The following is a 72,089-nucleotide window of genomic DNA, read 5'->3' as shown; positions in this document are numbered from 1 at the left end:
TTTTAATGTCCATTTCTATTGCACTTGATTTTAAAAATACTTGAATTATCACTTGCATACATATGACTTAATATTTTGTGTTTCACTGTACCCACTACTCCCCTACTAGGTAACATAGTATTTGATCCGCAGTGGTGCACAGCATGTAACAACTAAGAGACTCATTTGGTTTAGCTATGAACCAAAGTTTGAAACAAAAATGTATTGACTTTTCTCTTATAAATTGTTTTGCATGTTGACTTCCATATTATGTAACAATGGTTTCATCAGTGGACAGTGCATCTGCAGGAGGCATTTGAAGAAGTTATTTATATAAACTTAATCAAAAAGGATCTAAGTTTGTAAAATGAATCATAATTTATTTCTGTATTATTATTGAGACGAGTAGAACTTAATGTATCTTCAAATCTTCGTCTTCGTCTTGCCTCCAATACAATCTTCACATTATAGTCAGATTTTTCCTGCTGAAGGTGTTGATTCCACTATTTGCGAAATTTGTTCTATGTGTGAACACTTATCCTCTTCTCATTCCTAATATTCAGTAAAAGTCTTTGCTCTCAATATTCTTCGAGGAAGATGTCCAACTTCACTCTCTGAAAAGTTGGAATTTTCATCTGTGGCGGCGTCTAGTGACTCGTTAGGAAAAATGATTCTTGATGGTTATAATAACTGTACTGCGTGCACGGTGTTCTTCAACAGTGTTTAATATTTAGTTCACAGTGAATAAATTATCATCTGACGTATGGAACGAAATGCGCACACTTTTCTATAGCCTACTGTAGTGCTCACTGGCAACTAAAATTGGCACTTGGTTTCACAACACTATAGGACAGTGATGTCAACTGATGCCCATAGGAGCAAGCGCGCGCTTTAGAGCCAAGGAGAGCCTGAGCGCTTTACAGCGGAAAGGAAAGAGACAGACGAAAGAGGTAGTATATGCCGCTTGGTCGAGCTATATACAGGGATGGCCAGAACTGATTCAATGGATAAAGGGAAGAGAACTTATTAAAACTGTATCCATGTTAATTTTAAGATTTGTCTGAGAAGTATAAGTGCATTATAAGAATGTAAGTTTTAATTTTAATGTTCATTTTTCACAAGTTTGCTTTTTCATTCAAAAGGAATATTGTCTCAACTTTTTTTATACAGAAAAGTGAAATTTTCAGATATGTTTGTTTAGTAGCCTTACAGGTATTAAAACAATGTTTTCGTAAATCTAATATATCGTAAATACGTATTACTGAAGATAGTGTATTAAAATGTTTGAAAATATTCGCATGGAAAATGTTTGTAAGGAAATGAATTAACAAAGCAAATACTGTTACATCACAAACAAAATATATGTGCCTATGTGTTGGTAAAACGTCAGCTCTATAGCTTCAGCAGATTTCGAGATAATTTAATATTCTGATAACAAAGTTGGGCACCAATATCACCTAAAAGCATAATGCGATAAGAGTTATGTAATATTAGTTACAGTTAAAACATGTACCTAGACAACTTTGCTTTGTACTATAATATTGTTTTGATTACTTTTATAAGGCTATAGATACTATCAATATCAATTTCAACTTATCATGTCATTGTATGACTTGAGGCTTTCCCGGCGTTTGATGTAGAGTAACATTTCTCGGGTTCTCAGCCAGGTGAGTTGGAGATTCATTCCCTGAAGAAGATGGCAGAGCTAGCCGTCGAAAGCTTGGAAGCAAATCTCTAACTCACCTGGCTGTGAACCCGAGAAGAGTTATTCAGTGTCTTTCTTTGGGATAACACTTTCTTTATGAATTATGTGTTTGATTCACTTAGTAGAGTATAGTTGTAGTTATTATGGAATTTGTGTGAATATTCCTTCTTTACTCTTTATTATGTAATTAACGTTTAAAACACAACTGCAATATCAGGCTAAGAAATAGGTGTTAGTACTTTTGTTTTACAGACAATATAGAAAATAACAAACAGAAAGAAGCCATATAAAGATAACGACATAAAATTTCACTTTCCGTTTGAAGTTTGTGCACCACTGTTTTCTAAATCCAACAGGCTGCTTATTCCTCCTAGCATACCTAGCGCTTAATGCCCGTGCACGACGTCAAGGTCAGAAAAATGCGCTTGCTTTGACATCACTGCTGTAGGATATAACCACAATAAAACCATTGTCATAAACTAGCTTTAAAATGTTAAGTAAACATTCTTAAATATATTTTAGTGAGGTCTAAAGTAATGAAGTAAGATTAAACAACACCAATTACCTATATTTTAGTTTCATATACGTAAATACATTACAAGTCAATACAGAATTTCGCGTCTGCACTCCACAACAATTTACTTTGAAATTAAGTATCATGCCTGAGATGGGCAGGGCATGTAGCACGTATGGGCTAATCCAGAAATGCATATAGTGTTAGTTGAGTGGCCGGAGGGAAAAAGACCTTTGGAGAGGCCGAGACGTAGATGGGGGGATAATATTAAAATGGATTTGAGATAGGTGGGGTATGATGATAGAGACTGGATTAACTTGCGCAGGATAGGGACACAGTCTACTATATACAGTCGCGAAGCTCAATATGTAGTAAAAATGCAAACATGGGTAGTTGCCCTCCACTAGGATCGCTATTATCGCCTCATCATCACAGATCTCTCCTATCAGATGACAAAATATGTTACACTTTCGTTGTGTTCTTTTGGAAAAATTAACACCTTCCTTCCATTATTTAAATATTAAATGTATAAAGTTCATTTATTATTTTAATGAAGTATATTAAATTCCACCATAAACTCGAAGATACCTGCAAGAAATAGGTTAATATTAATTTTGTTTGTGCAAAACGAACTGAAATTTACTATAATCGCTTCACTCATTCAAGATTATAGCGATAATGAACTATGAAACCAATAAATATTAATTTGCATTTCCCTTTACAACAATAATATAATAACAATAATAATGGAAATATGAATTAATGGGAGTAACTTACGTGTACCGGTACTTGTAGTGTAGGCTTACGTAGTTAACAAAGTGGGATGAGGTTAAGCAATAATAATTACACCAGAACTGGAAATAAAACGTGATCAATAAATTTTATTGTAACAGATTTACTTTTTCTACGTCTCTAGTAAAGTAACAAATAAAAATAACAACAAAATTAACAGCTATAATTAAAAACATATCCTTTGAAAAAAAAAAGTAGGCCTAAGTTGTCTGAAAATGTACAATTATTCAAGGAATCAGCTGATACAGACGTAGAATTAGTGCAAAGCTTTTGTTTCTCAGCTGCAGGTAATAACAGAACAGGTTTATTTGAAACATCAAATAAAGTTGGAACTGCATTCCAGATTAATTAATTTTTGTTTTCATTCATAAATTGTGTGTTTTCGAAATGAAGAGAGCAAAAATTTATATTATTATAAAGATATGCTTCATTCTTTGTCATGAGATCTTCCCTCCTGCTGTTTATTAACCACTTTTTGCAACTAGAAGTAAAATAAGAAATAGATGTTAGGATTTTTCTTCACGAGCATCAATGCGAAATACGCAACGACCTAGCACTCGATGGAAATACGACTCAGTCTACTCTAAATCCAAAGTCGACCGTGGACAAAGTATTGTTTCCAGTTGCTAACCGCTTGGAGCACTTTATCGCGAGATTTGCAAAAAATCACCTCAAGCTTCGCGACTGTATAATGTAGACTGTGATAGGGACCGATGGCGGTCTTATGTAAGGGCGGAAATGAACCTCCGGGTTCCTTAAAAGCTGTAAGCAAGTATGACGAAGTTCAGGATTTTTTTATTCTTATCTTATTGTATTACCACTCGGAATGTAAATTTCACTTCTTATTTGTATGTTATTACATTTTTTACAACCGCCATTAAACAATTTTTTTATTTATTGTTATTCTGTATAGGCTGGTTTCTGGAGTTATCCCTATAGTTAATTATCAACTATAAACTGTAAAGCTCTGCTAAAATATTTATATATAAATTAATGCAACGCGGTTCGCAGAAGTCTCCTCCTTTCCAGAGACAGGGTCAAAAGTCAGAGATGTGTCCAGATGGTATCGAGGCTTGTTTGATGACGAGAAATAAGTTATAATGTTCCGTGTCGGCTGCTATAGGTTCCAGGCTGTTGAGACCGACCTAACGCGTATAAAGATGCATCGCACATATCGAAGCGGAAAGCTGGGATCCGGACCTACTCCGACAAGTTGTTTAAAAAAGTGCTTCCCTTTTAAATTATTTTAGTGCTCCCTTTAACATTTTAGGTAGTTGAAATCATGTCGTTTTGAAGAAATCTCACCACCCTAAAATTCATTCTTTGCGACAAGAGCGAAATTACATCTCTATTAATCCTCTGATATTTTTATTTTATTTTACTTAGGTTTCCTTCGATAATCCTAATTTCTCTTACTTACAAATGGCTTTTAAGGAACCCGCAGGTTCATTGCCGCCCTTACATAAGCCCGCCATTGGTCCCTATCCTGTGCAAGATTAATCCAGTCTCTATCATCATATTCCACCTCCCTCAAACCCATTTTAATATTATCCTCCCATCTACGTCTCGGCCCCCCCCCAAAGGTGTTTTTCCCTTCGGCATTTCTGGATTCGCCCATACGTGCTACATGCTCTACCCATCTCAAACATCTGGATTTAATGTTCCTAATTATGTGAGGTGAAGAATACAATGCTTGCAGTGCTGCGTTGTGTAACTTTCTCCATTCTCCTGTAACTTCATCCCTCTTAGCACCAGATATTCTCCTAAGCACCTTATTATCAAACACACCTTAATCTCTGTTCCTCTCTCAAAGTGAGAGTCCAAGTTCCACAACCATACAGAACAACTGGTAATATAACTGTTTTATAAATTCTAACTTTCAGGTTTTTTGACAGCAGACTAGATGACAAAAACTTCTCAACCGAATAATAACAGGCATTATCCATATTTATTCTGCGTTTAATTTCCTCCCGAGTGTCCTTCATATTTGTTACTGTTGCTCCAAGATATTTGAATTTTCCCACCTCTTCGAAAGATAAATCTCCAAATTTTATATTTCCATTTCGTAGAATATTCTGGTCACGAGAAACCTAGTGTCTCTGTAATACTAATTCGAGGATAACTTCATTATGTCTATATGGTAACCTTAATATCTTTTAAGATTCTCTGTTCTCTAGAGAGTGCTATTGGTTAGCGTACTGCATCAAATAATACACCGTGTTCCGCTTAGAGGGATCGAGAAATAAGTTATAATTTCAAGTATTAATAATGCTTTTATAACAAAACTTGTTGCATAACTTGATGTATAAACTTTAAGTTTCGGAGAATGGTCATTGCAACTCAATGAAGATCTTCCTCCGACTTGACAGGAGTCTCATAAATAAGGTTCTTCATGTGGCTCCAAAGGAAAAAGTCGAGAGGAGTTAAATCTGGTTACCGTGGTGGCCAAGAAGTTGGACTACCTCGACCTATCCACCTTTCCTGGAATGTTTGTTGGCGATGTTCGCGGGTGGCAAGTGAAAAGTGCGCGGGTACGCTATCGTGTTGGAATCATATTTGCTGATGTAGTGCCAGTGACAAATATTCACATAACTCTACCAGTACTTCTTGCAGGAAGGTCAAGTATCTGGGACCCGTTAGGCGGTACGTGAAACCGCTCATGTAGTGCACACTGGCAAGAGCTCATTGTCTCTAGTGAAGTGGGAGACGTGAAATCGATTCGATCTCAAACTTATTTTGCATCGAAACGGTACATTTCCGGACATAGATTCCTAATCAAAACTTTATCTACTTAGTCTCCTCTACAACTCCTAGATGTTTGTAATAGGAATTATGAAACACCTTGTATATTAATGAAGTCTGGTTGAACTAAATGCATTTTGGATGGGTTGAAATGTTGTATTGTATTGTATTGTATTGTATTTATTAACATTCCATGGTATTCATACATTGCTTTACAGCTAGAATATGGAACAAGTAAAAAAACTTAATACTATTATAATGTCTTAATTTATAGTCACAGTCTAGATGAAATATATACAGACGAGATTTACAATATAGTCTGCTAGTACAACACATAGTTTTAGTATCAATTTCATAAAGTGTTAATCAATGTCATGAATTCACCTACAGAATAGAAGGCGTGAGAAATTAAGTACTTCTTTAATTTGGCCCTAAATAATCTTATGTTTTGAGTTTCACTTTTTATATCGATAGGGGGGCTATTAAAAATTTTTACTGCCATATAACGCACTCCTTTTTGATACCACGATAGACTTGCCGATGAAGTATGAAAGTCATTTTTTGACGTGTATTTATGCTTTGAACTGTTGACTTAGTTACAAAGTTTTCACGATTACATGCGAGGAAGATTATTAATGAAAAGATATACTGACAAGCAATGGGCATTATTTGTAGTTTTTTGAAAACGTCCCACACGATTCCTTAGATTAGGCACCTACTATTTTTCTATTTTTTTAAATAGAAATATACTGCTACTATCTGTGGAATTTCTCCCGAATATTATTCCAAACTCATTACCGAGTGGAAGTATGCAAAGTATATTGTTTTTAAGGTATTGATATTTACTATCTTTTGCATAGATCTAATAGCAAAACAAGCTGAATTTAGTTTGGGGGTAATTTCTTTAATATGATTTTTCCAGTTTAACATATTATCGATTTTTAATCCAAGAAATTTTGTTGTTGTTGTTTCTAATAGGGATCTATTGTTAATTATTACGCTAGAAATTTGCGAGGTTGAATTTGGACAGGATTTAAATTGAATTATGTTAGTTTTGTTACAATTTAATACCAATTTATTGACTGGGAACCAGTCACATATTTTGAAGAGAATTTCCTCTGTTGAAGATTGGATTTTGTTGGAGTTATTGGCTGTAATTACTATACTTGTGTCATCTGCAAATAATATGGGATGACCTACATCTTTTATTTGGGGGGCAAGATCATTTATAAACACTAGAAAAAATAGGGGACCTAATATTGATGTTAAGTTAATACACGCCAGTTATTGTTTAGAATTAATCTCACACCTTCGCTCTCTGTGTTTTTCAAAAACATGTAGAAATCGATTTCTATATCTTGCTCATGTGAACCCAATCTCCCTGTTTAATGTTTTCAGACACATTAATTTTAATAGTCTCTCTAATTGAATCGCCCATAGAAGTCAATTCTTGACGAAATTGACATTTTGATGGACTTTTCAAGTTTTTTTCTGGATTTTATAGATGATGAAACATACGAATTATGCGTTCTAGCTTAGTATTACCATGGTAAGTGATACTTAACGAGTGGGCCCGGGTTCAAATTCTGGTTGAGGTTTCCTCCGGGTTTTCCGCCAATTAAATAGAGCGGAATATTGTTCAAATGAAGCAGAATTACTGGGTAACTTTCGGCGTTAGGCCTCGGACTCATTTTACCATAATTAATTCACATATCGTCATCATCATCATCCATACGATAGCCCGGGTTAAGCTCACAGTGCGGCATGCTGTACTCATGCAAGAGAGCGATCATTAAGCTACAAATAACATTTATAGAACACGAATAGAATAAGCTTCGGCTTGCAGGGTAAGCTTTCGAATCCCTCCTCCGTAAAATAGAAACAAATCTAGTAGAACAGTTTTCTTCGATTATCACAATACTGAAAGAAATGACTTGGCAGTGGTCAGCAACTCGTGCCCTTTGTACAAGAGCGCTCTCTGCTGCACCCGATCAGTTTGCGAGAGAGGATCAGAAGACATTCGAGGAATAGATAGGCTACTGTGGCTAAGTATTGAAAAAACTCTGTCACCAGTCCTTCGCTATGGGGCTACATACTCAATTCTGTACCGGGTGGAAATGCTATTTACGTTTTATATTTACGAACCTTTCTTGGTTGTAGAAATAAAACAATAGTATGGAATCTAAAGTTAGATATATGGAAGATATGTTTTAATGAATTGAGAAATAGTTGAGACATACTTACTTATTTACAAATGGCTTTTAAGGAACCCAGAGGTTCATTGCTGCCCTCACATAAGCCCGCCATCGGTCCCTATACTGTTCAAGATTAACCCACTCTTTATCATCATATCCCACCTCCCTCAAATCCATTTCATATTACCCTCCCGTCTACGTCTCGGCCTCCCCAAAGGTCTTTTTCCCTCCGGCCTCCCAACTAACACTCTATATGCATTTATGGATTCACCCATACGTGCTACATGCCCTGCGCATCTCAAACGTCTGGATTTAATGTTCCTAACTATGTAGGGGAAGAATACAATGCATGCAGTTCTGTGTTGTGTAACTTTCTCCATTCTCCTGTAACTTCATCCCTCTTAGCGCCAAACATTTTCCTAAACACCTTATACTCAAATACCCTTAATCTCTGTTCCTCTCTCAAAGTGAGAGTCCAAGTTTTGACAGCCATACAGAACAACCGGTAATATAACTGTTTTACGTACCGTAGTTACTAATCTTTATGGGCAATTCCAAAGTAACGGACGTAACTCTCAGACCTGTTATTTGGGGAAAACATCTGGATTGTTTCAAACTTAATACACATCTATAAAAACAAATTTTACCACAGATGTATCTAATACCAATGCATCAATGTATGAAGTGTGAATGGACCTAACCATTATTGTCTTTATATAATAATATATAGCTGAAACGTAACGGATGTAACAAAGAAAGGACAAGGTAATTTCTACACTAAATTAAATGTCTGATTTCTCTGAAAGTACAGCAGATATTTATTCCAATTTTTTTTTACTTTAAAGTAGACATCATACAAGTTATGTTGGTACTATTTTAAAAGTATACCACTCTGATTACCTTGGCATTCTTCAAGGAAATGTAAGCGTAACGGATGTAACTCAACGATTGTAACGGACGTAACAACTGAATATTTATGTTGAAAATGAAAAGAGTCCTCTTGTATTGCCAGGTATAGGTGCATTTATCTTTCTAACAATACCATCAGGTGAGTACCATATTTCATCTTCCATTTGTGGCCATAACCATCCACATCCGGCTGGATGCATAACCCGTACACGGAACTCTCCATTCCCATTGATATCAGTCACAATCTCATAAAATTCATTATTTTCATTAATTACAACAACAAAATCATCTCTTTTAAATATGGTATTGAAGCCTACATTTTGTTCTGTATCTGGTGGCGAGAGGCATACATATCCTTAAATGGTCTCTGGTATTCTTTAGTATTGATTTCACAAGCTTGAAATATGTTACTTGTAGAGTCATGTAGAAAGTAGTGGAAATTCTTAAGACCATGAATGGGGGCAGTGTTAGTCTTCGATCATTCATGTTGCTTCTGCTGTCTGTATAAATCTATTTCCTACTGTGGTACAAAAATAACTTTGATTTTCTCAGACACTGCCAGTGCAGCTTCAAAGAATTCCATAGCACTTGTGATTGTGATTTTCCTTTGAAGGATTGCTCTCCACACAGCCTTTTTTATGGTACCACCTAAGCCATCCACTGGGCCTTTCCCGTGAGCAGTGCCAAAAAATGTCCAGGTTACTTCAAATCTGAGTGCAATAGAGTTGGGTTTGTGACTATAAGTTAGTCAGTGTATATCGATTTTTAAATTGACTTGCAGCACCATCAGAGCACAGGTGAATTTTTTAAATGTTTGGATGACTCTCTTCATGGGTACTAAGAATGATTCGATTGAATTCAAGAACAGCAGGTTTGTCATGTTGTAAGTCATCACTTACAACAACACAAGATGCAGATTGATTGTCTTTTGTGATGATGCATGTGTAGAGTGTTACCCCTTGTGTAATCCAATGTGCAGACATAATCTCATTCTGCTGACGTATATTGAAGTTTTCTGAAAAATCGACATGAATGATAGTTTCATCATGTGCAAGAAATGATTTCATTTATTTGATAGCTCTTAATTGAGTATTTGCTATGAAACAGTGGCGCCTCATCATTTTCAGTTGTTCAAGAAGAGCAATATTAGCCCCACGAACAGTACAAGAAATGGCAGTCTTCTTGCTTTCTGCATTCCATTGATAGTAGGTAATAGTAGCATTTAGATAAACATTCTTCACCTGTTCTGAAACAAAAGCTTCAGCATCTGCACACTTATTGCATTCACCTAAACAGCAACTTGCTATCCACAAGCATTAGAATCTTTGACAATAATTTCTACCTTTAGAAGATTACAGCCAAGTACATTAAATGAATCAAGCAGGAACTGAAAATTGTCATGATACTTGCAGCAACAAACGGCATGGTCCTTCTCAGACAATAGCCTTACATGAGTTCGTCTTAAATTAGCAAAAGTTGACTTCCCTATTTCAGTCTCGGATTTTCTTCTTTAAAAAGTCTGTATGCTTCCATGACATTCATATTTAAAATTCTCTTCTGCACAGTTGTCTTCTTTCCTTCCTGTTTTATAGTGATAAAATGTTTCATTCCTGGAGATGAGATCACTTTCGTAAAATTTAACAACCTTATTTCTTGTTTCTGCATTTTCATCAGGTAGCCTTCTGTGTGTCACTCGGTTTATAAATCCAAAAGATTGAGACAATTTTTTCACTACAGCTTCTTTCTTTTTTGGAGATTGGGATAGCACTTTCTTCACTTTTTGCAGAGCTTTGCCAAAGGACTGTGGTGACGCAAATGATTTTGAGGGACTGCTGTCAGTTGTCTGTTGATTGTCACTCGCTTGTTTATGTTTCCGCATTTCTGCCATTGTTTCTTGATTTCGCTGCTTCTGCTCGTCTTCTGCTATGATTCCATCCAGATCTTCTATTTCTCTGGTCTTCTGCACTTTCTTCCATATTTCTTAAGCCTTTTCTGCACTCAATCTGGATCTGTATTTTCTCATTCTTTCTGCAGGTGTCATTGGTTTCTTTTTAGTATTTTCTATAGGCATGTGGTCCATCTGGGAGAAAGGAAGCTTATTTTGCATTTATAGGTTATGGGGCATATATTGCTAATGCTACAAATACAACATAAACTATGTTACGTCTGTTACATTAAGTATGTTACGTCTGTTACAGTTCATAACTACCAAAGTAAATGAGTTATGAACAAATGACATACCATTCCATAATCATTACATAATCCATTAGAAGTCTGGTAATTATCACAAATATACCTATCTTGAGTGCTAAAATATAAAAAAAATTATCGAAAATCGTAACTGACGTAACATCAAATATGTGGTATTTTAATGCTTTCATAAATCCATAAACCACATGTCACACTACATAGCAATTCTGAAAGTACATTTCCTCAGCTTGACTTCAGTACCATATTAGTTTCAGTCCCTTACCTTTTTTTCCAGAAAAGGACAGAAGATAATCAGTGATAATAGTCAGTGTCCAACTGAAATTCTGATGTCATTATTGAAATGAAGCAATATGGCAGCATGTCATGTGACACATTATTGTCAACTCTTGTTTTAGAAACTACAGATCATCCCTTAATTGGAGGGTAATTTTTTGTTTTAATAACATAACTTTTTTTTTTCATCGATCATGTCCACTTTTCATTGGAATAGCCCTTTATTGCAGATATTAATGTATAGCCTATGGTATAATTTTAATTGCGTCACATGATATACACAATCCTATTACCTGGAGCATACTCGTACTAAATAATTTCCCATTGAACGTTAAAAATGCTGCTTCACAAGTTTTCATAGAGATTCTCTACAACCAAATGTTTAATGCAGTATGAATTCTGGGAAATTCGCCTGTGCTTTTTCTATTAAAAATCTGGGTTTAATCCTTACACAGAATGTAAATTCTGAAAACCAAATTATGAGATCATACACAAAGTATATGGACAGTCAGGATTTATTTTTCGTAATTCAATAAATATTTTAAGGATGAACATATTTTAAAATTACTTTATAACAGTTTAATATATACAGGGACATCATTTTATTTTTACTAACATTTTTAATATTAACCTGCCTATACCTCTGGATCAACGCCGTTTGTTACCCCGTTCCACGACTGGAGTTTGATGATACTGCCGTAATATACAAACAAATCACTTTACTAGGTATAGGAGGGAAGAAAAGTAGTTCATCCATTTACGTAAGCTAGGAAATATTGCGCTTTTGAGTTTGATCATTTTCATTAGATTTTTTCTTTGTTTAATCAAAATACAGTACAGTATTAACAATAAGTGTTTTTACTCACGAACTGAGCTGTCCATGTGGACGTATTCATTATGCAGTGTATATTATACTGTCTACAGCACATTAGCGTACACTATAGAGAATGAAGTTAAATTGAAAAATAATCATAATATGGATATTTAAACAAATCTTTTTAAAATGGTGGCCGTTCATTTCGATGTAGGCTTCAGTTCTAATGTGCATATTATCGCACTATAGACTATTGTACCTAATTCCAATTACCAGTTTCGTCCTTCGTACTAGTAACTCAAGTTGAAGTAATTCTGTACCTACTCTATAAAAGAGTACCTTACGTAATGTAAATTCAATCTTCATTTCTGCCCGATCTGAAAAGATAAAATTACTCAGACATGCTATCTACTGTCCGTCCAAGTGGTTATGTCGTAGGGTCGTAGAAAGAGAGAAAATCACGTGACAGTTGATTACTTAACGAGGCCGTTTTATTTAAGTTATTTTAAACAGTTGTATTATATTACGTAAACGTCCAATTCCAAACAGAAATTAATGTTTTCAGAAAAGAGCTAAGACAGCCCAGCCACTATTTGGCGAATAAAAGCTGGTGGGGGAAACCGAGATACGACGTAGGCAAATGGACGACAGTACCTGTGCGAAAATGATTCAATATTGAAAGCTCTTTCGTCACTGGAAAACGCGAACATATTTTTGGAACGTACTGTTTACTATGACCGTAAGGCTACTATTACTGTATATGCGGTCTTGGATCTGTGTGGAGGACGGTTGAACTTCATTAGTTGAAGGAGTAGGAGTGAAGTACATTCAAAAACTCAGGTACAATAAAAATTGAAGTAAAGATAAAATGATGTCCCTGCAGAAAATTTGAATATGTTTCAATTATGTCGTTAACTGTATATAACAATAACTTAATTACCATATATAGAAATAAATTCAGAAGCGTTTCCTTTGATATGTGTATTTTAAGAAAATAAATATGATACTAACTAATCACAATCCTTACTCGTATAATGCATTATTAAAGAATTTCATTACGTAGGCCAATTTCAATAACCTATTGATAGAAGATAGTTGGAGCAATAATTATTCCTATATATTAGGAGTAAGGAACTATTATTAATTTTAATGCAGTGAAAAGAAATTGAAGAAATGTTCAATTACTGTTATTCCCATTTTAATCAAAATATCTGTATTAAAATGCTCGCTTAATTCAAATGTTTAACTTACTTTTAATTCCCTAGCTCTTAAAAATAACCCTACGGATTTTGGCTTATCATTACAAAATACTCTAGGCCTATACAAAATTACTTTATGAACTTTTGTGCACGCCATTTGATTACAATTTGTATTAAAATTATTGATTTTATATAGGTATAATATTCTTCATTATCCTCAGACTTAATGAGTTTCTGTATTTTGTTTTGCACTATACAGCACGATTGGGCATAGTGGGATTTATCCCCGTTGTTTGGCAAAATAAATATAATTTTACAGTGCCTAATCTGTTATAGTAATCTTTATAGGGGTTACATTCATTCACTTCGTACGTTACTCTGATTGTATGGTACACGAAAGCTACTGCAAATACAAGGCTTTTAAAGTCAATTGTAAAAGGGTCAAAATCAAGCGAATGATCATTCAGACTCTCAAGTAAGCCAATTTCTGCAGCCTGCTTGACAATACGTGCAAATCTATAATATTGTTATGTTCCTCCTTCAAACCAACTTCAAGTTATCGCATGACAAGCGTCTCCTTCTATCCCTCCAATAGGCCTATCTTTGGAATCTTGCTTGCTCGCGGATGCACTTGTTCCCTCAAAAGAGCACCTGAGTTGATGACCACCGAGTCTTAGCGCCTTTTTGCAATGACCGATTCAATTAGAGCCTACTAATTCACAATAGCCTCACTGTGTAGCCAGGGTACTTCTCTGGTCAAATCAAATCGTGTGTCCACGTTTGATGTAATGTTAGGCTATCGCAGATTTGTCCGTGTCATATAACCAAATGTACGGAAGATGTTCTTCCCCCTCTCTTTCTGTTCTCTTATTCGTTTTATTACTACCTTCTCGAAATCTTTCTCTTCCTTTCTCATTTCCTTACCCTATTCCTCTTGCCTATTTCTACGCCGTCAGCTTTCACTTCCTCTTTTTTTCCCCCTATTTTACCCTTAATTTCGTTCGTTCGTCTTCTCTATTCTTATATTTCTTTTGTTCACATTGTTTGCTCGTTAAGTTTTCTCATCGTACTTCTACTTTCTTGGCACTCTGTCGCCTATGATCCGAGTCCCAGGAAGCAAGACACCAGCGCTATTGTGAGGTACAGGGCTTGGTGCCAAATGTCTGTCACCTTCACAGTCTGCCAAGTGGCTGGTGAATTCTGGAACCCGTGCCAAAAATCCATATTCTCGCCCTTAACCATTCTCCTCCACCCATCTCCTCCACCGAGCTTGGGGTTAACCGGGGGAGTTAGGTTATTAAAATCACTACCACTCATATTTCTCCCATCAAGTTGTTCGTTGATCTCTCGTCCCTCATCGAGAAACGGAAGACAGTTCTAGGCTAACGGCATCTGTATAATTCAAGTTCATGTTCCATGTAATTATTTAACGTCAGTTTCCAAACTGAGAGGTTATTCAAAAAAGATGGGACGATGATAGGAGGGTGATGCAACGAGAATGGCAGCGGAAATTAATGCACTTTTAGAAAATCTACCTCCAGCCACTTCTTTACTAGGTCTACTTGCATCACAGCACCAACCAGGGGACGATCCCGATATTATTCATGAGGAGTCGTCAGCTGACTTTGTTACAACTCGCCCACTTCTTCATATATTTACAACATGAATGTTATATTTCATTATATTTAATTTGAATTTCACTTTAAGTATCTGCTATATCGTATGTCGATAATTAGATAAGAAGACAGGATGCATTGTAACATATTAATAATGAATTAAATTTAATGGCACGACATTATGGTTTTGCATGGTGAAAGAAAAACATTCAACTTTTTTATCTGCTCCCATTAGAATGTTTGCTTGTAAGCCCAACCAAATAATCAGTCCTAACGGGAATCGAACCTATGCTCTAACTCTAACACAGTGATATCAACGAGAGCGCAAGCGTGCCTCATCGCCCGTGTGCGCTGTTCAGAGCACTTACGGCACGCAGGTACAAGTCACTGATGAACTCAAGGATTGTACATTACACATTGAGGAAGAGTCGTTCAGTAAGTTTTAGGCTGACTGGACTCCTGACTTTTTATGAGTGAAAGGGACGAAAATGTTCTTTGTCTGATATATGGAAAGCATTTAGTTACGAAGAGGAGCAAAGTGAAACACCTGAAATTATTAATTAATGTACATAATGATGTACTGAAATTTTGTTGTTTTATTGACATTAAATAGTAATAAATATATGTTTAGATGTTCTGTAGAGGTTCTTCCTCTCTACATTGCATTTCAGTTTACAGAATAAAGTACAAAAAGTATGGATGCTAATAGCGTAGACTCATTATGAATTCTATATAAAAAATTGTGAAGATATGTCGTTAATAGATTTACAGTTTGACAATGGTCCTTACCATTGTGATGTCCTTTGGTTAAGCCGAGAAAAAGTTCTCTCCAGATTCTTTGAATTGCGTGAACAGAGTCAAGTTGGAAGTTCGCTTTGCCTGGTAATATATCCAGGGTACGAATCAGAGGTCTGCATCGGACGTTTTCGCTCGAGTACCAAGTAGGTCATAGCATAATCCGATAGGTAGCGCACATGCATGATGGGTAAAATTGTCACGAGCGATAAATCTTCGAACGGTATAAGCCGAGCGTTAGACATTCGTTCTTGTTACAGTGATGAATTGTGTAGTAACTTCATAGATGTTTATCATTTCAAAACTTTGCAGTGTTTAACTAACCTCTCCATAGTACAACTACAAAACTTGCTTTAAAATGTAATATAAATGTTGTAGGTAATTTTTTTTTTTTTCACACAGGAGTGATTTTGTTTTTGCCACATCTGATAGATGTTATTAGATGTAAATGTAATTATTATAAACGGAGAACACAATCACGATAATGCAAGAACTGTATCAAGTTTTCTAGTAATAATAATAATAATAATAATAATAATAATAATAATAGTCTAATAATCTCTAATAATTAGTATATCAGTCTTTGCGTCTGTAACATTTGTGCAACATGATTATTCGTTTTATTATATTTTCTGTGACGTTATCTCTGTCCTAATATTGTTATTAATCTACTGCTATATCAATAAAATTTTGTAAAACGTTTCTACATTGTCACAGTATATAGGCGGAACACTATGTATGGACCTATCATATTATATATGTGGTAAATTAAATATTGAATAATTATTAATTAGCAATAATAGCTGTATATCTAAGTTTTTCATACTATTTTATTTATAACTTCATGTTCCTGTTTTGGTACGTTCAATTGACTGTTCCATTAAACGTTTGTCATAAACGCAGAAAATAAAGCCTTATTTTTACCGTGTGAGCAAAACATATGTGTATCTTATCTGTCGCCTTGCATACAAGATAAGACATGTCGGTGAGATGACCTTGTACTGTGCTTCTATTTATTACGAGCGTATCACGACCGATCGTAGCTCACTCTAGAGTGGGACACTCGACCGAGTTCAAGCGAGCGATTTAACTCCAATGCAGCACTCTGGTACGAATATTTGCGGCGCAAATTATTTCTATATTTGGCAGTAAGCACGTATGTGAGCAATTTTCCTTACTTATGAACCTCACAAAACCAAGACTAATACCAAGATTATCAGAAGATAATAAGCGTGCTATGCCACGTCATGCTGCAGGAAACATAATTTCGCCGGACATAAGAAGGTTGGTGTCGGCATAAACAAGAAAAAACACTTCTGTGTTAGACGAGAAGTCAGGAGTTTAAATTTGTTTCTAGAAATATGCTGTTCATATAATAAGTATATTATTAAGTGTGTAGGGAAACGGTGGGTAGCCCCGGACACTAGGGTTTTCTTTAAACTAAGAAAAGTTTGTGATCCTGTTTTACTTGCATATGACTTCCCGCTTTGTTGGATCTTCAATGTTATCAGTTGATTGAGTTGCGTCGACTGGTGTGCTTGTAATATAATTCTTGTGAGTAATTGTTTAGACTTCTGGCAGCGAGATTAAATTTGAAGGCCTCCTACCAGTTACACAAGTAAGTTGATCTTTATTATTATACATCCGGTGTGTTGTTAGGAATGTGTTTTACACGTATTGCATCTTACAGAGTCAAATCTGGTATGGTTTTGGTTCTATTAATTAATAGAACGTTATATGCACAGTGGGTAGCCGCGGACAGTCAATTCGCGGGTAGCCGCGGACAGCTTCTATTATAAACTGACATGTATATTATTAGGTCTAGTAATAATATTACTACTATTACAACTACTAATAATAATAATAATGACCGCCTACATAGTCATGAGTTAGAATGTCTGACTATAGATCCAGAGGACTCGGGTTCGATTCTCGACACTCCACTTCCAGAAATATGTTCAGAGTAGAAACGAAAATAGTGTTACGCTTTCTTTAGTAGTCAGTGTAATATGAAAGGTTGTTGTCTCTATCAGAAGTTTTTTTTTTGTTCCTTGCAGTTCTGCAAATAATAATGCCTAATTTTAAGGAAAGGTGCACTAACCGGAGTTCCTGGTCGGTAGAATCTATGAAAAATGCTGTTGAGCAGGTCTTAAGTGGGAAAATGTCTATTAGAAGGGCAACAGATAACTTTCAATTGCCAAAAAGTTCACTACAGGATAAAGTTACTGGAATAAAAGGCGGAAAAGAATGTAATTTTCAACCAAAACTTGGACGTTTTGAGACTGTTATGAAAGCCAGCTTGCCCAGCACATCAAATATCTTGATGACAGACTGATGGGACTAAGTAAAAAAGAATTTCTCAAGCTCGCGTTTGACCTGGTAGAAAACCTCCGTATCGAACATGAGTTCAATAAGGAGAGAAAGTCTGCGGGGTTGGATTTTTATAAATCGTTCATGTCGAGATTTCCTGAGCCAAGCCTGCGCTCTCCAGAATCAACAAGTTTGTTGCGCTGTGTTGGGTTTAATAAGCCTCAAGTAGACTTTTTCTTTGAAAAATTGTCTTTCTTGATGAACAAATATCACTTTGCTGCATCAAGAATTTATAATGCTGACGAGACTGGTGTTTCAACGGTTCACCAGAATCCCAAAGTTTTGTCTTGCAAGGGAAAAAAAACAGGTGGGAAAACTTACATCTGCAGAGAGAGGTCGTAATGTGACTGTGATGTTTTGTATTAATCCTCTTGGTCACTTCATTCCTCCAGTCTTTGTTTTCCCACGGAAGAGGATGAACCTGAGACTCACAATTGGACACCAGACGAGTCAATTGCTGCTGCACAACCAAATGGCAGGATGAGTGCAGATACCTTTCTAATCTGGCTCAAACATTTCATTAAACATACAAAGCCTACACCTCAAAATCCTGTGCTCCTGATTTTGGATGGGCACAGTAGCCACAAGGAGCTCACAGTGATCAACTGTGCACGAGAAAGTAATATGCACATGATCAGCACTCCTCCTCACACAACGCATAAACTCCAATCTTCAGACAGGACGTTCAAGGCAGCGTAATGCAGAAGCTTCTGCTATGTGGATGAGGCAAAATGCTGGGCTTCGAATAACTGAAAATGAAATCTCTGGGTTGGCTTCAACCGCATACGCCAAATCTTGTCGCCTAGGTATGGCAAGAATTGGATTTTCGTGCAAAGGAATCCACCCCTTAAATCCCGGAGTTTTTACAGAAAATGATTTCCTGCCATCACTCCTCACAGACATCCCAGAAGCTCAGGAGGGCACAGCCGAACCACACCTAGACGAACTACCTAGTGACAACACATCTAGACCAGCTGTAGATGAACAAACTCTTGTACAAGCCTCAGAAGAACGAAATGCTCCCTCAAATTCCAGGTCAAGTCCACATGTTTTTGAAAGCCTCACCACACCATCAAACAGAAGCTCCAGACCTGCAGATGAAAGCCCTAAAACATCATTCGAGGTGGACAAGAACAAGGCTATGCCAGTTGTTAATATTTTGAAAATGCCTTCACCTCTCCCAGATGCCAGTAAGAGAAGGAGCGAAACTCGGAAAAAGGAAAGCTCAGAAAAACGAAATTTTAACATAATCTTCATTGAAGAAAGTCCTTGAAGAAAAGAGCATTAAAAAATCAAGCAGATCCAGTACAGCACAAGGAAAATCACAGAGAAAGGTTTTATTTGGCCGTACATCTGAGATTCCGTCAACTTCTAAGGGTGTTTCTCGAAATAGAACTGGAGTGCCTCAGAAAACGGTTTGCATATTATGTAGAGAAATATTTGAAGAAAACTGGATTCAATGCTGCACATGCAAAGGGTGGGCACATGAAGAATGTGCTGGGGTTGAGCCAGATGATGTTTCGTTTCATTGTTATCGCTGCCTTCAGAAGAAAACGTGAAGTTGTGCATAGATTTAAAGTGTCCGGGGGTACCCTGCTTTTGCCAATAAAGCTTAGAAATGTAACTTCTAAATATTACTAATAATATTTCTTCCAGTGTTTTCTGTCATCTAGTAACCTGTATAAACAATGTCCTTATGTCATGCAAAGTATATTACATTAATGTGTAAGTTGAATAAATGTTAATTAGTTACTGTAGAAGTAATAATTCTTAAGTGTTCGGCGCTACCCACCTTTCCCCTAATATTTACATGGCAATTAATTAGGTAGGCCTCATTTTCTAAAACCGCTAAGATAAAAAAATATAGTGTGTTTATTATTTGTTGAAATCCTATTATTTCATTTTTCCGTATGCACAATGTCCTGTAATTTCTTTCACTTTTGTATTGGTAAATTTAAAACAGGAAAACAGTTTTTTATACTGGTTGGATTATTAGATAATTATATAAAAATTAATTATATTCTAGCTATTATCTGAAACTATATAAGTTAAGGAGAAGCTATGTTTAATATTTATTGTAGCCTACTATTTATAATTCATTGCATTTATTAGAGAGGTACACTCTACAAAACATGTTCTCATTTATTGTTGTCTTGTATGAATGTAACACGTTATCTATTATTTAAAAAACAGTTTAATTAATCTTGCAGTGACAGACCAATAGAGTTCACTTTTCTCACCTCTTCTTATTCTCTGCTGCTGCCTGCAGAATTGATTCATTGCAACCAGTGAGCGCTTCATCGCACGCAGAACCGTCTGCGTCCTCTTGACCGTGACATCGCTGCTCTAACATAACCTCGGATCAGTAGGTAATAGTTTCCAGTTGTGTTCTACACCGGTGGTAACTGCGATTATAAATTATGAATTAATCTTGAAATAATTGGATGTGTTTGGGTAAAGGGAGGTAAGTTATAAAAATGAGTTTTGAGATAAATTAAAAATTAAACTTAGAACCCTTATTGAAAATAATTTTCTACACAAATAAAACATATCAAATTCTAGTATTACTTTGTTTTTTGCACACCCAATTGTAGAATTTAGCTTGTGTATTCACCTGGGAAATACATCTCCATTTGCACAAAAAACTACTTAACTTTTTTTACCCGAACGCTATCGAATTGTAGTAGAAATTAAATGATGGTGTTGTAGACCTAAAGGTCAAAAATATTTTAACGTACTGTGAATTGTCATGCGTAGGTCTATCCCTTAATATTTTGTTTACATGTAGGCTATTAAAGGAGAATGCTTGAAGAAACATTGTCTCAATTAATGGATATGTATTATATTACTATTTGTGAAGTTTTAAAAAGTTAATGGTTGATTTTGGTTTATAAGAACCATATGTAGCCAAATCATTGAAACAATAATACTCGCGTTTATTACTTTTATGTTTTTACTATAAATTGCACTCGAACCGACGGGAAAATTTTATTTACGTTTTAGCTATTCATTTAACGGTGAGTTACTTCAGTATTAAAGGCAGCTCTTTCCTTTTAGAATGCCTGATATTGTGTCATGGCAAAGTAAGAAAACTCTCAACAAAAGAGCACCATCCACAAGCCGCCAAAATTCTCATAACAAAGTCTGTAAATTTGTCAGACCCCGGCTCACATTTCATCAGATGAATTATCTAAGAGTGTTGAGAGGTATTTGCGTGGGACACTTCATGTTGGGAGTGTCGGTATTCTTCTTATTCTTCTTCTTCTTGAAGGGGAGTTTCAAGTAGCTACTTCATCATCAGATCCGAATTTTCTTATCGACCCTACACTTCCTCGTTTTCTCTACCTCTTCTCTATCATTGATATTCCAACCTCATTCAATTCAATCAGAGAAGCCCGCTCTCAGTATATCTTGCAGGGACAGTGGAACAGAACCCGAACTCGCACACTGTGGGTCGCATTCCAGCAAAATCAATCGTTCTGAGCCTTATACCGGCCCTGCAGAACCCGTAAGTAGGGGAAATGTGACGTCAACTTCACTCCACTTCTATTGAGGATGATCGACTTCTGAATAGAGTTATTAACATTCTTTACTCGAAATATGACTTTTAAAAAGTCTACTGGGTGGACTAGCGTTTTATTAAGAGAGTTGAAAGTAGGCCTAAGTGAGGACATAAAATGTTTTCATTGTGTAACACATCAGACTAGCTTAGATTTATTTAAAATGCTCTCCATAGAAAAATATGTATATTCCAATCATAGGTCATCTGCCGCTACCTTACCTAGCTGCTATTTTTGGCTCTATATCCAATATATTTCGGAATACTTGTTTCCTGAATGAAAACTGTACAATCTAAACTAAGCTCGTAACTAGCAGACGAAAATTTGCGAGTTGTATTAACCAATATCTGCCTAGTGTTGCGTTTTCGCAACATTCTGCATTAATTATTGTTCTGCAAAAATGTAAAGAAATGAATTACAAAATTAACTTTTATTTCATTGTTGTGTAATTATCAAAGCACCTGCAGTACGATAATTAACTTCCATTTCAGTTTCATGTGGCGGTACGAGAGACGTGAATTTTCACGTCAAAGTATTGGCATATCCGCACACACCTTGTCGAAAAAAATGTATTATTTTGTTTTTTCTTTGTATCATATATATGTAAATATTTGCTTACAACGTACTAAAATAGTTGTATTTGCATATTATTGCAGACTTATATGCCTGCCTTCGTCCATATTGCGTCCCCGCCCTGCTAAATTGTAATGTTGCGTTTTCGCAACACTAAGTTGGAACTTAAAACTGAGACGATTCTGTCCGACGCCGGGGTGGAATCCGGTGTGGCTTAGTGGATAAAGCGTCAGGACGTAGAGCTGAAAACCCGGGTTCAAATCCCGGCGCCGGAGAGTTTTTCTCCGTTCCATTACTCTTTCATCGTATGATGACGCAGAATATCTGCATGGAAATATCATATATACTTCGGTACATTAAAAAATAATATATATGATATGCGTAAATCACTTCGTGATTTAAGACGGCGCTTATTCCGTCGGATCCCGGCCAACTAGTCACTCATTACGAGTGCACCTCAGCACATGTGTGGATTTCGGTTCTAGGTCCTAGGTTCTATGACGTAGTGCAGAGGACGGCCACTAGAGGGAACCCAAGAGTTGGAACTTAAAACTGAGACGATTCTGTCCGACGCCGGGGTGGAATCCGGTGTGGCTTAGTGGATAAAGCGTCAGCACGTAGAGCTGAAAACCCGGGTTCAAATCTCAGCGCCGGAGGGAATTTTTCTCCCTTCCATTACTCTTTCATCGTAACACTAAGCACATACAATATAATTTCTATGTCATCTTGAAGATTGAATACGAAGCAAATCGTAGACTTCCTTCAGGCACTACAGAAAGTTTTGATGTGTATATAGATCCTCCGGACGTCCATTTTTTTATTATAGTATGTTATTTTACGACGCTTTATCAACATCTTAGGTTATTTATCGTCTGAATAAGATGAAGGTGTTATTGCCGGTGAAATGAGTCCAGGTCTAACACCGAAAGTTACCCAACATTTACTCATATTGGGTTGAGGTAGAACCCCGAAAAACCTCAACCAGGTAACTTGCCCCGACCGGAAATCGAACCCGGTCCACTTGGTTTCGCGGCCAGACACGCTATTACTCCACAGGTGTGGACTCCGGACGTCCGTAATGATGCAGATGAAGATAGTACGGATGAATATATAGGAGGAACATTCAGCAACTTGAATTCACATCAACTTTGTGCTGATGGAGAATTAGTAGTTAGTATTTAGTAAGTGTTTGAGTCTCAACATGAGGAGGTTTTGAGAATTTCTGATACCGGTCAACTTCCAGCAGCATGCAATGTGCATTTAGATCAAGCTGTAATGACTACTGAGACACAGAATGTAGGTGGAATTAGTCAACGTGGTGAGAAATAGATGTTCGCGATAAGGAGATGATTCCTTATTTTGGGCACCATAGCCTAAAGCAGTACATTAGGGGAAAACCAATATGATTTGGCTATAAAGTCTGGTGTACAAATTTCAAACTTGGTTATTTAGTTGATTTTGACATTTACCAGGATGCTAAACGTCAACAGACTAATTACAAAGCAGAATATGGCCTTGGAGGTGGAGTATTACTGCAGTTTGTGAACACCTTGTCTAAAAACAATGAAAAGAACATACTTTCTCATCACATTCTTGCAGAGAATTATTTTACATCTTTGAAGACAGTGAACGCATTTACAGAAATTGGGGGTGGGACTATAGGTACCATAAGGGGAAATGAAATTGTCTACTAAGACATATCGCTTAGTCATGTCACTGAAATGAAGAAAAAATACACAGGCTCATATGACGTAGGCTATGTACAGATTTGAGTATGCCCTTGGTAAGTTGTTGATGGAATGACAATGTTACCATGGTGTCTAATTGTGAAGGCATAGAACCACTTTCAAATGCGTCTCGGTATTCAGCTTCTCAAAACAAGACAGTGCAGATTTCACAGCACTTTTAGGTAAAAACTTACAATTCAAATATGGGCGGCACCGATATAATGGATCAAAACGTATCCAGCTGTAGAACCAACGTCCATTCAAAGAAATGGTGTTGGCCGACTTACATCTGGATTCTGAATGTATCACTGCAGAATGATTGGCACCTTCACAGAAGATCCACTAGTGCCACTGGCTCTGATACACTACACCTATTGGAATTCAGAAGGAACGTATCTATTGCATTACTGGAAGATTCGGCCAACCAAGAAGTAACACTGGTTCTGTGAAGACACCTATGGCCAGCAGTGTTTCCTTGGGCTCTCGATTCGACAACGTGAGTCACTACATTTCATCACAGAATTGGAGGACAAGGTGCGCTATGTGAAAATCTACGACAATGAAGAAATGCGCAGAATGTGAAGTTGTCCGCTATGAAAAACGATGTTTTTGCTTTTCATGTAAAATGAACTGTTATAAAAGAGCGACTGGATTCAAAATAATATTTTCGTGATTTTTGTACTAGAGTGTAGTCTCACTTTTGGCACTGTTTGTACATCTTTTACTGAATTTGAATATTATGTTAGAGTTAAATATTAAAATAATCTTGATTGACAATTATTTGTGAAGTTTAATTTATAAAATTATAGATATAAGTCATACATGTTACATTTTATGTAATTTCAATACGTTCTGTGACCTGCTGTAATTTAAAGCAATATTGGTATCGTATGTGCTTAGTGTTGCGTTTTCGCAACAGGCCTCTACACAGTAACAAAGGACACAAATAAAATTTCATTGATAGAAGGTTACTCCTTGGATATATATAAACTATAATTAGTAAAATTATGAAAATATTCAACAAAAAAAGTTATGGGCATAAATGGGTTAAGAGTGGCAATTTGTAACGTATTTTCCTAGGTTGTTATAGCACAGTAAAAATAAAGATGAGATAAAATATAATCTGTCCATCTATAAATCAATATTGTGTAGTCTGCGTCGGATGATTGTGTTGAGAGTTCGCCACTGGGGTCCGAACAGTGTGCTCAATACTCCTTGATTGATATTACATCTTATGTATTGCTTCTTGCGTCAGTGATGTCATCGTGAGTACAGTTTTGCCGATGGCTACTCTATGGCTTTAACTCCGCCAGTATAAATAAATAAATAAATAAATAAATAAATTAGTAAATAAGTAAATAAGTAAGTAAATAAGTAAATAAATAAATAGGTAGGTAGATGAATACATGAATATATGAATAAATAAATACATTTACAAATAAATAATAGGCCTACATGAATAAATAAATAGTAAATAAATAAATAAATAAATAAATAGATAAATAGTACATGAATAAATGAATATTTTAATATTTATACATAAATAAATATTAGGCCTATTATTATTATTTATTAATAATAATAACAATAATAATATTAACGTATTGTTAAATACAGTATAAAATCAGAATTGGACTTTTCGGTATTCCAGAGTGTTCTTGGAAGTTGACATGAAATACCGGAAAGCCCAATTCTGGTCACACTCACCGTGAAAGCTCAAAACTCATATACTTGTATCGAAGTCAACTAAAATATTTTAAGAAATATTTATTTTAAGTCATGAAATAGAATCTACGGACACGCGTTTACTGTACTCGCACAGTTGACAGATCTAGGCCTAACAAAGTATGGGACATAACTAAGTAACATTAATCATTTTTGACACACAATTTTATAACTAAATGAATTTGATCTGTCACACATGTGCCCCTGTATTTGACGAAGATTACTTAATTGCTTGTGTTTCTAGATGAGAAGTAATAATATTGTATAAAACTACGGTTTTTTTTACGTAAGGCAGGATGAATAGGCCTACGTAGCCGTATGACTGAAAGTTGCGAAGTGTCTATTTCAAAGTGCACTATAACAATTGAAGTTGCGTGAGAATATGCGAGCCCTGTAGGCCGTTACAGAATCAACCGGTTTGTCTTCCTCGTCGCGGACTATGTTAAATCATTTGTCTGATTGAATGCGGAAAACATACATAAAATTGTATTTAATTATGATGTACAAATGCTTGTCAGCGACTTGAAATCACCATCACCAGAGAAAGTGCAAAGTCATGCATTACCCAGCTGCAATAACCATAAAAACATGGAACAGCCATTACACATACAAATTGTTCCTGGGTTTGAAGTATGTTCACGCATTAGTTGTTAAAATGTTGAGCTGTTATTATCAGAAACAGATTTAAACACGCATTTTACAAAGGGAGAGAGGTAAAAGTAAAAATAAAGGCTAATTAGGGAGAGCGGAGAGAAGGATGAGAGAGGAAGGAAGACTAAAGGAAAAGAAAGGAAATAAGTAGGGATAACTGAAGAAATTGTGAAAGAAAAAAAAAAAAAGAAATTAAGGACTAGAGGAACGTGGAAAAAAAGTGAGAAAGAAGGAGATGAAAACATAAATAAAGTAAATGAAAGTGTACAAAGGGAAAGGAAGAACCAAAGGATAAAACATTTTAGTGATGAGTACACTCTGTCCAATAATTAAGTAATGAAGCGAGATGGAACTTGTGAAACGACGCAAAGACTCAATGAAAGAAGGGGAAATGGGAGGGGAAGTAAATGAAACATTTTAAAATTACTTTTGAGAACGAAAAGTTACACTTGTTCGGATCAAATTTCTGCACATTTAAAGGACAAAACCAAATTGGCTGAGTATATTGAGAATTAAATTAATGGCTTTCTCAAATCACGCTATCAAATGTTTCATTATTAGGGCCGTGACATCGGTATATTTGTATTAGATTGAAGGTGAACACACGACGCCAGATAGAATGTAGTCGACGTGTTTCAAGTACAGGCAGCGGAAACGAATTTGACATACGTCTAAGCAAGCAAGTTCCGTGTTTTGTATACGATTATTGCGCATTATAAAATCAAGATAATACATTTATTGTATATGAGGGTTAATATCGGAAAATTCTAAAATGCTGGTGAGATTGAGAATAATTGTTGAAAGTCAAACTTAAATTGTCACAAATGTAGTGAAACATAATTCTGAAAAGATATTTCTTTTAATATTTACAGTATATTGCGTACAATTTTGCTTTCCCTATATTTAACTGTTACATTGATTTATTTTTCACATCTATTCCGTACCTTACTTTTCTTGCATGTTGTTTGCCTGGTTTCGGTTCCTGCTGCAATAAACAACAACATTCAACATTCATTTTCAAAGTTTCAAATGAAAATGACCTCCGAGTGTCGGATAGTATAACCTTGTATGCGGAAAACTGCATTCAACATCGGCTGACACCAGGGGCACATTATGTAAAATATTTCACATCATTCATTTCTACAGTCGCACTTGTTATCTGAAAAAACTCTAGCAGTTTTGCACAATGAATTGAAATCTCCGGTTTTTTTTTGTATTACTATATTCATTTTCGCACACATCTTTTTGCTTAAATCATCTTGCAGATCATTCATTTTTGAGATGAGATTATTTACTATAGAAATTTGCTCCACCAATTTCACACCAATCTTTTAGAGATATTCGATTGTAGCGAGGATAAATCCAAACTTAGAAGAAATATATTCACACTGTTTTTTAATTTTGGATCACCGAGAAGAGTTTGCCATTACGTATGGAAGCTGCATCGTTTCCGTCAAACATCTGTATGACTCCGTTTATCCATATATAGGCTTACAATGATTGTATTGTTTTGATTTTATAATACGCAATAATCGTATACAAAACACGAAAAGTGCTTCCCTAGGCGTGTGTCAAATTCGCTTCCGCTACCTGTACTTGAAATACGTCCGGCGTCTTGTGTTCAGCTTCAATCGGCCTGAACTAATACAAATATACCGATGTCAGGGCCTTATTCATTATACATAACACGATCCATTGCTCTTTCGTGATCATATTAACAATAATATAATTATGTGGTCAGAAAATAAAATTGAAAATAATACTTATATTTTTTTTTGTTACACTGCTACGTTTCATTGTGCACAAAGTTACAACAACATTTCAATCGACAATTTAGACCGGAACTGGACAAAATGTCATGCCAAAGAGAAACTCTGTCCACTAAATAGATGTTTAACATGATAATGCAATAGCTATGAACCTTAACAATGCATTCATTTTGTAACTTGAAACAAATTTAAAACATCCCACACGCACTCATGCTCACACACGCACGCACGCACACACAGGTAGAACCGTAAGTAATGTCATTAATTTATTATTTTTATAATATCGCAAAATATTTCCGTTATTTTTATTTTGATAACACTGCAAAACTCTTCCATGATTTTTTTCCACGGTCTTTATTTTTATAATATTGCAAAACATAAACGTGGTTTTTAATTTTCTAATATCTCAGAACGTTGCATAGTTTTTTATTCTTATAATGTTGCAAAATATTTTGAAGGATTTTATTTTTAAAGTATCGCAAAACATTTATATGTTTTTCATTTTTATAGTATCACAAGAATTTCCATGGTTTTTATATTTGTAGTATCGTAAAACATTTCCTTGGTATTGTTAATATAGTATCGCAAAACATTTGTATGGTTTTCATTTTTATAGTAGACTATCACAAAAATTTCCATGGTTCTTATATTTGTAGTATCGTAAAACATTTCTGTGGTATTATTTCTATAGTGTTGCAAAACATTTATATGGTTTTCATTTTTATAGTATCACAAACATTTCCATAGTTTTTACTCGTATTTGTAGTATCGTAAAACATTTTCATGGCATTAATTATATAGTATCGCAAAACATTTGTATGGTTTTCATTTTTATAGTAGTCTATCACAAAAATTTCCATGGTTTTTACTCGTATTTGTAGTATCGTAAAACATTTCCATGGTATTACTTCTATAGTATCGCAAAACATTTATATGGTTTTCATTTTTATAGTAGGCTATCACAAAAATTTCAATGGTTTTTATATTTATAGTATCGTAAAACATTTGCATTGTATTATTTCTATAGTATCGCAGAACATTTATATGGTTTTCATTTTTATAGTAGGCTATCACAAAAATTTCAATGGTTTTTATATTTATAGTATCGTAAAACATTTGGATTTTATTATTTCTATAGTATCGCAAAACATTTATATGGTTTTCATTTTTATAGTATCACAAAAATTTCCATGGTTTTTATATTTGTAGTATCGTAAAACATTTCCAAGGTATTATTTCTATAGTATCGCAAAACGTTTCCATAATTTTCATTTTTACAGTATCGTAAAACATTTCCATTGTTTTTATCTTTATAGTATTGCAAAATATTTCCATTGTTTTTATTTTCATCGTCTCACAAAAATTTCCACGGTTTTTATTTGTATAATATCGTAAAACATTCCCATGTTTTTTTTCTAAATCGTAAAACATTTCCGCCGCTTTTATTTCTGTATTATTGAAAACTATTGCCATGGTTTTTATTTTTATAGTATCGTAAAACATTTCCATGGTATTTATTTTTATAGAATCCCAAAACATTCCCATGGTTTTTATTTTTATTGTACCATAAAACATTTCCATGGTTTTTATTTTCATAGTATCGCAAAACACTTTCATGTTTTCTGTTTTTATAGTATCACAAAAAATTTGCATGGTATTTAATTTTATGGTATCGCAAAACTTTTCCATGGTATTTATTTTTATAATATTGCTAAACGTTTCTTTCGCCTGGATGAACTGGAAGTTATTGATGAAAAATACATAAAAACTTTAAACTGCGAAAAATGGATATTCTTCTGACGAATCCGATACCTTGACGTATCGCACTTGTGTGACGAAAAGCTCTGCGACAAACAAACTTAATGAATCATTATATTGGCAAAAAGTTTGTGACCAAAACCCCTAGGGCCAAGACCTATCCTGTCAGATCTCCAGACCTCGGTATGTGATGCTTTTCAATGGAGTGTGTTAAAGAATGAGGAAAGAATGATTCAACCCGACACCACATGAACTGTGTGTAAACATTGAGTCTATGCTAACTGCTGTATAGGTCATTCGTTATCTTGTGAAACAAAATGCATTCGTGCGCAGTAGCTCATAGTATGAACCTTACGGTGGCGGTAAATGAGCTAGTTAGCTGCTAGTCGAAGCGTAGCGAGGGAGGGAAGCTTCTCAGTCCACTTTTTCCTTCCCCTTACGCGCAGGTAGATTTCACAAGATACCGAATGTTCTGTAACTCTCCATATCAGTGTTGCTACTATTGTTGCACGGATCATTGATCACATGGAGTACGTTGTGAAAAATGACGGACGGCATGTGGAGCATGTAGCTCGTTACTTAGTTACTTTCTATTTTTTGTAACATGCCATACATAAACCTACCCCCCCCCAACACACACATACACACATACATAATGTACTCAATATTTCCATGACTGTTATGTGGAAAACTTTGAGGAATATTGAATAAGGAATGGAGTGAGACGGACAACGTGGAAAACCACAAGGCACGAAGTTCATCTTACACTACTTTTTCCATTGTACCACGAGTAACGTCAAAGTAAATGCTAAAACGCTACATTTGTTCTCTATTGTACCTGGATAATAGACGTTGCACTCAAAAAGAAATTGGCGAATAGGAGTAAAAGAAAGACAAGAGGATAAAAGATGAGGAAAGAATAGAAAGAGATGAGAATGTGCGTGTGATTAAGGGGAGTCTGTACTGTCTATCCCAGCAATGTAAATTTCATTTAATTTAGGTGCACTTTTCTCAGGACTTACATAAGATACACATTTGAAATTTTTAGGGGCTATTCTTCAAGTATTATTGTATGTAACAGGCTAAATTTACGGTCTTTATCTTTTATTACTCTGCTTTACATTGATGGGATGGCAGTACAGACTCCCCTTAAAAGAAGAGTAGGAGAGAAGAAAGAAGGGAGAAGATGAAGTGGAGCAAAAAGAAGGAAGTGTAAACGAAGGAAAGAAGAATAATACAAGGAAGAGAAGAAGTATGTTACAGAAGAAAAAACGAAAACTAGACAAAGAAGGGAAAAGAAATTTGCGTAAAGAAACGCATGATATTTAGCGCACTATGCTTGATATGTGAGTGGGCGTCGTGGTGCAGCAGACTGTATGCAACAAAGTCTGAATCTCGCCGACAGCTGTGGCCAGTGTATTGCGGCGGGGTGCGATAAGATCCCTCATTTCCGAATTGCTCTCTCCTCACTCTCTACCTTGCAGCGCCAGCTCTCTATTGTTGCTCCCATCTCGTTTCCTCTCTGCCTACAATGTGTTCTCCCATCCAACTGGTCTTTATCTCTTGCTATGTCCTTCTGCTAGTCTATACTGTTTGGAATTTTAGCACTCTCCCAGCTTTGGTAATGTGGGGCATCGCTAATGGGTCAAACAATTATAATTATAGATTCAGTCGAAAAATAATAATAATAATAATAATAATAATAATAATATGAAACAAGTTTATATAGTATTATCGATTTATTAATTTGTTCTGCAGAATAATATCTGTGATATTGACAATTAATATTTGAGGAGAAAAATTCGCTCCGGCGCCGGGGATCAAACCCGGGTCCTTGGTTCTACGTACCAAGCGCTCTAGCCACTGAGCTACGCCGAATTCAAGCCACAGCACCGGACCGAACCCATCTCCTTCGTTGTTTCCCTTGTGGCCTGACTCCAAGTTAGACATACATGTTGACGCATCCAATGTCAACTGCCATTTTTCTCCTCAAATATTAATTGTCAATATCACAGATATTATTCTGTAGGACAAATTAATAAATCGATAATATTATCATAGCTGCAGTGCATATATTTGTACAGATTACTGTGCACGTTAACTGCGGAATCCCGGCCAAACAAGTCACTCAGCTGAGTGCGCTCCTAGTATAATGGCAGTTGACATTGGACATATTCGTCAACATGTATGCCTAACTTCGAGTCAGGCCACAAGGGAACAACGAAGGAGAGGGGTTCGATCCGGTGCTGTGGATTGAATTTGGCGTAGCTCAGTGGTTAGAGCGCTTGGTACGTAGAACCAAGGACCCGGGTTCGATCCCGGCGCCGGAGCGAATTTTTCTCCTCAAATATTAATTGTCAATATCACAGATATTATTCTGTAGGACAAATTAATAAATCGATAATATTCTCATAGCTGCAGTGCATATATTTGCACAGATTACTGTGCATGTAACTGTGGAATCCCGGCCAAACAAGTCACTCAGCTGAGTGCGCTCCTAGTATAATGGCAGTTGACATTGGACATATTCGTCAACATGTATGCCTAACTTGGAGTCAGGTCACAAGGGAAACAACGAAGAAGAGGGGTTCGGTCCGGTGCTGTGGATTGAATTCGACGTAGCTCAGTGGTTAGAGCGCTTGGTACGCAGAACCAAGGACCCGGATTCGATCCCAGGCGCCGGAGCAATTTTTCTCCTCAAATATTAAGTTTATATAGGCCTACTTATAGAGAGTGTTAAAAAAATCCAATATTTTAGGAGGTGCTAGTATGCATCAAAACAAGAAAATAATGTCTAATAAGCATGGGGCCTACAACACATACTTTCTGAGATCTGAACACTTCTTCATAGGAGGTGCTCAATCTGACGTCCATTTATGGCAATGCATTCCTCTTGAAATTGATCTGGTTCCTTCATGTGTCCCCATACCAAACGTCTACGGGATTTAGGTTTGGGGAACGAGCAGGCCAAGGTGTGGGGCTTCCCCAACCAATGCAGTGGTCCTGAAATGTCAACGTCAGGTGTTCACGCACATTGCGGAGAAAATGTGCTGGTGCGCCAATCTTGTATGAACCACATCTGTAGTCCTGCTGACATGGCAGATTCTCCAGCAAGGCAGGCAATACGTTATAAGAAAGTCCTGAAAGTCTATGTGGTAGCACGTATTAATCTATCACCAAGAACGTCTGCCCATATGTTGATTGAGAATCTGTGCTGATGCCTTGTTTCTTCATCTGCATGGGGATTTTCATCAGCCCACACAAGCTGATTACGAAAATTCACAACACCATCTCTGCCTACTCCGCTCATAACCGCAACCAGACTTTTGTTTTCAGTATTCCTTGCGACGTATCATTATTCCATGCCAAGAATGTCAACTACGGTTTGATTTTCTGACAGTCTGCTGTATTGTAGGGCAGAGAAATGCATGATTTTCTGACAGTCTGCTGTATTGTAGGGCAGAGAAATGCATTGCCATGAATGGACGTCACATTGAACACCTCCTATGAACAAGTGTTCAGATTTCAGAAAGTATGTGTTGTAGGATCCATGTTTATTATACATTATTTTCTTATTTTGATGCATACTATCACCTCCTAAAATACTGGATACTTTTTAACAATCTGTATATACTTTATTGCACGAATCAGTGTACAGGAAACGAGCGAAGCGACGAATTTTGGCGAGTGGAATAACTGTGATAAACATGTTTCATATAATATGCTATTTTTTTCTATAAGAGCATTAATTAATTAATTTAGTGTTCTGCCCAAGGGCAGGTCTTTCACTGCAAACTCAGATTTTTTCAGTCTTTCCAATTTGCTACCTTCCTCTTCGTTTCCTCATATGATACATATATCTTAATGTCGTCTACCATCTGATACATTCTTCTACACCGAACTCTTCTCCCGTTCACCATTTCTTCCAGTGCATCCTTCATTAGGCAGTTTCTTCTCAGCCAATGACCCAACCAATTCCTTTTCCTCTTCCTGATCAGTTTCAGTATCATTCTTTCTTCACCCATTCTTTCCAACACAGCTTCATTTCTTATTCTGTCTGTCCACTTCACACGTTCCATTCTTCTAGATATCTAATTTCAAATGCTTCTATTCGCTTCTCTTCACTTCGTCATAATTTCCATGTTTCTGCCCCATACAATGCCACACTTCATACAAAGCACTTCTCTAGTCCCTTCCTTAGTCTTTTCCCAGAGGTCCGCAGAAGATGCTCCTTTTTCTATTAAAAGTTTCCTCGGCCATTGCTATCCTCCTTTTCACTTTCTGGCAGCAGTTAATGTTACTGTTTAGGCCTATAGTACACCCCAAGCATTTGAAGCATGAGAGTATTATAAAACGATAAATAACATAAAATTTGTAATTATGGGTAGTTCGATATAATGGTTTATGAAGAAAGGGGTTGCTATGACAACAGTCATTTATTAAATACTATTGCACGACAAATCCTGTCATAAATGTTAACTTAATGGCGCAAGTTAAGCCATCATATTGGAAGTCATGATGTTTTATTTGGCATGGTAATATTTTACGTCACTGGTATAATAATGTGGCATATTATGAATGATTTTCACTATTGATAAATATACTGTTTATGCAATTCTAGCATTAAAACACGCTTGTTATGACGTTATAAATCGTGCACAATTTGCCTATTTCTCGCACTGGTGCCAAAAAAGTTACCTAGTAACTAGTATTCCATAACGTGATCACTGCCTTCACAACACAATTTTATGCAAGGTACTTGTAAGAAAAAACTTCAAAACGACAACATAACATTGTCTTAGAAACGGTTACTTTGCAAGCATGAAATATATTACATCATATCCAATAATCATATCTCTACTAGCCTACGTCATAATATTACATTTTGTAAATTTATAATAGTTTTTTTTTTACATATTTTAATGCTAAAATAGCATAAAACGTTGTATGCAACACGTGTATTATCTTCATTATAAACACTCGTACACAACACAAAAATAATAATTGTATGTGTGCTTGGCATGTTTTACATGATATATTTGCAAATTAGAAAATGATTCAAACGGAGCTTTCGGACTAAGATGCCGTGGTCTACTGGTGCAGATGTTACCAGACGTTTCGTCTACTACTGCGGCAGACATCTTCAGTGGTTAGGTATCCTCGGTCGAAGTCTTCTGCTCGGGATACCTGTAGCAACTGATGTCTGCCGCAGTAGTATACGAAACGTCTGGTAACATCTGCACCAGTAGACCACGGCATCTTAGCCCGAAAGCTCCGTTTAAACTAGACACCGGCACTGAAAGCCTACATGTTATAAAATGATTACAGCTACAATGAATAAAATAATTTAACAAAAATCAATGTAAAATAAGCAAGTTATAATGGATGCATTTTATAAGTGAACTGCTATATAAGATTTTTAATATTATTTTGTGCTATCCTAGCATTATAAACAGGTTGTTACTACATCCAATATCGTTCGTAATCGGCTTATTATGGCACGCGTGCCAATAATAGCAATGACGTATTCGCTATGACGTAATACAGGAATGCTTGGGTCGGGATGCGTGCAACTCGTTTGACTATACTGGCTGTTCATTTCAAAGTGTGTCATGACGTCACTGTTGTGAGTCAGCGATTTGAAGCGAGTTTCAGCTTTTATGTCAGAGAAGTTGCCTGTATTCAAGGCGTTCAATCTGAACTTGAGAACATGTACGGTATAACTTCAACGTCGTAGCAACAGATGGCGGTCTGTACGGTCTGTGTGCTACCATAACTTCTTTCGAACTGTGTTTTGCGCGGGAAAGTCGTACGCAGGGTAATTGTTATCATCGGTTGCGTACGGCAACATTCCACAACACAAATCAAATGCTCCGTGTCCATGTTGACCATCGAAGTTAATGTCAATGAATACGTAAGTACAGTAATAATCTTCTAGACTCTCTCCCCATATCCCGACAGTAAGAAAAAAACTCACTTCAGTAGACTACGTGTTTCTGAACAGTTCACATTCCTGCCACTACCGGCGTTACCGTGCGTATCGGTACGTACTCTTCAGAATGAACGCCGTACTTGCTAGGCAACTTCTCTGCCACATAGGTAATTCGCCTTTGCGGAAGTGTAGGAAGATTTAATTCTCTAGGCTCTCGGCTAGCCACATGACGGCATACAGCGAGCCATGACACACTTTGAACTGAACACCCAGTATTGCTTACACCGTGTAACAAGAAATACAGGACACAAGGTAACATATCATTTATTTCCAATCTCTAACAATTTTGTATCACTTTTGTAATGTCACATAAAACAGTTCTGTGGTTCAGAGAAACTATATTAACAAATTAAAAGAACATTTGTAACATAAACTGGAAGGTCATACATTTCTCTTTATTCAGTGTCAATGCCAGGCGCAACTAATCGATACGAACATATGAAGACTGTCAGCTATGGATGCCGAGTTTCTTTCATAATTTATTTCCTACAATTCATAATGTCGTAAGGGGGAAAGGAACAGGCCACTCTACCCCATTATCTCCTGGCTTAGTTGCCTCATAAGTGGTGCCTTCTTGGTATCACTTGTGAGTTCAGACCTGTCTTCAGACTGTTGACTAAACAACAACAAGATGCCATGAAGTGTTGTATCCAACTCACTATCGTTCCTACGACAAACATTCTCTCATACCATAATCATCAAGATTATCCACCTGTTGCATAAATAACTATTAATGTGTTCATTTTACATCGATTTTTGTTAACTTATTTTATTCATTGTAGCAATAACCACTTTATAATTTGAAAATATGTCATGTAAAACATATCAAGCGCACATGCAATTATTTTTGTGTTCTTTAAGTACTTAAACCTGTTAAATATATTTCATGTTCTATTTATAAGACCTGAAGATGCTCACTGGTGAAAGCAGCCGTAATGGTAAATTTATTATTCCTACACCAAACAGGATCAAGTAATCCTACAGGATTAAAATTGAAATATTGATAAAATTCCATTTCACCGAAAATGTTTGTCGTAAAATCAAATTAAAATAAATTCATCGTATTAAATAAGCCTTAAACGGAAATAATATTACTTAAAGATTCTTAATATAGAGTTGTAGTGCCTAACGAAAAAGAAAGAAGGTTGTTTGAATTGGTTACTTATTTAATGATGTTGTATCAACTGCTAATCTCGGAAAACTCCAACCAATTAATAGGCCGTTCCTTTACTGCAACCAGACTTGAACTATATTTAACGTTATTTGTTAGATGAAATTGGATTTCTTTAAAAGGAAATATATAAAATATGCGTTAAAAATAGTATGTTATAAGTCAGGCAGTAATCGAAGTTCTGTAAAATTCATTATTAATGTCAACAATTCACATAATCAGCCACGAATTGTTACTGAAGGCAAACAAAATTAAAGTAACAAGTGACAGAACCATACCCATCTCCAACCTCTCGCTTAAGGACGTACTACAGGTTTTGGAAATCATACCGGTGTCCTCTGAGCGCGTAACTATTTGATAAATACGCAGCCATTGTATCTATTGTTTTATTTCTATGAAAGCTGGAGTTTATATTATACGTGCTAACATTCGTCTAATTTGTATCACTTCATAAAGTTTGTGGTCCACACCTGTGGAATAACGGTCAGCGCGTCTGGCTGCGAAACCAGGTGGCCCGGGTTCAAATCCCGGTCGGGGCAAGTTCCTGGTTGAGGTTATTTCCGGGGTTTTCCCTCAACCCAATATGAGCAAATGCTGGGTAACTTCCGGTGCTGGACCCCGGACTCATTTCACCGGCATTATCACCTTCATTTCATTCAGACGCTAAATAACCTAGATGTTGATACAGCGTCGTAAAATAACCCAATAAAATAAAAATAAAGTTTGTGACGTTTCACAAAATTCAAGAGAATGAAATGTGAACTGTCTACAATGTTTATGAAAATGCATTTCCTTCAGAAGTCTTTAAATATGTTAGAGCAGTGGTTCCCAAAGTGGGGGTCGCGACCCGCAGGGGGATCGTGTAAAAAGCTGAGCGGGGCAACGAAATGATTTACAAAATAAAGACGCCTTATTAACATAGCCTACATGTCTTTTTCATTTAGAAATATAAACATAAGCAACGCTGAATATAAAAATAAAAGAAATCTTTAAATAGCAATAAAGTAAAAAATAATTAACCTCTAATGTGATAAATGTACGTGCTATTTTTGTTTTTTTGTTTTGTTTTTTGTTTTGTTCTTTTTTTTTTCAGAAAGTATCAAATCTGGACTAAGCATTCGATATAGGGTAAAGGTTGATAATATAGTTATGCGAGTAATATTGTGATAGTTCTTTTTGAGAATTTATAACAATTTTACTGAGCGAGAGACGATCCGGTTTTGTGCAGAAACTTGTCCAAGAATAATCTCTTAATACGTTGACACAAAAAACCGATCTTCCTCTCGCTCAGTAAAATTGTAATATATTCTCAAAAAGAAGTATTACAATATTACTCATATCACAATATTATTAACCTTTACCCTACACAGTGATATCATTTTCAAGTTCAAGGCGTTTTCTCACTTTTATTTTGATCACAATCATAAACGAGAAATTTATTTTGTATAAATACGGCGTTGCAAATGTTACACAAAATTTAAGAGCTTCAGGTATTTTCTTGATATAAAATTGGTCTGTGCAGTTCGAAAAAAGATCTAGTTTCAACATTCTATCAGTAGGTACAGATACGGAATTAAAATTTGGAGCGAGTCTTGATGGGAGTTCAACTGTTTGTAGGCAACAATTTCGCAGGACTGTCCACAAGTATCATATAATATAAGGGCTCTTGTGTTCTGCACATGCGCAGTATGTTGTAAGCGAAGCTTATACAATAAGGGATGTAGCAGTATATTTTATTTAAAAGCGTTACAAATCACCATATAATCTATAACTGAACAGTGTATAAAGGGTCAAAGCCTACCAGTCGGCTTCTGGCTTCACGTGCACATGCCTCAGCAGAGGTGAACGATCATATAACCAGGACGGAGGTGTCGTGTGGTCAGCACGATGATCCCCAACCGTTATAGCCGGTTTACGAAACGGGATTTCGCTGCCTAGCTGGGTGGGCACTGGCTCCATACACTGGTTACTTCCTTATGAGTATTCGAACCAGCTCTCATCCCGTAGCGCGAGCCCTAGACATGATGCTTTAAGGCAGTGGTCGTCAGCACTCGCTGAAATGGCTAAAGTGCAACGAGTGCAACGTAGCCCTATTATGCTCCGTCGTGCAGAAGGGAGAGATAGAAAGCGTACCCGCCAGCAGCCACGGATGCACGCCAGTGCAATGTCTTATGCGCTGGTAAGAGATGCTAGCCCGAGGGTGCTTTGTGCTGATGACCGCTGCTTTAAGACCACGACGGCCTCGACACCACACACAACTATCACTTCAAATTAAAAATAGATTTAAATACAGCTCGTGCATTTTGTCAAGGCACTCGCGATGTGCAGTACGGAACAACGTTTCTGTTGAGGGGGTAGAAGTAGAAGGGAGCGTCGAGCGTGTGGCTACCGAGTTCAAGGCAAAGATTAACCCATTCCCCTATAATTCGTAAGTAGACTCATCCGATCTCGTGCGCAACTCTGGAGGAAAAGTGGGGGAGTGTCTTTACAAAATGCATGAGCTGTACTAATGAAAAGTCGCCTGAGAATAAAAAAGAACATATTGTTATTTTTACCTCTGTTTGTGGTTTTGGTTGATATATCTATTATCAGGCAGTAGGCCTACATCTCACCTTACGATATATGTCAGAGGAAGAACAATTTTATTGTTACAGTTCTTGATTAGTAAACTATTACTAATCAGTGATGTACGGAATGGAGGGGGGGAAGGATCTGGCCACCCTACCTCATTATCTTCTGGCTTAGTTGCCTCATGAATGATGCCTTATTGGTCTCACTTATGAGGTTTCAACCTTTCTTTCGACTGCTGACTGTGCCTACATACCGTATTTTATATGAATAAACACTATGAGCAATCTGTACCTTTGTTACAGGTGGATTCTCTCTAGCTGATGCTTATTTTTGCTTTGGGAATACCCCGAAAAGACGTCAACTGACTGAAGCTGAGAAGGAGAATACTGCAACAGCAACAACTAAAACAGAAGCAGCAGCAGTGACAACATGATTATCACCGAAAATTTCATCTGCATGCACGCACCGTCTTGGTGAGTACAATAAAAGCTGAAGTTATATTAACAATCATTCTTTGTTTATTTAATATGTTGATACCCATTGCCTTAGACAGAATTTTTGTAGTATACCGCACAATTGAGTGTGAGAAGAATTTCTCTACCTCGTTCATACACCTTTAGCTGTCAGTTCCCATATAAAAGAAAATTATTTGTTGAAATCGATATACGAGGTGGCGAATAGGAAGACGCGCCATAAGAATTCCTCTGATAAAATTTATAGTTTGAAATGTTAGCTCCCCTAAGTGTTTTACTGTACAAATGTATTAAAGATTATTTTAGAGGTTTTCTATATACAAATCCTTTATCAGGAAATAGGTTCCATTTAAGTAAATCTAGGGCTTCGATCAAACGCGATTGCCGAGAAAATAGTGTAGGATATTCGTTTTCCCTTTCTGTATGGTGGAAAGGTTTTATGAAGGGACGTCAAGGTTAGAGTAGTAGAGTACAGCTGACTTCTATTCATTGCAAATAGTTAGTTTATAACATTAGAACAGTGAATCTTCATTTATAACGCATGTACTTTGAAGAAAACGTACAAAAAGTGTCGTGCCATATGCTACAGAAATGAAGGGTTCAGAGCCATAGTGGGCCAAGCGCCATATATTAAAAACGTAGGAAAAAATTGTTAAAATTAAGTGAGAACCATAATTTAATTAAACATATAGCAATTAATATAAAGTATGTACATTAAAACTAAATGAGATGTCAATCTACATTAACTATGGTATTCACTTAACTTTAACCCTTGTTTTCTCCGTTTTTAATAGATAGCGCTTGGCCCACTATGGCTCTGAACCCTTCAAATATCCTGGCGTTCAAAAATCATATTATTTAAGAATCTCCAATTTAGTGAAAAAAATTAGAGAAAACTTCTCACTTTTAAATAGAAAATAAGGCGCATGAATCGCGCTCAAACTTGAAAAAAAAACTCGATAACATAGGCTATAGGCTAGAAAAGTCTCCCACGATATCGTTAAGTTAGCTCAACAGGCAGTTTTATCCAAGACATCAGCTTGGAAAGCTACTAAATTATTAAACCTCAAGCCTTATAAGACAACAATCGTTCATAAATTGAATGAATGCTTAGGGTTGTTCTATCGTTAGAGACTAAATTCAGTGTGTGTCTAGAAATCTTTTCAAGAGGAGTGAAATGTGCATTAGAGAGTATAGTCAACAGTTCCAGCATTTATTATGAGGTAAATCCATAAATTATATCTATTCTGTAATGTAATGAATAGGTCGCAACATTTTATTACGGAAAACGACGTGCTGAATCACTGCTAATCACTGGTTTTTAGCATTTCAATTTTCGAACGGCGTCATACTAAGCGATGACATAGACTTTTTTTTCTAAATATTGGAATAGGCTACATATTTTAATCACGAAAACTGAACTCACTCGTGATTCATGTTGATTATAGCAGTCTATAGATTATTTCCTTATTTTTTACTTACATTATAATAAACAATTATCCATATCATACTGTGATTATCATTTCACGGAAGGTGCTTGTTAACTTGCGAATTTTAAAACGTCTAACACATGAATTTTACTTCAACATTACTAAATCAATGGTCAATAACCATGACCTTTCTTAAATGCACTATTTTGTTTTAATGATCCATAGCCTATTTAGATTAAAGAAATTAGTGAAGCTTAAAATGGTTCAAATAATGTACCGATTTTTAGGATTTCTTACATTGTGTAGAAGAAATATTACTTTAAAAAAGAATGGATGGATATAAACCTTTTTTTCTGTTAAAATATTTTAATTAAATAATTAGGAAAGGTGTATTATATATTATTTTAATGTACCGAAGTACATATGATATTTCCATGCAGATATTCTGCATCATCATACGATGTAAGAGTAATGGAACGGAGAAAAATTCTCTCCGGCGCCGGAATTTGAACCCGGGTTTTCAGCTCTGCGTGTTGATGCTTTATCCACTAAGTCATTCTTAGCGAGTGCACCTCAGCATATGTGTGGACTTCGGTCCTACGTTCATAGATATCTATGACCTAGTGCAGAGGGCGGCCACTAGAGGGAACCCAAGAGTTGGAGCTTAATCTGAGACGATTCTGTCCTACGCCGGGGTGGTATCCGGTGTGGCTTAGTGGATAAAGCATCAGCACGCAGAGCTGAAAACCCGGGTTCAAATCCCGGCGCCGGAGAGAATTTTTCTCCGTTCCATTACTCTTACATCGTAAGGTGTATTTAGCCATATAAATATCACATTGAAATTCTTATAATGTTTATCGAGATTCGTTGTTCGATATATGAATGAAATATGTCAACTTAATTGCAACTGCTTGAAATAAACCAAATTTATCCTAGAAAAGTGTATGGAATTTACTTCTTGTCACAAACATATTTAATTGTAAAATAAATCCTAATTAAGCTATAAATATCAACAATAGGGTGATAAAAATGAATAAAAAAGAATCTAGTGATGCAGCAGAAGTAAAAGGATGAAGGCTTAAAACCAATTAAAGGAAGAAGAGAAAACAAAATAATATAAGAAGCAAAAGTAACTAACTATTAATAATCGTAATATCCGGATATATCTCAATAAAATAATAAAATTACGTATTCTTAATTTTTCTTTGTACAAATTTAATAGTAGGACCAATTTATTATGAAACAATTTTATTATCTGTCAGAAAAATCTATCTTTGAATTAAAGCGAACTAAATAAACTACATTCCATTATTCAACCGAAAATTGCACCAATACTTTGTTCTAAGCAAAAGAATTTTGGCTGGTTTTCAATTATCATAAAAATGTCAATATCCATATAGGACCGAAATCAATAATAAGCAAAGAGGAATGGCTAACTGAACCACGTATCTAAAAGCGATATACATATTATATAACAATTTAGTTGCATAAATAGCTAGAAATAAAAAGGTTGACTTTATTTCATTGTAAACTAACAAAAATAGCTGAATAGTTTGCAACTCTTTATAGGATAACTATTTGTTTACTTCAATTTTTATTTCTTCAATATCTCAGGATTCATTTGGTATGACTCATTCCTTACAATCACATATGAAAGAAACCGTTGGTAAAAATCATTTCGACACCTCGACATCCCGGACCATATTTATGTTCGGTACATTTATAGCCAGTTAAACTCAAATTTTGTAAGCTACCATAATAATTCACCTTTTGTTTTAGGCACAAAATACAGGTTGCCAGGCAACGATAGAAAACAAAAGATGCGAAAACAAATGAATGAGGTGTATAAACAATTGAATGCTCTTTCATATTTAAGTGTAAAAATATAGAGGTGCCATTTTAAATTTCAAAGTGGGGTGGCTGGGGGTGGAGAGTGAAATCTAAAATGCAATTAAGCCTGGTTTTATGTCTTCCCTCTCTATATCTAAATGGACGTTTTTTGTTTAAATTGAATTCTATTTAAATATTAGTTACTTAGACTGTAAAGTTTTGAAATGAAAGCCCTGTGAATATATATTTTATTTCTCTCATTCTTTTTGCATTTGTGTTTTTTTTGTATTTGTATCAGTAATTTTTTCTATTTTCGGAAAATGGACAGCGAAGTGTAAGTTTTAAGAGAAAGTGAAATAACATATTGGACATATTTTGGACAATATTAGAGATATCTAAGAAATTTTCTCACCAAAAGAAAGAGAAAAGTGCATTCTATAAAAAAAATAATTGACCCATAACGGTGTAGCTCCATTTTGAGAAAATACAAATTTCTAGATAAACAAAAGTGTTGGAGAGGAATTTCTATGAGGCAACATCGCGTTGCTTCTGTGAAACTGGCTACTCTGTTCTTTTTATATTCATCAGAATTCATATTCTGTGAGTCTGAATCAATAGCAGATTATGTATTAAAAGAATATGATTGAATCTTGTGCATGAACATTGAATATTAAAGTCACTACTAAAATATTTTGGTACGGTTTCGTAACCTAGCAACTGCTGCGAAACGTGTAGCTGTACATTCTGGAAGAAAGATCGTCTGTTAGGTAAATTTTCGCAGACCAAATCCCAAACATGGCGGGGATTAATAACACAGTATTGTGTGGTATTAAGTTAACCCTACAATAACGCCAGACACGTATTCCTTGGCGTATGTTAGGTGCAACACAGGGATAAGTAGCTTTTATCCATGCACAATGCAGTAAATATCAGTTCATATGTGCACGAGTGTGGCAAATGTTGAAAGTTTACGTCATACACAAACTAAGGTTCCTTTCTTAAAACAAATAATAGGGGATACAATACTAAAAGCTTATAAATAACAGTTAACAAGATAAGCTAATTTGAGATCGAGAATAAAATATAATGTAATGTCGCATATAGAGTGTGTGGTGTGATTTATGACGACAGTGATTGTATACAGTACTTTCTAGTAAGCAAACGTAACTTTTGAATAAATAGGAAAATCAAATGTAAAGAAAAGAAAATGCTAGCGTTCTGGCGCTAGTTTCTTGCAGACAATTAAAAGAAACGAATTGGACGACCGATAATAAGATGAAATCAAATGTAATTACCAGCGTAGCTAAGGCGGTAGCGCGATTACAGCTGATCTGAGGCTGCATTCGAGCGTGAGTTTCAATCCTACTTGATCTGATTACATGATTGGGTTTGCTCGAAGTTTTCCTCAACTGTCAGTTAATGTCATGGCAAATCCTCGAACTCATCTTGTGAAACGTCACCTCGCTATCAACAATTACATCGATAATCTCGTAGTTGATGGAGTATCGTTTAATAACCGATCAGAAAAGAAATGTTATACATTCAGACGGAGAAGTGACTTCTAAATAATAATAATAATAATAATAATAATAATAATAATAATAATAATAATAATAATAATAATAATGATAATGATAATGATAATGACTCTTAAGCAATGTGAAAATTGTGGAAATACAGGGTGAGTTTTAAGTCCACCGACAAACTTCAGGGGGTGATTTCTGACTGAAAATAGAACACAAAATCACATTGTGTCCGAAAATGTCGGTAGATGGCACTGACGACATTCTCTCATAACTTGCAGTGTGTTTTTTGTGTGTTGCAGATAGTGTGATTTAAGCAACGTAGCAGCACAATGGTCCGGTATTCATTTCAGGAACAAGCCGAGATGGTGTTCGTGTATGGCCAAGCATGTGGAAACGGTCGAGAGGCAGCACGGATGTACCGAGCCACGTAACCTGACAGACAGCACCATCTACATCACACAACATTTGGAGCCATTTTTTTTTGGCTTGTTCCTGGAATGAATACCGGACCATTGTGCTTCTACGTTCCTTAAATCACACTATATGCAACATACAAAACGCGCACTGCAAGTTATGAGAGAATATCGTCAGTGCATCTACCGTGGAACCTATGCATTTACGGACACAAGGTGATGTGAACTTTTCTGCTCCATTTTCAGTCAGGAATCACTTTCTGAAGTTTATCGGTGGACTTAAAACTCACCCTGTATATCTACGTTTTATTTTGCCATAGATTAGGTTATAATACTCACAATTACATGATTTGTTTTGCGTGTTATATCTTATTTCTACTCTTTAAATATGGAGGCCAAACAGAAGTTCTGAAATATTGCTTTACACCTTGGAAATAAATTTAGTACCCAATTAATAATGATACTAATAATAATAATAATAATAATAATAATAATAATAATAATAAATGTATTATTGCTAGAATAAAGATACATATTGTTTTTTATATATAGAAATCACTCTAGTTCCCGTAGAAAGAGTAAAATACTCGTGCTTATGGGGCATTCCACAAAATTTTAAAGAAGCATTTAATTAATTAACAAACTGTAAAAAGTAAAATAAGAAAAAGAAAAAACAGATACTACATTCATTGAAACTTTACATTGCCTCCCTAAACAATAATTATTTAATTGATTTTTTAAGAAGGAGCTGTAGCAAATTGAATGTTATGTTTTCATTAACATTTACAGTAAATTTACGTGCAGTGGTATCATTTTCTCTTTTACTACATTTCAGATTTCAAATAATTTTTAACCCCATAGACTAAAAGTTATTAGTAGAAGGTATTCTTACCAGAAATAATATGGTTGCTTTAAATATTATGGTCTTAGGGGCACATTATTTAAGTTTTTAATAATTTAAAAATGTATTTATCTCATATAATGAAGTATAGGTCAGAATAATTGTAATATATTTCAATAAATCTAAAATGGTAGCAATATTATACATCGGTTAAGACAGAGTGAAAATTTCGTAAGTATACTTAAACAATTTTTTCTACAAAGTATAGCCTACTAATAACTTGAAAAATGGGGGTTTAGAAAACAGTGTTTGAAGTTAAATGTCTATCACTCATTATGGCGCCACGATTTGAATAGACACATTTATTGAATACAAATATTCTCGGAATGTAGGCATAGCTATACAAATTATATATGATATTGTTAAAAAAAAGAATGCTCTTTAATATAAGCACATAAAAAATTGCAATTTTTGAACCTGTTAACGATCATCTCCGCTTGAGTAACATTTCCTCGGTAATTTATTTAGCCTACATGGAAGAGGAGAAATTAATTTTTCTTGTATGTACGCACTGCTCGTGATACAACTCTCTTTCACCTCGAGTTCATGGAGACAGAATAATAATCACAGCTGGTAGGTACTGTGCAACATTACAACGATTAAAGGCGATTTTTTTTTCTATTCCTACGCATTAAACCTGTTCATAAAAGAATGAAGCAGCGTACGTATTTAATGCACGAGAACCGATCCTCACCAGGGCGGTACCAAAATATGTGAAGGTAGGTTAGGGATGAGCGAGGTATTTCGTGGTTCAAAGTCAAGTATATCATTCATATAAATGAATAACTGTAATAGTGTAAACAATGATATCAATTTAACACACTGCAATCACGTTTCCTTAATTTTAGTTATATCAAATGTACAGTCTTAGAAAAAAAGTTCTGTCGCGCAGATACTTTACAAGTCCCAAAAAGAAGAAGTGCGCATGATCAGAGGACGAGATTAACCTGGTTCAGAAGAGAACGTCTAATTGAGGTAATAAAAGTAGTTTTGTTTCGTTGTAAGTCAGATCCTGCGCATTATCTCCTTTCTGAGTCGTACAACATATCTGTGCGACAAAACTTTTTTCTAAGACTGTACATGTAAAGAAATATCAGCACACTTATAAGAATATGAAGTACATAAACAAATAGGCCTATTTAAAAAAGGAAATAAAAATGTTTTTATAGAAGAAATGTATCTGATAATGGGTAACATATTCTTGATATACGTACATTCATTCATTCGTTCATTGATTGATTGATTGATTGATTGATTGATTGATTGATTGATTCATTCATTCATTCATTCATTCATTCATTCATTCATTCATTCATTCATTCATTCATTCATTCATTCATTCATTCATTCATTCACAGTTTCCTTCCCAAGGGTAGGTATTTCACTGAAAACCCAGCATTCTCTAATCTTTCCTATTCTCTGCCTTCCTCTTACGTCTCCGTACATGATCCATGTCTGTTTTACTTTTTTTTCGTGTTATATGTAATTCTATGTTTTTTTTAATCTGTACTGTCTATTGTAATTGGGGCTTTGCCCTGTTATGGACATAAATAGATAAATAAATAAATAAATAAATAAATAAATAAATAAATAAATAAATAAATAAATAAATAAATAAATAAATAAATAAATAAACAAATAAATAAATAAATAAATAAATAAAAGTTTCAGTCCTTCACGGTGCAGGAATTCACCCATAACTGGTACATGGCACAATACTTCTGGTAAATTGGAGTTATCACAAAGATTAAAATTTTTCGACTTTTTTCCAGCTGGCAGGCGAATAACAGATAATCTTCTGTCGAATCCTTTCTAGTGGTATATAGTAGGATCAAATAAATTTACTTCTGTCCCAAGCTTAACGTTACGATCATACAGAAAGGCTTCATGATCCACTCCTATACGTCTTTTTGCGATTAATATGGTATTTTTTTATATTAACGCTCGGAATGAAATTAACAACTTTTCCATAGACTAGCTTTCTGTCTTTTCTACCTCAAAAAATAAACAATCACTTTCCCACAAAGGATTCAATTGAGAGATCGTCGTTGAACATCACACGTGCTATCCATACTGTAACTGACTCACAGAAGCTCTGGTTGTATGCAACATTGATTACGTGTACTAAGTTCACGTTTTAAGCGTTGAAATCAGTGCTTGTCGATCACTGACTTCAGCGAGGCAAACTGAAGAGCGCCCAGAGTTTAGGCAACCTGGAGAATAAAGTGGAAGCACTGAATGCACGCGCTGCAAATGCAGACGGACGTCCAGCTCTGATGTCAGGCGCGCTAATATATCTAAAAAGTACTGTATAAAGAAATGTCAGGCAAACACAATGCCTTAGTTCACTGTTGCACACAGGTGCCGGCGTATGCCAGGTGGCTGGTGGAGGAGTAGGAATGCTCTCAGGTAATAATTGCTTAATCCATTACATTCTATAAATAAACCGCCTTTTGGAAAGTCTAAGTATCGAGGGGGTGTAGCACAACTGCTAGAAGGGTTTTAAAGGGGGATGAAAGCGTTGAGAGTCTTCACGTGCAATGAGCTAAAACGACATCCACGGGTCTTCAAGTGGAAACAAATCCTGTCGTATTTCAACTGTCATGAGCTTTTATATTCGACATTCATATGCGATCTAATATTTGACGGATATGTTATGGGGGGGGGCACTCAGCTTACAGTTTACATCCGAATAGATTTGCAGTTCGAAACCCGGATGATTATTTTCCAGCATGTCGGTTTCTCCCACCATTCTCATTTCATCATTGTATTATAATTATTAACATAATTGTCACTTCACGGTTAGTAAGTTATCCAGTTCCGATCTCTGTCTTATCTATGTGTCATCAAATCCAGCTTCTTCTAGATCATTATTCTTCCTGGGGACCGTCCAAGTGCGGACCAGATGAAAAGTTGACGAGATGAACATGTCCAAGTGCGGTTCGGTTTATTTTATTACATGGTCCACGTGCAGCCAGACCTATATTTTAGCACATGACGTAAAAATTGATATTAGAGGAGAAAAACTCGCTCCGGCGCCGGGGATCGAACCCAGGTTCTTGGTTCTACGTACCAAGCGCTCTAACAACCGGATCGGATCCCTCTCCTCCAGTGTCCAGTGTGGCCTGACTCCAAATTAGACATGTATGTTAATATTTTTTATATTTTTTATATTAAGTCAGCGCCATTATACAAGGAGCGCACTCAATTGAGTGATTGGTGGCCGGGATTCCACAGTAATATGCACAGTTGGGCGAAGAATCTACTTAAAGATAATTTTTCTGGTTCTACAGAATATAATATCTGTTATGGTAACAATTAATATTAGAGGAGAAAAATTCGATCCGGTACTGTGGATTGAACTTCGGCGTAAATCAATGGTTAGAGTGCTTGGTTCGTAGAACCAAGAACCCGGGTTCGACCACCGGCGCCGGAGCGAATTTTTCTCTTCTAATATCAATTGTTACCATAATAGATATATTCTGTAGGACCAAAAAATTAATCTTTAAGTACATGACGTGAAGTTTAAATAATATAGGCATAGACAACTTATATATTCCGTATTCCAATACCTCAGAAATAGGACAGTTCATAAAGTTGCTTTTTGATATGCCATTTTTGGATCCGGCAGAAGAGTGGACGACATCATGCCAATGTAACCTCAAGACGATAGTCTTTGAGTTTACTGATTACATATTGGAAAATTATATCGCGAGAAACTCCAGGTTTCCTCCCCTACACCTGTTGAATAACAAAATATCTGTGAATCATTTCATTGACGTCTAAATGGGATTTTTTATACGAGTCATCTTAATATTTTTAATTTATGAATGTCGTAAAGAACATCCAAATCGAACCTTATGTAAATCTCATAAAACAACAAGAAAGTAGAAATAAGATAATCAAAGAAAAAAAAAAGAGTTTTTAAGAATGCAAATGATGGAACTGCAGCTCACCTCCATCAATAGGTTACAGTTCGTAAAGACTGTTTCATTTAAGTTCCTACAAGTATAAAAGGTCAAGGACATGTATTTCGCTACCTCAGATGAAAGGCTCAACATTAAAATACGAAGACTGTAGCTTTAAAAAAAAATCAATATTTTTAACCATACCAGTAACAAATTTTACAAAGCCAATATTACAGTACCCCACTACAGTACCAACAGCTGTATTAATATTTAGGAATGCATTGTTACACGCTGTCCTATGTCTGGAAAATGGGAAAGAAAATATTGTTTGTATTCATACCATAATTCAGGTAGCCTATTCCCGGGCCTCACCTGGACGATTACGTAAAGCTTCCCGGGTCGCATATGGACGATCGCCTAAAACTTTCGGGGCAGCATCTGAACTAGAAATCCGATTCTGGGCCGCACATTGGCGTCCCGGTTCTACCTCATATTATACCTATCGGTGTTTTTAATTTAATAGTGAAATTCAGATATCTTTTTTTCACCTTTGTTGCAATGTATGTTTATTTCAAATAGACATATCAACATTTTGCTATGGGCTAAACAACAATAATTATTTCCAAAACAGATTCCTATTAATCAGTAAAATTTATTACTGCGAATTAAATTATTAAATTAAATAATCATTAAGACGAAACAACTATAATCCACGCAAAAATTTACATATAAAATAATTTTAGAGCAAATAGCTTTGAGCAAGAATAAAACTCATTAAATAACCAACATATGAAGAAATGAGCCAACAGCAAAATTAAATTCAAACGAAAACTTTACTACTACTACTACTACTACTACTACTACTACTACTACTACTACTACTACTACTACCACCACCACCACCACCACCACCACCACCACCACCACCACCACTACCACTACCACTACTACTACTCCAAGAGATGTAGCACTATTTTAAAAATATATAGCTAGGGATATAGCTTTACATGCATGAATAACTATAGGGCAAATCTCTTCCAATACCTACCAAAATTTCAAGTTTATGCATTACATTAGCGGTCATCAAAACACTGCACTCTCGGGCTAGCGTCTTTTACCCTCGGACAAGACGTTGCCCTAGCGTGCATTGGTAGCTGCTGGCGGGTATACTGTCTCTCTATCCCTTGTGCACGACGGAGCAGAGTTCCTAACCCTTCATGCACTCTACCCATTTCAGTGAGTGCTTACGACCACTGCTTTACATGGTGACCTCTAGAAGCATAATTAACCGCGAAATATTTTATTTCGGGCGTACTAGTGTATAGGCTACAAGCGAGTAAACTTTCAGCCTATGTGAGGAAGATTTTAATGTAGTGTAATATAGGCTATGTGCACATGTAGGATTGCATGTATGTTATGTTTATGTTATAAGTTATGTTATGTAACTATGTAGGCTATGTAATGTAGGTATGACCTAAATTTTACATATTTTTATACATGAAAACATATTAAAATTTGTTTCCACAGTAAACATGTGTGATGTACATATTTCAGTTTTGCAATTACAACTATGTCTATGTTTCTAATGAGTTTAACCCAGTAGCTGGTAGTTCTTTGCTGTCGCATGGAGGTGTATTTAGATAGTCTGAAAATAATTTAAATATTCTATAATGATTTAAAATTCTTTTATATATAAACTATTTAGTATTTAAATTTAAAATTGTTTTTAGTCGTTCCATGTACAGCAATGTCGTAACAGCCACTGAGTGTACAAATCACGGTATGGCATAGGGTGGGACAGCAACTCACATGGCGGAACTAATGGATGAAGTTGTAATTCAGTTATTGATTTTGTAAAGTGTATTGTTTGGGTTAAAGACTGTTATATAGATATTATAATATGTAGGTGTGACAAATTCTTCAGCTGTATTTATGTTTCTGTTGCTATTAATGACATTCAATATTTGTAGACATTCTTTAATATTTGTTAATTTGTGTTAATTTGTGACCTTTATATATTAAGCGTGTGGCAGATTTCGATTTATTTCTTTTGTGACGAAAATTAGATTTATGTTGATTGTAATGTGTCCTAAAATTTCTTTTAGTTTGTCCTACATATTTCATATTACAAATTTTAGAATTTAATAAATATATTCCGCCATTTCAGTATCAGTCCTGAGATGGTATTTGACGAGATGGGACTGACGATTAGTCATAAATTACCCGAAGTTTGCCTTACAGTTGTGGAAAACCTCGGAAAAAACTCAACGAGGTAATCAGTCCAAGCGGGAATTGAACCCACGCCCGAACACAACACAGGATCAACAGAGGTCGTCGGAGGCTCACAATTTTGTACTTGTTTTATTAAGTTTAATGGTATTGGTCTGTAAATTAAAAATACATGAATGTAGTCGCGGAAATGTTTCCTACGTAAATAATTCAAAAAAGCATTTGAAATGTTCCTACACACTTCGGTTTCAAGTTCCATAGAGACAGTGAAATGGGATTCTTACTGCAAGAGAGCTATAAAGTCAGACTTAACGATACAGAAGAGTTTCGTAAAATATAAGCTATATTGTAAGCTACAAGTCATTACAAAGTATGTCCGATATTTCATAGTATTAATAAAACTCCATGGCGATATCATCCGGAGGTGAAATAAACATGAATGGAAAAATGTTACATCACTAGAAGTAATATCGTTCCCACACAAGCATAGTAAATATTTTGTCGAGCATTAATAAAGACTTTCATATCTTCACTTTGAAGTCAAATGTAATGTGTTACGAATAGGTATGAAAATTAATTCCTTCTGCTTTAATAAACCAAGACTTCGTGTGCTTTGCGATAAATACATACATATCGACAAATTACTACACGTTATTTTTTACTTTCTTTCGTCTCTATCGTTCGGCGGGTTCTATACTGTAGGCCTACAGTCTGTTTCGGGTTTAATGCTAGGAATTCTGCATTGATACAACTCAACAATACCTAGTAAGTATAGTAGACCTAATATGTAGGTTCCTGCGTTTGGTTACCTAAAGCTTCAGAACAACCCGCAACAGTGTAGATATGTACGAAGTAAAGTGCGTATATACGAGTACTTCAGGTGTGCTGTTCATGTCAAAACAAAACAAAGCTAGCCGCTTGGAAATTAATGCTCCAATAGAAGAATGTGGTAGCGAACAGTTAATCAGGAAAGGAGGAAATGTATTTTATCAAAAAGGAGAAGATATTTTCCTTTTGAAACATTTAAAATGTTTACAGTCACTCCTTGTAATGTATAGAGACTCGTAAAGCAAGTAGTCAGTGTAAACAGTTTTGATTTTATTGTGATTTATTGTATTGTTGTAATTTACAACATTTAATTAATTAATTATTTACTTTATTTATTTATATATAAGTACTTACATAGGCTGTGTCCAGTTACAATGTTCACGTGCAAAACAAGTAGACTTATTCATAATTAATTTCTGTAACCTGACATTACAGACGGTAATACATGGGGATAGAAACAACCTGCAAACATTTCTAAAGGAACACAAGTTGAAACATCAGGGCCGAAATACATTTCATATATTTCATGATTAACTCACTTTTAATTGTGAATGTTCAAATTTCAATCCTTTCAATAAATTGTCATATTATTTAGTTCTAAACTCGTTTTAACGTTGATAAATTATATCTAGGGGGCAAATGTTGATGACCTAAAACTCTACTTAAAATGATCATTAAAATGCCCTTAAACTAATGAAAAAAATGACATAAAATTAAAGGAAAATGACATTTAAATATTATTCACCGTACTCGCACCACAACGTCTTAAAAAATTAGTCGCCTTGTTTCAATGACTGCCCTGAAAATCTCGGAGAGAGGAGGCAACGTCCTGGAATTTGGTTAGGATAAAGGAAAAGAACATTCAACAAAGTGAAGGTTTTAAGGGAAAACTATAGATTTTAATGAGTGTACACAATGTATTTCAATCAGGGGCGGTCCATTTCAGTGCCTTCATTCTCCGTTTCTTCCTCTTTCCTCGCTTCACTTTTATTACCAGATCTTGCAGATGAGGGAATGTGAATGACAAAACAAATTGTGGGCGCACGGTGCATTCTTGCAATCATTGTGTTAAAAATACTGTCTACTACAGTAGACATCCCTTTCAAATCGTGTTGAGGACACAACGTACTGTCCAGGACATGGTGAAAGTTTCCCCCCTTCCAAACATAAATTCTAAAGACATCTTCGTATCGACAAAAGAACAGTAGCGGTCAAAGCCCTCACTTAAACTTAGCTGCTGTCAAGCATTTTATATTACTTCCGTTGTGTGAAGTGAAGCCTTCAGAGAAATGAGGGATGGACTTTACAGTTTGTTCCAAACTATAAAACTCAAACTTCACCGTTTTTCACTTATTCAGTAGGTAATTACTACAGAACTATTTGGTTAGAAAATTATTGAACAGACCTATCTGACCAAAAAATGCCGGAAAAATATAAAAATGAGCTAGGCCTACTAGTTCAAAAACATAAAAAAATGCAAGATAAGAAATTACTTTTTTACGTTGATATTAACATAGAAAGGATTTCTATATTATTAGGCATCGTCCTAATGTGAAAAATAAGACGATGAATTTTCATCAACATCCGCCCCCTAATTATATCTATTTTTTTAAGTGCAATTTAAATATTCAAAACTCTGTAAATATGAGAAAAATAATGAACGTTGGTTTTTTTTACGTTTTGGATGAAAAATATATTGTGAAACAAAAAAGTAGGTCTATCTAGAATATAGACGCGTTTTATTTATTGTAAGAATAATCTTCTGTTGCCCATGAGAAGGCTTTGAATAAATATTTTGTTTATTATTAAATCCATGCGACAATATATTTTGTACGTGAGTAGCACTGTCATTGTTCAGTGCATATACTGCCCTGTACGAATAAGCAGATGTAAACAACGAAACGGAGCGGGAAGTATGATCTATGTGCATCTAATTTGTACTCTAAGAACTAAACGCAGGATTCCAGTAGGGGAGAGTCGGGTAGTATCGGACATCGGGTAATATCGGACAGTGAGTTTCTTTCATCTAACACACGATGATAGTACCTGATTGACATGGTTACGTTTCTGTGATGTCGCATAGAGAAACGTAACCATGTCATTCAGGTACTACCATATGGTTGTAGATGAAAAAAACGCACTGTCCGATACTACCCGATGTCCGATACTACCCGACTCTCCCCTAATATATTATAACCAATGTCAGACTGATGCAGAGAAGTTGAAAGAGAAAAAGCTCAATTTATTGCGATTTCAAGCATTATGCTGTACTTTTCAACTACCGCATGTCACAACCAAATTGTATAAAACTGTAATCCACATAACGATGACCTACATTTCATAGATAATGCTGTTGCTTCTAACTCAACAAAGTTGAGATCTGTATTTTTCGATTTAAGAATTGAAGTAGGCCTACTTTGTGAATTTTCAAGTTATTTAGAAATATAAATGAGTAGGTACCAGAAATGCATGCATTTTATTCTTCACCTGACATAATTACGAACATTAAATCCAGACATTTCAGGTGGGCAGGGCATATAGCACGTATGGGCGAATCGAGAAACGCATATAGAGTGTTAGTTGGGAGGCCGGAGGGAAAAGGCCTTTGGGGAAGCGGAGACGTAGATGGGAGGATAATATTAAAATGGATTTGAGGAAGGTGGGAATGATGGTAGAGATTGGATTAATCTTTCTAGGATAGGGACATACATACATACATACATACATACATACATACATACATACATACATACATACATACATACAATTACTTAGTGTTTTGTCAAATGGCAGTCCTATCACTGCAAAACCCAGCATTCTCCAGTCTCTCCTATTTTCTGTCTTCCTCTTAGTCTACGCATATGTTCCATATGTATTAATGTCGTCTATCATCCGATATCTTCTTCTGCCCTGAACTCTTCTCCCATTCACCATTCCTTCGAGTGCATCCTTCAGTAGGCAGTTCCTTCTCGGCCAGTATCCCAGCCTATTCCTTTTTCTCTTCCTGATCAGTTTCAACATCATCCTCTCTTTACCCAATACGAACTTCATTTCTTATTCTGTCTAGGCCAGTGGTGGTATTCGGCCGGTTCGTACCGGTTCCGACGAACCGGTTGTTAAATTATTTCTAGATAATATTTGCAATGGACATACATGTGTACCGTATATGTTTAACATAGGTACACATGAAAGAACTGGTTGTTAAACTTCTTGAATATCACCACTGTGTCTAGGCCTACTATTCTTTTGAGTGCAAGGTAGCTGACAAGGCATTTCGTCTCAATTTCCCTTCAGGTATAAACACTAGCAGAAATCCGAGCGAACTGGGAACGACTACATCAAATTTTGTGAATAAATCAGTTTTATGAATTACATGAAAATATCAATACCCATAACTTCAAAATTCGTCCGACACAGAATACGAAAGCTGCCATTAAAAGTAAACATTATGTTTAAGTTACAGTTTGTGTGGTTGGACATCAATTCAGAAAAATGCGGGAAATTCTTGAGTAGGACCTGTGAAGAGATATAGATTAAGCATAGTATGGCTTTAGAAAGCAGTGATTCCGGTTTTATTGTTTGAAATAATAATATACTTAAGCGTCAGTTTCATTTTGTATGTAAGTATAATTAAAATACAGTTCACAGACATTTTCGCAAGGCGCTGTTCATCTATTCAGACTAGGCCAGGTGAATAGAAATGGAGATTAGTACAGAGCCGTAATAGATGAAGAATGGGAACATAGTGTGTTGCAGTTAAACGTGTCACGGGTGTACTTAAGTGGTTTTATGGGGTGGATTAAAAGGGTTGGTGGTGAAGCGGTGTTTGGGAGGGGGGCAATGTGTAAATGTCGTTCGCGTACAAAGTGAGAGAGAGACAGAGAGAGATGGCAGCGATGGCAACAAGACGAACAATCAAACGGACAGTTGACAGCACCATTACCACCTAGTTACGTCACGCTTATCTCCCGCGTCACTGCTCTCCGGTGGTTCCAAAACTGTGAGTCGCCGTGCCCTCAACATGTTTTCATTGCTGAGGTAGAGTTTAGCGCTACAAGAAGGGGAAAAGCTGAGGAGAAGGAGTGGAGTAAAAGAGGAAGACGTGAGGAGAACTATAAAGACACAGGGACAGAAGAACAGAGATAGGAAAAATTATTAGAAAAGACAAAGTAAGACGAAGCGGAAGAGGAAGGAAAAATACAAGTAGGAAGAGGCAAAAATATGGAGGGAGACTAGAACGGAAAGGATGAAACGCTTAAGAAATAACAGGAAAAACATGATCAAGATAAGATAAATATGAAAAGAAAGAGAAAGTAGAAGAGGAGGGGAAATAGGAGATTGAGAAGCAGGACATGGAGAAGTGAATGAGAAAGGGAAGCAGATCTAAGCAGTGTAGGGAAAAGAAAGAGGAAGAAAGTGAAAGATAATGTGAGGAAAAGAGGAAATAGGAATAATGAAAGTTTAGGGAGGAAGGTAGAGATCAGGGAGATTAAAAAAATATATAAAACGATAATGAGGGAAAGGATGAGGAGAACTGTAAAATGCGATAACAATTATGAGGAAAATGACACGAAGATGAAAAAATTGCGATGACGACAAAGATTTCTTGATGAATATGACGGCGATGATGATGAGTATGAGGATGACGATGACAAAGATTATGGCGATGAATTTTATGATGATGAAGTTTATAATGATGAAGTTTACGATGATTATGATGTAGATTTCAATGACTATAATCACGATGAGGGTTACGATAATGATCACGATGATGGTTACGGCAATGATTACGGTGATGGTTAGGACAATGATCACGATAATGGTTACGACAATGATCACAATTATGGTTGCAATAATGATCTCGATGATGGTTACGACAATGATTACGATGATGGTTACAATAATGATCTCGATGATGAAGGTTACGTCAATGATCACGATTATGGTTACTACAGTGATCACGATGATAGTTATGATAATGATCATAATGATGGTTACGATAATGATTCCGATGAAGATTACGACAATGATCAAGATAATTGTTACGACTATGATCACGATGATTTTTAGGCCTACGGCAGTGATCACGATGATGGTTAGACAGTGATCACAATTATGTTTGCGATAATGATTCCGATGATGAAGGTTACGACAATGATCACGATGATTGTTACGACTGTGATCACGAAGATGGTTACGACAATGATTACGTTTATGTTTATGGTAATGATCCGATAATGAAAATTACGGCAATGATCACGATGATAGTTACGACAATGATCACAAATTATGTTTGCGGTAATGATCCGATCATGAAAGTTACGGCAGTGATCACGATGATGGTTACGACAATGATCACAATTATGTTTGCGGTAATGATCCGATGATGAAAGTTACGGCAGTGATCACGATGATGGTTAGACAATGATCACAATTATGTTTGCGGAAATGATCCGATGATGAAAGTTGCGGCAATGATCACAATGATGGTTACGACAATGATCACGATTATGTTTGCGGTAATGATCCGATGATGAAAGTTACGGCAATGATCACGAAGATGGTTACAATGATCACGATGGCGGTTACAATGATCACGATGATGGTTACAATGATCACAATTATGGTTACGGTAATGATCACGATGGTGATTACAGTGATCACGATGATGTACGATAATCCTCCCAGCCGTTATAGCTGACTAGCGGAACCGGATTTAGCTACCTATCGTAGATCTATACATCATGATGCTGGGTGAGCACTGGTTCCATATATTGGCAGAAATTTCATGAGAAAATTTCTTCACCATGGTGTATTATTATTATTATTATTATTATTATTATTATTATTATTATTATTATTATTATTATTATCTCTTATGTTCCACTCAGAATCCAATTTTTAACTTCTTGACCGATTTCCAGGCCGATACTTATAGCATAAGTTCGGGCCTCCATTAGTAGCCTACAGATTATTTACCGAGATAGTACTGCAACCCAGGACCATGGCGCACAATCAGTGACAATGCTGTGGCATAAACTTACTGTACATGAAACACGGTACGTTAATTCGCAGTAATGTTAAATAAAGCAGTGTACCTTATAAGGACTTTACCTTCTTCCTTTGTTTTGAAAGAATTTACACCACACTTGAACTGTATTCTTATCACTGGGTAATGGTGGACGGAGCTTTATCTCGTTTCGAAGTTGAGAATGTGCTGAAGGAAGCTTAGTACTCTGTTCGGTCGTCACAATGGGTCCCTTCACGTAGAACTTGGACAGCACAACTGTCTATCTGATCTGTGCGTGGGACAGTATCAGATGCCACGTCCCGCACACCGGGCCCTTGTCTCAGCCCGATAATGAGGCGGCTGCGTCACTTCAAAGGAACTGTTCATCTCTCCTGCTGCGGCTCTACCCCGTTCCTTATATTATGTATTCCATTTTTTCTTTTATTCCTTATTATCTTCCTTTATTCCATCCTTTCTTCTTACTGTCGACATTTCTTCTTTCATCATCTCTCTTCCTTTCTTTCTTCACTTCATTTTTACCTTTACATCCCTTTTTCTCTTTATTTCCTTTTCTGTTCTTTCTCTCTCTGTTTCTCGGTACCTATATTTCATCTTCCTTTTTATTTCCTTCTATTTCCCTCAAGCCTTCTTCCTTTCCTTTTTGTTTTCTGTTTCTTCTACTTATTTTATTTTCCCCTGTTTTTCAGACCTTGATATGATTCTCATTTTTACCACAACATTGAAACAATTCGCGTGTAATAATAATAATAATAATAATAATAATAATAATAATAATAATTTATTTTAACTGGCAGAGCTAAGGCTGTAAGGCCTACTCTTCCACTCAACCAGCAAAAAGTATACATACATATATATGTATGAACTTACAAGCTACAAAGAATTCAACAATTTGATTTAGATAAGAGTTACATGTATTCAATTCAATTCAATTTAGGGCATTTCAAAACCTAAGTGGTTTTTAGCCTCATTCACGATATATCGCCATTGATCTCTGTTCTCTGCATCTTGGAGAATAGTTGAAAGCTTTACGTAGAAGAGAGTCTTCATCACGCCGTAGAACGTGTCCAAGTCAACGTAGTCTTCGACTTTTTATTAAGGCTATTACGTCCGAATCTTTATAAATATCCCTTAATTCCTTGTTCTTCAAAATTCTCCATATGTTATTTTCTTTAATGGGACCTAAAATCTTCAGTTACATGTAACAGCAAAATACTGTGAACTATTAATTAAACAATGAAATACAAACTGTGTAGCAGAATGAAGCTAGAATACATAGAATTTTAATATATTTAAAATAATGTTAGATAATAGAAAGAGATTATTATGAGACAATTTTGAAAGTACAGCGCTATCAGGATGATATCTAAAGGAAGAAATAACATTGTAGTCAGTGATAGTTTAAGTCCGTATGATTGAAGTGAATTGCTAAGGAGGTTATCCTTTAAGCTATTTTTAAAAATGTTTATTGTCTTGCAGCCCCTAATACTCTGTGACAAGGAATTCCATTGTCGTGAGGTGGATACTGTAAAAGATGATGAATAACAAGATGTTCTATGAAGAGGTATATTTAACTCGCCACAGATAAGTGATCTGGTATTTACGTCGTTATTAGTGTATAGGTAAGAGAAGCGAGAGGAAAGGTAATTTGGTGTTGAGGTGTGCAGAATTCGAAAGAGTAAAGATAAAGAATGTAAAGTTCTACGGTTTTTAAGTCGGAGCCACGAAAGACTTGCGAAGGACCGTGATATGTGGTCATATCGTCGGATGTTGCACACGTATCTGACGCACATGTTCTGAACTCCTGTAACATGAACGTGTACTGACATCGAAATTTCCATGTATAATGATTTTTGGACTTCATGAGAAATAGCCCAATTGTATGCATAAATTCTTGAAAAATCAGTATAAGTTAATAGGTCCTCAGGTACTGAATTTTATTAATCTGAGTGCCTCAACGTCGTACTCCATAATACAAATTCTTCACTGAAATTTACACCTCTTAAAATTTGTATGCTTTAGCTAAATCTTGCATATGGCTAGTTATTTATTTCTTTAGTTTTTAAGACCTTCAATTTTTAATTTGTTTTCACTAAAGAACTAAAATAATTAACATTTCTTAATGATTAAGTTATAAGTATGTGATTCATTGTTTAGGTAGAAGTGCATTTGTGTGTTCCAAATTGTGATGGGGGGCACGTAGGGATCAGTAACAATCGGCTGATTTGTGAGGGGGGGGGGAGGAACCGCCGCGTTTGTCTTCGTTACCGGATATGACGTACCAGGTCCCAGTTCCGAGTGGCTTCTACCGACCAAGCGTTTATCCCCCGTCCCACCTCTAACATTTCATGTTAACACTTGTATTAATTAATTGGAACTAGAGGCAGCCAGGCGTGGAAATGAGGCAATAACATTACATCACGCACTCCGTCCTCCGCTGCACCCCACCGTCTGTACTATCTGCCGTGCACGCACACACACCAACACTATGGGAAACAATTGTGTGAATTCTTTTCTCCTTCCACTACTATCTGTTTTTTCGGGGCAGTTGGATCGAAGTACGTAACTTATTACGTTCCATGGCCTCCGTTTTTTAATTGGATCGAAAGAATTTGTGTTTGTAACGCATCACATCTACTTATCAAAGCTTCTCATACTCCTAACGAAGTTCATTCTTTTATACCTTACACTAAACATACTTTCATCACTTGAATTCAGTATTACAAATATATTAATAGTCAACAATCATGATCTTGTCAGTATTTGGGAACATAAGTAAAACCTGTCTATAACGGAACCTGCTATAAACGGAAACTTGCCTGTAAATGAAATTTTCTTTGGTTCACTGAGTTTACCGTTGTAAACCTCTACAAAGTGTCCATAAAGTCTGGAATCATAGGAGAATGACTATTTTTGTTATTTGTTCAGTACTAAATCCAATTTTTATGGAAACAATGATGTTCTCAGACGAGGCAAATTTTTACGTATGTGGGAAGATGAACAAACAAAATTTTAGGTATTGGTCACAAGCAAACCCAAACTGGTACATCGACAGTAAAAGGCAAGGCTCTCCAAAAGTTATGGTATGGTGTGGTTTATGGGACGATAAGATTGTTGGTCCATTCTTCTTTGACTCAACAGTCACTGGAGGACATTATTTCAGGATGTTGGGCGATGAAATTGTACCAGAATTTCATGGTATCGGCTATCCAGAGTAGTTATGTAAGATGGGGCCCCACCTCATTGTGCAGGTTTCGTTCGGCACTGGCTGGATGAAATGTTTCCCGGACACTGGATTGGAAGAAGGGACCCTATGGAATGGGTACCAAGACCACCAGACCTAAACCTTGTGGATTTTGCCATTTGGGGAATTGTGAAAACTGTGGTGTATGCATAAAAAATTCGGGATGTGGAACATCTCCGTCAAAGAATTATTGCTGCATGTGCTGCTCTTAACCCACGTATGTTGAAGACAATTCAAAGAAATTGTGCGAAACGTATGAGGACGTGTGTTGAAAATGGTGGCAGACATGTGGAACACATTCTTTAATGTTAATATGTATGTGTATGTATTATGTCCTATGATTCCAGACTTTATGGACACCCTGTACAAAATTTAGCAGAAATTGTGCAGTACAAAAGAGGAAGGAGAATAAAGACTACAACGAAAAATAAATGAATAGATTTAACTTAAACCTATTTATAGTACGGTATTGTTTGTCAACTACATTTGATGAGTTCAATACATTTTATTCCGTCAAAGACTGTAGCAGGTGGTATTGAATAAAAAATAGAAGATCTTAAAAGTGATAGAACCCTTTTTTTTAAGTTATGTATTCAGAAGCGAATTACTTGCGCAGGCACAAGTTTTAAAAAAGTCACTGTCAAATAACTTCTTCTTCGCAACAATCTAGTCACAGTGAGGTCTGGCCAGAGACCTGCTAATTGCTGTCCACATAGTAAATTTTGAATTACTTTGATACCTCTCGAGAAGTGATAGAGTTGACAATGTTTACCTAATTTTATGTAAGAGGAGAGCAAATTTATAGTGTTTTAAATAATACTTGTTAGTGCGTACTGTAGTCTAAATCCAAAACAGGTTTCTTTTTTTCAAATTTATTTTTATTGAATTAATTTGAAGACAACGTGAATTTATGTACACTTGTATTTAAATTGAGTGCAGTCCTTAATGTTTGTTAAATTTTCACAGTACCGAAATAAAATGGTGTTTTCTTGAAGCCACTTGGGGACATGAAGATGCAGCCCCATCCGTTCTTGACCTCGGCACTTGATAATAACGATGCTAGGATCTCAATTTTTGACAAAAGTGGACATTCCCGCTTATTGCTAATAGCCCTTCATAATGATAGAATTTACTTCTTGTCTTCACCCAAGCACTTAACTAATTCAATGGGGATTCCATTACCTCCTTTTGCTTTTCCAATCTTCATTTCCTTAAGAGCTAATCAATTTCTTCGCTAAAAATTGAAAATCCTTTCTCGTCTTTTGATATGGCTTCTTCGTGTTCTATAGTCAAGTCATCTGGACGATTCCTTGTCTCATATAACTCTTCTACAGATTTCTTCCATCTGTTCAGTATTCCTTGTTTGTTATTTCATTTCCGTTGTCGTCCTCTATCAACCACATGGATTTCCTGTTCTTATTTGTGAAGTACAAACATTTTACTTCGCGGTACATTAAATCATATCTTTCTTTTCTCTCTAGATCCTCTATTTCTTCACAATTCTCTTTCATCCAGTCTTGTTTTGCTTGGAGTTTCTCTTCTTAGTTCGTTGTTTAGTTTCCTGTAGTTTGTTCTACCTTCTTCTATGTTTATGTTTTTTCCATTTTCTCCTCTCCTCCTTCGCCAACATTTTCCCTGTGATCCAAGGTTTCTTAATTCTCACACCTCTGCGTATGCCATTGTTTATTCTGCTGTTGTTTGCTTCAAGTTTTCTTCTGTCCTCTTCATTCTTCAATTTTTTCCATGTTTAATTTCTTCGTCACTTGTCTTCCTCTTATCTTCTTCAGACGAATATCTACTTCGCCTGTCAGTAGTACATGGTCTGAGTTATATAAGGTCCTGGTAGAGTCTTTGCATTTTTTAAGCAATTTCGGAAACTTTCCTGTACCAATATATAGTTTATCTGATATCTCCTTTCGTCCCTTGGGCATGTCCATGTGTATCTTCTTCGTTTATTTGTTGGAATAATGTATTTCCAACAATCATTGCATTTCTTTTACAGAAATTCACCAAATATTCTCTTCTTTCATTTCTTTTTCCCAATCCATATTTTCCAACTGTTCTTCCATCTTGTCCTTCTCCTACTACTGCGTTTCAGTCGCCCATTAGAATTACATATGCTCCCTTCTTCTCCTTCTCAATTATCTCTTCTATCTTGTCATAGCTTTCTTCCACTTCCTCGTCTGCTAATCCACTATGTGGCATGTATGTATGTATGTATGTATGTATGTATGTATGTATGTATGTATGTATGTATGTATGTATGTATGTATGTATGTATGTATGTATGATGCACCCCTGCTTTTGGCTAAATATAACTGATAATGATTAGTAAAGTAACTAAAATCAATATAAGAAGATATTGTGGAACTGTTTATTATATAAACCTCGTCGCTAGAAGCTGATTCAAGGCCAACCTGTTCGAAAGCTCCCATTACGCATAGAGCGTGTTATCGGTGATGTGCAACGCAGTATCAGTAATTCGACAATAATTATTAATATAAATATTACCAAATATAAGCAGTTAAAGCAATATTAATTCACGAAAATTAAGGAAGGAGACGTTAAAACTGTCTTCTCGTTCCAAACATTTGTAGCACTTGTTTAAGAAAATGACTCATTACAGTTTCCGTTGAGAAATGAAGTCGATGTTTTCCAGGATGGAATTTCTGATTTTTTCTAGGATATGTGGATTATTTTACTCTATGCGACTTTTATCTCTGGGGGTCTCTGAAAGTGTACAAAAATATATCACATACTCTGGAAGAATAGGAAAATAGCAAAAGCTATAGAATTTAATAGCACATACACACATATTGCAACATGATCTAGTGAGAAATTAAATAATTACAATTAGAGAATAGCGGATACTTGGGTCTAGTAGGCTAATTGAGGAAACAATACATAGGCTATGAGACGATGTTCGTAATATTGTGTCTTGTCGTATATAATTTAGCATGACTGCTAAAAATTGCAATATTGTGCCCCCGTATTATCGATAGTAGCTATATGTAACATTGTTATGCTCTCTATCGTAATTTCTGCATCATATTTTCCTTATTTCTCACCTGGTAAATCTTTCTGCACATTATACTGTGTACATTCAGACGAATTCAATAGGAATAATAATAGTAAAATTTAGTCATCATATTTATTATTATTTTATCATTATCACTGCCAGTTAGGTATAGACTGCATTACCACACACAATTTAGGTTAGAATTTATTACGACTTGAAATTAACTTTTTAAGTTAGCCTATTATTGTTCAAGCAGGATTTTTAAACATTTAAGTAGTTACACCACAGTCTAGTATACACAGTCACGAAGCTCAATACTTACTAAATATGCAAACATAGACAGTTGAAATATGCATCCATAGATAGTTGCTAACAACCAGGATCGCTACTATCGCCTCATCACAGACCCTTTCCCCAGCAGACGATAAAATGTATTGTACTTTCGATATCGTATTCTTTTGAAAAAAATAACACCTTCCTTCCACTATTGAAATATGAAATACATAAGGTTTATATATTATTTTCATAAAGCATATATTTTATAAACTCACCTTCCTGGATCTTTCGGAAGAAGGTTAACTATGACCACTTTTTCTTACAATATTTATAAGCTTAGTGCCACAAACGTCTCCTTGTCCCATATTATTATTAAAATTATTGTATTTTAGCCATTTACAGTTATTACAACCGACGAACATTTCACAGTTTACACAACTTTTCACAACAGAAATAATTACAAAACTGTGTTATTTTAATGTGAAGAGAAATTTACGTGTTAACATAATCTGTTCGCATCAACATTTTAAGTTTAGAATGGAAGCTATTTTGAGGTTCAATAAAAACGAATTTATATTGTGATTTTAATGTAGCACATCTACCTTCCTTAATTGTAGACAGAAAATTTACCATACCACTCCTATGAAATTAGTGTACGTACGATTGTGTTACTTCGTCTCTTAGGTAGTAGATAAATACAATAATGCAGTACTCAATTGTAGTATTAAAATACAAATAGAATGTGACGGGTGTCATACATGACTTATTGTTTAATTATAATGTATAATTGCGAATATAGGAATATAAGTTAAATATAGTAAACAAATATATTATTTTAATGTACCGAAGTACATATGATATTTCCATGCAGATATTCTGCGTCATCATACGATGAAAGGGTAATGGAACGGAGAAAAATCCTCTCCGGCGCCGGGATTTGAACCCGGGTTTTCAGCTCTACATGCTGATGCTTTATCCACTAAGCCACACCGGATACCACCCCGGCGTCGGACAGAATCGTCTCAGATTAAGCTCCAACTCTTGGGTTCCCTCTAGTGGCCGCTCTCGTATGATGACGCAGAATATCTGCATGGAAATATCATATGTACTTCGGTACATTAAAATAATATATATAATATGCGTAAATCACTTCGTGATTTAAGACGGCGCTTATTCCGTCGGATCCCGGTCAATTAGTCACTCATAACGAGTGCACCTTAGCATATGTGTGGATTTCAGTCCTACGTTCATAGACATCTATGACGTAGTGCAGAGGGCGGCCACTAGAGGGAACCCAAGAGTTGGAGCTTAATCTGAGACGATTCTGTCCGACGCCGGGGTGGTATCCGGTGTGGCTTAGTGGATAAAACATCAGCACGTAGAGCTGAAAACCCGGGTTCAAATCCCGGCGCCGGAGAGAATTTTTCTCCGTTCCATTACTCTTTCATCGTATAGTAAACAAACCTATAATTTCCATATGACATAACATACATATGTATTGGCAGGGCACTGGAGACCACTAAAATTAGACAGTAAACATAACCTATAATTTCAACATATCTCAATATTCGTACGGTGCAACTGAAAATTATTGAATCGTGCATAAATGAATGTACAAGAATTTCGCAATATTTAATCGAAATAAAGGCAGGTATTACACATACGAACAACGTAATTTTTACACCAAAAATAATATTACACCTTAACTCGCAAGGAATTATGTCTGAAGTGTCTCATAATCTTGTTTTAAATTTTATTAATGCAATTACACTACGTTTTAGAGAAATATATGTTACACTTTATGCATTCCAATTAATTTATATGGTTGAAACGCCGCCCTTCGTGATCGGTTTAAGCGAGTTATATGGTCTGCCTTACGGCCTGTATTAGATCACGATGGCAGTGACACAGTCTATTGTTCCTAGTACTCACAGCGCTCCAAGCGGCTAGCAACTATCGCGAGAAATGCAAAAAATCATCCCAAGCTTCGTGACTGTATATAGTAGACTGTGGTTACATTCTACAAATTTCATACTTGCTTTTTATAAGTGTAACTTTACTATCGAATCTAAAGAGTTCAGAATGCATATTGTTCAGTTTTCTGCAAAGCTTTAAATGTTTAATTTTTGTTTAATCCAATAGCGAGTACGAAATTGACTATTCGTTATTCACTCAAACACTCCTTCTAAAACAGACACTCCAAAACTATAGATATTCCTGCAACAGTGGCGTTGTCGGTCGTAGTAAAGAGCTATGGCGATGACGGCGGTGATAATTAATGGAACAATGATGGAATGTCCATAAGGAATATGGGAATACCTCGGGAAAACCTACCACCAAGCAACGTCTTTGGACTCTCCGGAATTTGAAGCCGAGTTACCAGCATGGAAAACCGACTAATATTATTATTATTATTATTATTATTATTATTTATTAATTTTATTATTGCCATTATTAGATTATTGTTGTAAAAGTGAGATAGTTAAATGATTATACTGTAATTTATTGCTGATTGTACTAGTAGAAAGCAGTGTTACCAAACTTTGCATGAAACATGCCCTCTAATTTTGAGAGGACATTGCTCCTTGCGAAAACAATGCAGAATCGCAGTGCGCCGGGTGTTCTCCTGACACGTGATACAATTATTTTATATCAGTCCTGCAAGAAAGAAATACGTGTTACAGTGAGTATTTGGCTTATTTATGAAACCCTCTAGCGGCAGACTCTGAAACTCGTGGTAGATGTTCTGCTGTTAAGTTTCACGTGCAGGCTAAAAATCAGCAGCTATGAATGATACAGCAATTTTTATTTTATTTTCGTTCTCTTCAATAGTTTCAGCTTCCTTTGCTATTATCATGATATTAAGACACCTGAATTTCTAGAAAGGGAAAGAGAGAGCGCGAGAGACAGACAGGGAGAGAGAGAGAGAGGGAGAGAGAGAGACAGAGACAGATTTTGAAAATATATCAGAATTCGCGTTGATTATTAGATTTGTTTCCGAATATTATCCCTAATTCTTAAGCGTTGTTCCTCATTTTCTTCTTCTTCTTCTTCTTCTTCTTCTTCTGCGCACCTGTGGCTCAATAAAGTAGGCCTACGCTAGTCTTTCATTCAGCCGATCCTGTTTCGATCACTCGGCTGATCGTGATGGAATTTGTGATGGCTAGAGTAGACGTTGAAGTACTTCCGTTTCCTTCTTTCTTTCCATTTCCTCCTCATTTTATCTGCTATCTGCATTAGCTAGAAATAGGCTGGGGTGAAATATTGAAGTAGCCTGGGTTTACGATGCTATACGGGATTTATTAAGGCTTGGAGCTTCGGATCCTTGAGCTTATCGGTATTGGACTTGGAATAGGATCTAGCTCTAACAGGACTTAGGCACGATGGTCCGCCTATCAGCATCAGATTCACAAGTGTCATTCAGACCATCCGTTGGACTAGGACAATGATCGTAGTATGATAGCCTATATGTATTGAGCACACATCCCAGTGAGTGCCTAAGTGTATGGAATTGTCCCGGTTTTGGATCTCGAAAAGTCAAGCGAAGGTCTTTTACCATTAATATTCCTTATCCTGTTTTCTTTCTTCTGAGCTATTGTTGTTTTTTTTTTTTTAAATTAAACTTCTTTGACAGGGTACGAGTCGAATGATGTAACACAGAATTCTGTGACTAAATTAAGAGGGCTTTGCGTGTTGTTAGTATAGGATTGTGTACGTTGCTATATTATACTTACTTACTTACTTATTGCTTTTAAGGGACCCGAAGTTTCATTGCCGCCCTCACATAAGCCCGCCATCGGTCCCTATCCTATGGAAGATTAATCCAGTCTTTATCATCATATCCCACCGCCCTCAAATCTATTTTAATATTATCCTCCCATCTACATCTCGGCCTCCCCAAAGGTCTTTTTCTCTTCGACCTCCCAGTTAACACCCTATATGCATTCCTAGATTCAACCGTAAGTGCTACGTGTCCTGGCCATCTCAAACGTCTGGATTTATTGTTTCTAATTATGTCAGATGAATAAAATGCATGCAGTTCTGCGTTGTGTAACTCTCTCCATTCCCCTGTAACTTCATCCCTCTTAGCCTCAAATATTTTCCTAAGAACTTATTCTCAAATACCCTTAATCTCTGTTCCTCTCTCAAAGTGAAAGTCCAAGTTTCACAACTAGCCTATACTACCACTCCAAAATACTCTTCATGACGGACTCGAATTGAGTTTGTTCACTAGCGTAGAAACGGATGGGATGAGGAGTGGCATTGCACTCACTATCGTGGCAACTTTCTGGGTACGTTGCTATAATATTATACAGTAAATAAAGTTTTTTTTTTAATTCAAGTGAACTTTGTTGCAAAAAATATAAGGTGGCAAGGGGGAATTACGCCAACTACTCATATTTCACGTAGCTTTCAAGAAACTCGACTGATGGTACACACTATACTGAAAGAATACTTTTGTAGCCAAAATAGCAAAAACTCGTTCTTTATGCAGCTATTCTTCAGTTAGCAGATCATGACTTGTGTACAGTACCGATGTTGAAACGCTTTTTCTAAATTTTCAAAGGTAAGTAAAGTTATGTTGTTATTTAGTCAACTGTCCGAAGACAGATCTGATAGTGATACCAAGAAGGCACCACTTATGAGGCATCTAGGCCAGGAGATAATGAGGTAGACTGGCCGCTCCATTGCATACATCGCCGACTAGCTACATATTGTGACCATATAATTTAGATCGTAGTACAAGGTTATTTAAATTGATTCGCAGTAAATTTTATGCACTTTCTTAACATATTCATGTGATTTGGATAACCATTTGAAGAAAATTATAATTTGACCCAACATTCAAACAAATCATCAGGAGTAATAACGCCATTTTTTTAAATCGACTGTTTTCATAAATTTATGTAGTCTAATTTTCTGCCCCTTCATTTTATCGAGTACTGAGAAAAATTATATATTTTTTAATATAAGTGCCAAGAGTTTATGAGAAGAAGAATCTACGTACAGCGTGGCCCGAAGAGGCGATTTCAGCTGTCCGAAGTGTTCCGAAGTGAACAGAAATGTTAGTTTAAGGGGTTAGGTACAGCTTACAGGAGTAAAATTTTGGAAATATTCAACATTTTTTCCCCATTACTGTATCTTGTACAATAATGAAAATTAGTATGTGTAAAACACTATCCTGTTTTTTCGTCGAGCTATGTACAGGGATAGCCAGCGCTGATTCAATATATAAATGGAAGAGACCTTATTAAAAATTTGTCCGTGTTAATTTTTAGATTTGTCTGAGAAGTATAACTGAATTATAAGAATGTAAGTTTTAATTTTAATGCTCATTTTTCACAAGCTTGCTTTATTTATTCAAAAGGAATATTTTCTCAACTTTCTTTACAGAAAAGTGAATTTTTCAGATATGTTTATTTAGTAGCCTTAAAGGTACCGAAATAATGTTTTCGTAAATCTAATCTAGGCCTATCGTAAATACGTATTACTGAAGATAGTATACTACACATTTAGAAAATAATCGCATGGAAAATGTTTGTAAGGAAATTAATTAACAAAGCAACTACTGTTACATCACAAACAAAAGATATGTACCCATGTATATAATGTAAAAACGTCAGCTCTATAGCTTCAGCGGATTTCGAGAAAATAATTTAATATTCTGATGATAGCAAGTTGCGCACCAATATTACCTTAAAAACATAATGAGATAAGAGTTTTGTTATATAGGCCTAATATTAGTTACAGTTTAAAACATATACCTAGGTAACTTTGGTTTGTACTGTAATACTGTTTTGATTAGTTTATTCATTACGTAGTTTTATAAGGATAAAGATACCATCAATATCAATTCCAACTTATCATGTCATACTCAATCTCTTTCTTTGGAATATGACTTTCTTTATGAATGATGTGTTTCAGTCACTTAGTATAGGATAATTGCACTACTATGGAATTTATGTAAATATTCCTTCTTAACTGTTTATTATGTTATTAACATTTAAAACACAACTGCAATATTAAGAAATTAGTATTAGTACTTTTGTTTTACAGACAATACAGAAAATATCAAACAGAAAGAATCCATATAAAAACAACGACATAAAATTTCACGTTCCGTTTGAAGTTTGTACACCACTGTTTTCTTAATCCAACAGGCTGCTTATTCATATACATAATCCTTCCTCCTTCCTTACCTAGCGCTTAATGCCCGCGTACTCCGTCAAGGTCAGAAAAATGCGCTTGCACTGCGTTGGGCTGTACAGTCGAAACCAATGAGTGAAATAACACTGTTGAGAATATTTTCTAGAAAAAGTGTCGAAATCAGAGGCTGAACGAACGAAATTCGTGAATCCAATTGTGACAGATG

The 72,089-nt window shown here is 35.8% G+C and overlaps 2 non-coding genes across 2 annotated transcripts; one reads left to right on the top strand and one right to left on the bottom strand.

Moving 5' to 3' along the window:
• Positions 1-42,215: 42,215 nt before the first annotated feature.
• TRNAC-GCA (transfer RNA cysteine (anticodon GCA)) lies at positions 42,216-42,287 on the top strand. Its single transcript has one exon. It is a non-coding gene; the product is annotated as a tRNA-Cys (tRNA).
• Positions 42,288-66,638: 24,351 nt separating this feature from the next.
• TRNAY-GUA (transfer RNA tyrosine (anticodon GUA)) lies at positions 66,639-66,710 on the bottom strand. Its single transcript has one exon. It is a non-coding gene; the product is annotated as a tRNA-Tyr (tRNA).
• Positions 66,711-72,089: the final 5,379 nt, after the last annotated feature.

This window comes from Periplaneta americana, chromosome 1, assembly GCF_040183065.1.
Source record: "Periplaneta americana isolate PAMFEO1 chromosome 1, P.americana_PAMFEO1_priV1, whole genome shotgun sequence".
Classification (NCBI taxonomy): Eukaryota; Metazoa; Arthropoda; class Insecta; order Blattodea; family Blattidae; genus Periplaneta; species Periplaneta americana.
This window is presented reverse-complemented; position numbering and strand designations above follow the sequence as displayed.